Consider the following 70705-nt stretch of genomic DNA (forward strand, 5'->3'; position numbering starts at 1 on the left):
AATAACCCTGTATACGAGACAGCAAAAGAGACACTGATGTATAGAACAGTCTTTTGGACTCTATGGGAGAGGGAGAGGGTGGGATGATTTGGGAGAATGGCATTGAAATATGTATAATATCATATATGAAACGAGTCACCAGTCCAGGTTCGATGCACGATACTGGATGCTTGGGGCTGGTGCACTGGGCTGGTGCATCCCCAGAGGGATGGTATGGGGAGGGAGGAGGGAGGAGGGTTCAGGATGGGGAACACATGTATACCTGTGGCAGATTCATTTTGATATATGGCAAAACCAATACAATTGTAAAGTTAAATAAAATAAAATTTAAAAAAATAAAATACTTTTCTATTTTCATTGAGAAAAAAAATAATAAAGAGTCTTGACATATGTGTACGCTGTGACACCATCATCTGAATCAAGATGATGGACGTGTGCCTTATCCTCCAAAGTTTTCTCCTGGGCCTTTGCAATATGTCCTACTGCCCTTCTGTACCTCCCATAAATCCCACCTCCCTATCCCTATCTCTGTATTGGTCAGCTTTCAACCACTGTGGTTTCATTTTTAGCTTCTAGAATTTTGTATGAATGGAGTAATGGAGTCTACACTTTGTGGTCTGACTACTTTCACTCAGCAAAATTATTTTGAAATCCATCCATTTGTGTGTGGGGTGTGTGTGTTTGTTAACAGTTTATTTTAATCTTCCCTGGTAGCTCAGTGGTAAAGAACCCCACCTGTTCTTTAGAACAGGAAGGAAATGGCAACCCACTTCGGTATTCTTGCCTAGGAAATCCCATGGAGAGAAGAGCCTAGTGTGCTACAGTCCATGGGGTCACAGAGTCAGACATAACTTAGCTACTAAACAACAAGTGTTACATTATATGAATTTACCATGATCTGTTTGCCTGTTCACCTGTTGATGCTCATTTGGATTGTTTTCAGTTTGGGGCTGTTACAGATAAATATGCTGTGAATATTTGTGTTCAGGTTTTTGTGTGGACATAGGTTTTCATTTCTCTTGAGTAAATACATCAAAGTGGAATGATGGGAACAAATGGATAATTAACTTCTTAAGAGACTGGCAAACTTTTTTCCAAAGTGATTGTGCTGTTTTACATGATCACTAGCAGGTGTGAGAAGTCCAGTTCCTCTACCTCTCGGTTAACACTTGGATTTTCAGCCATTGTAATAGGTGTGTCAGTGATATCTCATTATGTTTTAATTATTATTCTCCTGATGACTGATGATGTTGGGCATTTTTCATATGCCCGTTTGCTCTCTGTATTTTCTTTGGTAAAATGTTTGTCTTATATTGGTTCTTTAAAAATTGGGTGATTTCTTTTTAGTGAAGATAGATTTCTTTATATATTCTGGACACAAGTCCTTTATCAGGAATATGATTCTCAGATACTTTTTCTCAGTTGGTGGCTTTCTTTTCATTCTCCTTAATAGAGATTTTCAAGGTGCACAAACTTTGATGAAATCCAGAATATCATTTTTTTGCTTTCATGGCTGTGTTTCTGTGTTGGCATCTAAGAAATCTTTGTGTAAACCAAGGTCACAAAGATTTACTCTTATGTTTACTTTTCAAAGTTTTTATGATTCTACTTTTGGTTCCTTCTTTGATCCAAAGTTTTATTTAGGAGAGTATTTAAATTTTTTTCTGGTTTTAAATTGTTGTATTAACTTTAGATGTTTATGAAACTGTGGCCTGTTCATTTTGTACTGTAAAGGTGTGGGCTGATAGGGTTGGGAGGCAGGGGATAGTGGATGGTAGAAGATGGAGAAGGACAGGCATGCATAGGTACAATTTTTGTCTAGATTGCATTTTTGTTTTATTTCCTCCTTGTTTTCTAGAGACAAAACACCTCATGTTTATCCTGGACTAAATCTTTCTTGTCTTCAGTTCAGTCGCTCAGTCATGTCTGAATTTTTGCAACCCAATCTTTGCAGCACGCCAGGCCTTCCTGTCCATCACCAACTCCTGGAGCTCACTCAAACTCATGTCCACCGAGTTGGTGATGCCATCCAACCATCTCATCCTCTGTCGTCCCCTTCTCCTCCTGCCTTCAATCTTTCCCAGCATCAGGGTCTTTTCCAAAGAGTCAGTTCTTCACATCAGGAGGCCAAAGTATTGGAGTTTCTGATTTATTTCCAATGAATATTCAGGACTGATTTCCTTTAGGATTGACTGGTTGGATCTCCTTGCAGTCCAAGGTACTCTCAAGAGTCTTCTCCAAAACCACAGTTCAAAAGCATCAATTCTTTGGCACTCGGCTTTCTTTATATAGTCTAGCTCTCACATCCGTACATGACTACCGGAAAAACCATAGCTTTGGTTAGATGGACCTTTGTTGGCAAAGTAATGAATATTCTTCCTTTATTCAGAAGTTCTCGTTCTCTCTGACCCATTCATCTATCCGATCTGTCAGAAAATCCTATGTACACTACACAGTACATCTAGAATCATGTGCTTCGCATCATCTCCTGGTGCTATCTTTCTAGTCTGAGCCACTGTCATTTTTTAATATTTTATTTTGCAGTAGGCTCCTAACTAGTCTCCCCAACTGCTTCCTTCTTCTTATTATTTTTATTTCTCATCAGCACTTATCTGACACATTACACAGCTTCCTATTTGTTCATCGCCTTTCTTTACTTATAGAATATAAGCTCCTAGAGGGTGAGAACTATGCTTTGTTCATGGCAGTTACCAAGAACTGAGAGCAGGGCCCTGTACACAGTAGCTGTATGGAGTGGGTGCACGAATGGGTCCTGTCTGAAGGAGTAACCTCAGGGAGTGTTTTACATAGAAATGTGTAACAATCTTGAGAGATTTAATAGAATCAAGTCCAGCAAAAGATAATTGTGTGTGTGTGTGTGTGTGTGTGGTGGAGGTGGAGATGGGAAAGGGGATGCTGGGTGGTGAGAAAGGTACAAACACTGAATATTCCGGAAAGGCATATATACTGTTTAAAAGATAATAGCTAGGTGAGAACTGTGTTTGAGAATAAGGAATTCTGGAAATAAAAAAATGACACTCTGGTTCAATTTATCAGTTCACTATGGTTTTTATTTATTCAACAATAAGAGAAAAAAATCACAAAGCAAGTGACCCAAAATAGCACATTTTGTGCATTTCTTCAGGCCCTTGGCAGCACCAGGCAGGTGTGTTCACTCTGCACTGACTTTTGTGTGAATCTCCCGGCTCTTCACCCGCAGCTTGTTGACCTGGGACTCGGCAATGTCAGCCCGTTCCTCGGCCTCCTCCAGCTCGTGCTGGAGCTTGCGGAGTTTGGCGAGATTAGTGTTGGATTGCTCCTCCTAAGAATAAAGTTGTGAGAATTAGACTTCGTGGTTCTTATTGCACTTGTCACGAAACAGGATTATTTCCTCAACTCAGATACTTCTTTCTTATGGTCTGTTTGTCATATTTGACTTCAAATCCAGACCGAACTTGTAGCTTCAATTACTTTTTTGACTCTAAAGAATGAAAGAAGGAACAGTTTTGAAATGGAAGAGACAGGCTCATTATGCCCAACCCATGTATATGTGAAATCAGTTTACCATGTATGGGTTGTGTGGAAAGGAGGAAGAGACCATCTATGGTCACAGAGATTAGAAAGTAAATGTAAGATCAAATTATTAACTTTGGGAAAATTCCACTTAATTTTTTTTTTTTTTTTTTTTTTTTTGCCATATGTTTTGACTCTGGTATACAGAGATGGGAGAAAAATTGGGCTAGGAAGAAAGTAATGCCCTCCGTTGGCTGGACTTCTTTCTGTTCTGTCGCTCCCTTTTGTGTGCGCTTTTCTTATCTCCTACCGACTACGTTGTGTCTGGAAGAACGGGGAACAACCAGGAAAGGTGAAGCTGGAGAGACTTCCAACACAGCCCAATTTGCTATAGCAAGTGTGCAGGGATAAGCCTCTGCTGATGACACTGGTTAGTGAGTGAAGGAGTCAGTTGGGGTAAAAGATTTCTATTTGGCTTTTGGGAATACTTGATTCTTCCCATTTCTAGAGGGACAGGAATATTTATCTTGGTGTTAGATTTTCTACTGGAGATTCTTTGCAGCTATCAAGTAAGGTGGGTTATTTGGAATTTTCTTTTTTCCCCCCAACCCCTACAAATTGCTTAATAATAAAAATACCTCCTCTTGAAATCTTATTCCATAATTAGAATTTGGGAGTAAATTCAAATTTATATCATTTCTTAAGAATGATATATTCTTACTTGTCTCTTTTTTGTCATAAATCCTGGGTTTTATTTGTTTTTAATTAATTTATTTTAATTGGAGGCTAATTACAATATTGTGGTTTTTGCCATACATTCACATGAATCAGCCATGGGTGTAGATGTGTTCCCCATCCTGAACCCCGCTCCCACCGCCCTCCCCATCCTATCCCTCAGGGTCATCCCAGTGCACCAGCCCTGAGCACCCTGTCTCAAGCATCGAACCTGGACTGGCGATCTATTCCATATATGATTATATACATGTTTCAGTGCTATTCTCTCAAATCATCCCACCCTTGCCTTCTCCCACAGAGTCCAAAAGTCTGTTCTTTACATCTGTGTCTCTTTCTAATTAACACATTCTCTTAATACCACAGAAGTTTTATTCTTCTCTTAAGGGCTTAAAGATACTTACAGCCTCCTCAGCTTGTCTCTTGTATGACTTCACCTTCGCTTGTAATTTATCTACCAGGTCCTGCAACCTGAGTACATTCTTGCGATCTTCCTCAGTCTGGAAGTTAAAAAAAAAAAAAAAAAAGGTCTGCATTCAATCCAATAAAATAAACCTAATATAGGTGGTGACATAAATCACTTTGATATGATGGCAGGTGGGCCTGGGGTAAATGTGGTCGACCCTGAGGCTTCCTTCATAGTATTAACAGTAGCCACTCTTGATAAGTGTACCATGTGCAGGCACTGTGTTAGAGAGTTATACAGTTCTTTAATCCTTACCTCCCTGCTCTGGTGAGTAGAATTTACAGGTGATTAGTGTTAGGTAACCTATCAGAGTTTAAAAAGTAAGAGAGGCCAATACCAGTTGACCTGGCCTTGAAACCTATATTCTTTCTTCACTTATGCTATTTTTAAAGGTATTCCTGATTTTTGTGGCTTAGGAGAGTGCCCGTGATAGGTGATTGTGTTATTTGCCCCTTACATATATCAAGCTAATGTGTAGCTATTTTTGAGTATCACACAGTCCGTAGGTTTTCTTTGGGCAGGAAGTCTGAATATTCTAGAAAGCTATTCCCCTTACCTGGTAGGTAAGTTCCTTTACTCTTCTCTCATGTTTCCGTAAGCCTTTAATAGCCTCAGCATTACGCTTCTGCTCACTTTCAACCTCTCCTTCAAGTTCACGTACCTACAATCAAGAAAGATAATTATATAGTCAGTCTTGGGGGATATTAATTGACTCATGACCTACTGATGATACTGGGTGGATGTCCTCAGCCCCAGGGTAAGGATGGGAATCAATATACAAGAAGAGAGAAGGGTCGGGGGCGGCGGGGGGGGGTGGTGGTGGTGGTGGTGGTGACTTTTTCCCTTCCCAGATTCAGAGATTGAGAGGCCCACCCTGGCCTCCAGCTTCTGGATCTGCTTCTTTCCGCCCTTCAGGGCCAGCTGCTCAGCCTCGTCCAGGCGGTGCTGCAGGTCCTTCACCGTCTGCTCCAGGTTCTTCTTCATCCGCTCCAGGTGGGCGCTGGTGTCCTGCTCCTTCTTCAGCTCCTCAGCCATCATGGCCGCCTAATTAGTAAATAAAACAATACCGTAATCCTGGTAATAGCAGGTAACACACACACAGTATCATTAAACAAATGCTCATTTGCTCACATCAGTGATTGCCTTCTTGGCCTTCTCTTCTGCATTGCGTGATTCTTGAATTACTTCTTCCACTTCACTCTGGAGTTGTGAAACATCATTTTCCAGTTTCTTCTTCGTGTTGATCAGGCTGGTGTTCTGTTAAAAGTAGTGGAAATTTATAAGACTAGTAGTTTGAACACTTGGGATTTTATTGATGTCTTACTTGTTGACTCAAACAGGGGACCTAATAGCAAGATTTCACTAAACTAAATGTTTGTTCCATGCAAAATGTTAATCATTTGCAAGGTTTGTCGCGTCCCCCTGATTGCCCATCTGATTTGTGTGTGAGGATGTGTGAGGTTCAAAAATGCCTATATTAATTAATTGCTCTTTCAATTATATGTCAAACAGACATCACTAGTATTCTATCCTTGAAACGTTCGAAAAGAATTGCTTCTTTTTGTGAGAGCCTGGCACTGAGAGTTCTTCTATTAGAAGGAATCTATTTTCTGTTAACTTGAATGTTTTGCTCCCTTTGGGAGTATTGAATAGTAATTCAGAAGAGTACTTCTGAAAACATTTTCTTAAAATTTTGCCCTGTGGTTCTCTAAGGGAAGCAGTACCACCTCAGTGGGTATTTAGAAACTTTTAGGGGTGGATATTTTTGGTTGTCAAAATGACTAGGGTATTTAATGCCTTGGCAGGTCAGTGATGCTGAATGTTGTGCAAGGCAAAGGGACTGTAAGCACTGTAGTGGCTGAATGCTGACATGCTTCTGATGAGAAATATTAAATGGAGCATTTTCAGATTGTGTAGTCAGTGGATAATCTTTATTTAAGCTTATTCCACATCATGGTTTTGAAAATAATCTAAAGACTCAAGCCCTAATTTTAAATAAAAAAAAAAGTAATACCCCTGTCCCTTTTTTGGTAGAAAATCTAAAAAAGAAACACAGACACCAAAAAATCACCTATAATCTCATCACTTCAAGATAATTGCAATTAATATTTTAAAGCATCTCCTCCATCCTTCTAAATATACACATATTTATAAAAATGGAGTGGGGCTTCCCTGGTGGCTCAGTGGTGAAGAATCCACAGGCCAAAGCAGGAGATGCGGGTTCGATCCCTGGGTTGGGAAGATCCTCTGGAGAAGAAAATGGCTACCCACTCCAGTATTCTTGCCTGGAGAATCCCATGGACAGAGGAACCTAGTGGGCTACAGAGTCCATGGGGTCACAAAGAGCTGGACATGATTTAGCGACTAAACGGAAGCAGCAGCATCACAGTCTACAGTATTTGTTTGATATGAGGGTGTCACCTGGGTGTGCAGGAGCTGGACGCGCTCACTGGCATCCAGGAGCTCCTGCTCTGCGATCTTCCTGCTCCTCTCCGTCTGCTCCAGGGTGGCCCGCAGCTCCTCGATCTCAGCCTGCAGCAGGTTGGCTCTGCGCTCCACGATCGCCAGCTGCTCCTTCAGGTCCTCCTGGCCACGGAGAGCATCATCCAGGTGGAGCTGGGTATCCTGTTAGGTTAATAAAAAGGCCTTAGACACTCTAAAGAAGGTGTGAACATCCTAGGAGATGAACTGGAAGAATGGGCTGGTACCAGGCACAGGAAATGACAGGCCTGTCATTTGAATGAGCATGAAAATGGCGATGTTACCAGCTAGGGATTCTTGTTGTGTTTTATGCCATCAACTGGTTATTTTTCATGTGCTAGGATCATTTATGGCGCACTTTCTATATACTCTACCCATCACTTGACATCTCTTTTCTCACTTGATCCTCAAAAGTAACCCTACGAGGTGGTAGTTTCATTCTTATTTTGTGGAAGAAATAGAAGTTCTGAAAGGTTAAATAATAACTTGCCTAAAATCAGGCAGTTAGTAAGTGACAAAACTAAGACTCAACCCCAGGCCTATTGGTGCCAAACTCTTCTAATTTCTCTCATATCATATCTCTGGGCTTCTGGGTTTTTTTCCTTTTTACATAATATTTCTTTAAAAATATATTCTATGTGTACTTAATTTAGCTCCCTCATACTATGAATTGCTATAATTTGTTAAAGGGAAAAAAATGGATGGTTTAACAAGCTGTTGTGATGAATGGGAGACAGGTTACATCCCTCACTCATCTGGGCTGTACAGTGGACCCATCTACCTTCAGGATCCCTTGGGTGTTCCTGTAGTTCCTCAAGCTCTCTGCAGCCAAGCGATTGGCATGGTTCAGCTGGATTTCCATCTCATTGAGATCTCCCTCCATCTTCTTCTTGACTCTCAGGGCATCATTCCTGCTCCTGATCTCAGCATCCAGTGTGCTTTGCATGGTCTCCACAACTCTAATGTGGTTCCTCTTCAGCTGTTCGATTTCCTCATCTTTTTCAGCAATTTTCCTGTCCACTTCAGACTTGACCTGGTTCAACTCCAGCTGGATACGCAGGATCTTTCCCTCTTCATGTTCGAGAGATGCCTTAACAAAACAATGATCAATTAATAATGGAAAATGACTGGAGGATATTCCCTTGTGAGCCAAACCCTTACTAATATCAGTTTGTCTAATTTTACAAAGTACAATACAACAGCTAGGCAATGGCACCCCACTCCAGTACTCTTGCCTGGAAAATCGCATGGACAGAGGAGCCTGGTAGGCTGCAGTCCATGGGGTCGCTAAGAGTTGGACACGACTGAGCGACTTCACTTTCACTTTTCACTTTCATGCATTGGAGGAGGAAATGGCAACCCACTCCAGTGTTCTTGCCTGGAGAATCTCAGGGACGATGGGGCCTGGTGGGCTGCCATCTATGGGGTCACACAGAGTCGGACACGACTGAAGCGACTTAGCAGCAGCAGCAGCAGCAGCAGGACTCTGCTAGGTAAATCATCCTTCTGTTTATTTAGTCGTGGATTTTAGAGGAAAGCTCTGTAATAAGGGTGCTTTGTAAAGTATAAAGTGCTATACTAATTCCTATTGTAGAAATTCTCAGTTTTAAAACATATATATATATATATTTCTGATTACAAAATAGATGTTCACTGCATCATGTGGGCATAATTTATAAAAACAGAGAAAACCTTCCTATCGTGCCTCCACTCAGAGGCATAATTTTAATGTGGTGCATTTTCTTCTAGTTTTTTTCCCTGTATATATACATATTTCAGTTCAGTTCAATTGCTCAGTCATGTCCGACTCTTTGTGACTCCATGAACCACAGCACGCCAGGCCTCCCTCTCCATCACCAACTCCCGGAGTCCACCCAACCCATGTCCATTTACACATGATAAAATTGTATATGCAGATATATGTCTTGCTTTAAAAATTATCCTCTACCATAAATATTTCCCTGTATTAATTACATTTAAATGGCTGTAGAAAATTTCATCATTGCATCACTTTATTTTTGGATTGGATAGCTTATGTTGAAACTTTGCCTCCATTTAGGACAGTCTTAGGGGATAGATTCTTAGAAATGGAACCGATAGGTCATAGTATTCCATTTTTAAGACTTTTGATGACTGTCATCAAATTGCCCTTCATCAAGGTTATATGAGTTCAAATTTTCACCAGCTCTGTAATAATGGATCCCTTTCATAGTACCATTGCCCAACATCATAATATATACCTCTGCTTCCTCTAAAGCAGCCTGAATTTCACATTTCTCTTGTTCCACTTGCTTCTTTATTTTTTCCAGTTCATGGATTTGCTTCCCTCCCTCAGCAATCTGCTCAGTGAGGTCAGAAATCTCCTCTGTGGGTGAACAGAAGGGAGAAGAGGTCAGAAATGGAGAGGTCCTGCCAAGGCCATATAGGATAGAGAATTTCAAGTGCACTCACGCTGCAAGTTCTTGTTTTCTCTCTTTAGGGTTTCAAGTTGGTCCAGGGACTCCTCATAGGCATTCTTGACTTTGAACAGCTCAGTGCTGAGAGAGCGGGACTCCTTCTGGGAGGCCTCAAGCTCAGCCTGAGTTTCCTCATACTTCTGTTTCCATTCTGATAGGACCTGAAAAGCAGTCAATTGTCAGCTGATGGAGAAAGGGAGACTAAGTATTAATAAAACGTGGGTGGAGTTTATATAGGCTGAGCCACCTTGTCAAAGTTCCTCTGCTTCTTATCGAGAGCCGCGCAGGCAGCATTGGACCTCTCCACGTCGAGCATGAGGTCCTCAACCTCATTCTGGAGCCTCTGCTTGGTCTTCTCAAGGGAGGCGCATTTGGCGTTCACAGCTTCCACGTGTTCCTCAGCATCCTGCAGACGCTGGGCCAGCTTCTTCCTGAGAAGTTAGCCAGGCAATTAAGGGGAAAGGTCAGGAACAGGGGTAAGTGCTAAGCTCTCAGCCCCCTTTCACAATCCTAATTCTGAACTATGAAATAGACGTCAAGTAGCACGGCTTTCAAAACTGTGGTAGCCAGAACTGCTTTCTAGATGGATAAACTATGAAAAGGTCCAAAGTGGTGAATGGTTGAACGCAAGTTTTTTGTTTTTGAATTCTTAGAGGCTATTGTTGGAGCTGATGTTGTATGTATCTTACTGCATATGGTTTGGGGACTTGCAGGCTTCTGATTGAGTATGGTAGGGAGAATGATTAGCAAGGGTAATTCTATTGATTAATGTATATCTCACCTCATTCCAAAAAGGATTTGAGACTAACTGTTGGGCACAGATATACTGGGCATATTCTTTTGCTTTCTCAGACTTTCCATTTTATTTTATACACTTTTTTTTCCTAGAAAAATAGCCAGTTTCTTTTAATCATGTATATTTGGAGAGTCTCACCAGGAAAAGAAAGGAATAAATCAGGACAATTCATGCAGTCTAAGCAAAGGCGGGGTTCTTCCCCCCACCCCACTTCTGAATTGTCTACATTCTTGCTTTATTCCCAACTGTGTGCCAAATATACAAGCCTAACATATGCAAAAACCCTTATCCCTGATGCTCTAGAAGATTTACTGAAGATCTCCTTTAGTCTGTACACAGACTAAGGCTTTACTTTATTCAGACTGACCCTGGACATTATGCACAGTTTGGGTGGCCCCCATTACGAGTTTTAAGAGATCTGTCTTTGTGCCTCAGTACTTAAGAAGGTGGTCTCTGGCATCAGAATGTCTGATTCTAATCCCAGCTGTACTATTTATTAATCATATGCTCTTGTGTTAGTTGGTTAACTCTCACAGTCTCAATTTCCTCATCTGTAAAATAGGGATACAAATAACAATGTGATGTAATATTGCTATGAAAGCATTTAAATGTTAATATGTAATATATATTAGTATTGGAGACATGGTATACACTCAGTAAATGTTAGCCTGTGCTATTGTTATGTTATTATCCTCATCACAGATCTTTCTGGGAGTTGCTCAGCTAGGAAACCTGTCATTTTCCTCTTCCAGAGTTCACAGTACACACTTGGCCTCCTCCAGCTCCTCCGTGCGCTGGATGGCGTCTGTCTCGTACTTGGTCCTCCACTGGGCCACCTCGCTGTTGGCCTTGGACAGCGCCCTCTGCAGCTCGGCCTTGCCCTCCTGCTCCTCCTCGTACTGTTCGCGCAGCAGGTCGCAGTCATGCCGGGAGGACTGCAGGGCGTGGGCCAGGGCGTTCTTGGCCTGCGGAAGTATGAGTTCACTGACTTGAAATCATTTCTTCAGTGATATTTAATTTATACACTTAAAGTAGAATCTAACTGAACATGTTCAGATTTGATTAGTCAAGATCTTTGGTGAAACTTACTTTAGTTTCTTCCTCTAGCTGACGTTTCAGTTCCTCAATCTGCTGAGTAGATGCTTGCTTGGTCCTTGAAAGCTGAGAGACCAAAGCATCTTTCTCATCCAGTTGTCGGGAATATTCACCTAAGAATTATAGAAGTAAAGGAATTTGCTAGTGGCATAAAAAAATAAGCCTAAAGGTTTGTATATATATTATACATAAAATTGACAGATATATACTTCAAATATTGTTATAGAATTGGCTGCTGCTGCTGCTGCTGCTGAGTCACTTCAGTCGTGTCTGATTCTGTGTGACCCCTGAGACAGCAGCCCACCAGGCTCCCCCGTCCCTGGGATTCTCCAGGCAAGAGTACTGGAGTGGGTTGCCATTTCCTTCTCCAATGCATGAAAGTGAGAAGTGAAAGTGAAGTTGCTCAGTCATGTCCGACTCTGAGCGACCCCATGGACTGCAGCCCACCAGGCTCCTCCGTCCAAGGCTAATAGAGATTAACAAGCAGCATTGCTATCGGAGAGTAACAAATAAACTAGAACTGCTGATTATTTCTTGCTTTTTTTTTTCCTGACCTTGTCAGCAAATTTTGGTAGTTTGTTTACCCCCCTGTAATATGAGAGTATTGCTATTAACTCAGAATCCCCAAAATTGCTTTTTTCTAGGACGTAGTTGTGGGACTGTGGGGAAATCTCTACCGGCTTCCGTCTGCAGACGCGCTCTCTGAGCTGTCAGGTCGTTGATCAGCCGCTGCTGCTCCTCCTCTTTTGTCTTAAGTTCACTCACTTGATCTTCTAGAGTGCGGCACATCTTTTCAAGGTTTCCCTACAGGACACGTAGCCATGAAAGATGAGATACTGAATGCAGTAAAAAATAAAATTAATACTTGATTCTTAAAATATTTTTAGAGTGAAGCTATGTCGACATAAAGCTATGTCGAGTGTGACTAGAAACTTATGGCCAACTCTATGGAACATGTTAGGTTTCAAGCATGATGGGTGCATGATGTCCCTAAAGTGGTCATTGTTGGAGCTTATTCACTTATCCCAGTGGTACTTGATGCTGACACTTAAAGAAGGTTGTGAAACAATCTTAATTATTTGTTGCTTTAGTTGCTCAGTTGTGTCTGACTCTTTTATGACCCCATAGACTGTAGCCTGCCAGGCTCCTCTGTCTATTGGATTTTCCAGGCAAGAATACTGGAGTGGATTGCCATTTCCTTCTCCAGGAGATCTTCCTGATCTAGGGATTGAACCCGTATCTCTTGCATTGGCAGGAGGATTCTTTACCACTGAGCCACCAGGGCAGCATATCCAGCATTTTACAAAACAAAATAGAATGGAATGTATCAGAATAGAAAATTTTAGATCAGTGCCGTAAACAATGTTTAATGCCAGATAACAGTGAGGGTTCTTACAGATTATCATTAATAATTACCTGATGGGGCTGGGTTATATTGACAACTTAGGCCAATCAGTTTCTCCCTCTGGAGTTGAATGTGAAACCAATTGCATGTAACTCACATGACTAGGAAAACCAGAGCATTCTTGAGAGGGAAGGTGCTGGGAATGCATGTTCAGTACAAGAGGAAAACACATTTTCAAGTTCCTATTGTAGGTCTGGCACAATGCTCGATACTTTGCTTGAACTATTTTTTTGGTGTTTTGTGGTTGCACCGAATGTGACTTGTGGGATTTTAGTTCCCTGACCAGAGACTGAACTCAGGCCCTCGGCAGTGAGAGCGCAAAGTCCTAACCACTGGAGCACCAGGGAATTCCCAGCGTGTACCATTTTATCAGTAATCCCATCCTTCATGGAACCCATTATGAGCACTATTAATCTCAGCTAAAATTGTTGGCTGGATGGCATCACTGACTTGACGGACGTGAGTCTGAGTGAACTCTGGGAGTTGGTGATGGACAGGGAGGCCTGGCATGCTTCGATTCATGGGGTCGCAAAGAGTCGGACACGACTGAGTGACTGAACTGAACTGAAAGATAGTTTTGGGAAAATAAAAATAAAGGGAGTATCAGGTACCTTGGCTTTGGCAACAGTCTCTGCGTTACTGCTGAGGTCATCGATCTCCATCTTCATTTCGCTCTTCTCCTTCTCCAGCTTCTGCTTGACCCTCTGCAGGTTGTCAATCTGCTCCCCCAGCTCAGCCACACTGTCCGCGTGCTTCTTGCGAAGAGCGGCCGCCGTGGCCTCATGCTGCAGGGTAGCCTCCTCCAGGTCCCTGCGCATCTTCTGGAACTCGGCCTCCCGCTTCTTGTTCATCTCAATCTGGGCGGAAGTGGCCCCGCCGGCTTCTTCCAGCCGCTCGCTGATCTCCTCCAGTTCCCGGGAGAGGTCTGAGCGCAGCTTCTCTGCTTTGGCGCGGGAGGCCCGCTCAGCCTCGATCTCCTCCTCCAGCTCCTCGATGCGGGCCTGGCGGTGACATAGCACGTTAACGTGATCTCATCTCAATTTCAGGTTTTTGGGGTGAAGAAACAAACGGAGGTGAGATGCTGCTGCTAAGTCACTTTAGTCGTATCTCACTCTGTGCGACCCCATAGATGGCAGCCCACCAGGCTCCCCCGTCCCTGGGATTCTCCAGGCAAGAACACTGGAGTGGGTTGCCATATCCTTCTCCAATGCATGAAAGTGAAAGTGAAGTCGCTCAGTCCTATCCCACTCTTAACGACCCCATGGACTGCAGCCTACCAGGCTCCTCCATCCATGGGATTTTCCAGGCAAGAGTACTGGAGTGGGGTGCCATTGCCTTCTCCAGGAGGTGAGATGACTCACCTGCAATTCTTTGATCTTCTTCTGTAGTTGAATTTCTACTGCCTGCTCATCTTCAATTTTGCTTAGCAGATTGCTGATTTCAAATTCTTTCCTTTAGACAGAAGAACAAGACATATTAGTACTCCTATGAATTGAAATATGGTGTCATATAGAATTTTTTTCGGGAGTTCCTACTTTTTAAGTTTCTCGTCAAGTTGCTGTTTGTCGTTTTCTATATCTACCATGGATTCTTGGGCCAATTTCAGGTCACCCTCCAGTTTCCTCTTGGCTCTTTCTAGATCCATTCGAAGTTTCTTTTCTTGTTCCAGAGACCCTTCAAGCTAATGCAAAAGTAAATTTCATTAAAAATTAAAGGAAATTAAAAAAACTTCCAAATGGATATTAAAAACACACTTACATCATCCACTTGCTGCTCTAGCTTGGCTTTAGCTTTGTTCAGGGTGTTGACTTTGTCCTCTTCTGCCTGCAGGTCATCCAGGGTCTGCTGATGGGCCTCCTGGAGAGCCTTCTTCTCCTTGGTCAGCTTAGCTATGACTTCGTCCAGGCCGGCCATCTCTTCTGTGAGGTTTTTAACCTAGAAGAGTTAAAAGAGAAGTGACCTCTGCAGTGGAGCAGCTTAGATGGATGGCAGTCTCTGCATGGTAAAGGGCAGTATGATTCATACCTTGTTCTCTGTGGCATGTTTCTCCTTCTCAACCTTGGCCAGTGTCAGCTCAAGGTCATCTATGTCTTTCTTTAGTTCTGCACATTCGTCTTCCAGTTTCCTCTTCTTGGCCGTCAGCTCAGCATTCATCTCTTCCTCATCTTCAGCTCTCTCAGTCACCTCCTTGATCTTAGCCTCCAGCTGGATTTTGTTCTTAATCAGTTGCTCACACCTTTCCTCTGCATCAGCCAAGGCATCAGCTTCCTGAAGGGAGATTCGTTGAACTAATTAGAGAATTTGTTACTTATTTTGAACTTGTTCTTTGCATGAAATAGAAGTGTTTACTGAATGCTAATGAATTTTTCAGTATGAGTATAAGTTAATTGAACATTATTCCGTTGTTTGGAGAAATGTAACTAATTAGATCCGGGACTATAGATTTAGAAACAAATTAGTCTGAAAAATGGCTGAATTGAAGCAATTGACTGTTTTAAAAAGTAGTGTATAGAAGAGTGGGAGGACCAAAGCCTGAGTTCTTGTCTCAAATTTGCCTTATTCCTCTTATACTCAGTTATCTCCTGTAATTAAGAGGGTTGGAATAGATGATTGTTAAGAGCATTTCAGCTATAATATTCAAAGATTTTGACTTAGTCACATTGGTTCATTTTGGCTTTGGTCATTCTCTAGTTACTAGGTTGAATTTAAAAAAGAAAAAGAACATATTTTTTATACTATGAATATATTTCCACAAAACATTTTTATACACTCAAAACCTCCCTGATAGGCCATAACAGTTCTATAATTGTCCAAGGTTTCCTTTTCCATTTTAAGAATTAGTCTCAAAAGGAATTTTAGAGTATGTCAGAACTTGTAATTTTGAGAAACTATATATAACTCAATAAGGTTTTTATAAATGACTAAAGGACTCATAAAAATCAGTTCAGCCACTGACTTATTAGATTACTCTGATCTGGGGAATTTCTTTAACTTCTCAGTGTTTGTTTATATCTTAAGTTTTTAAAATGCTTGAATGAATGATAATGGGGACTTTTCAGGGTTCCTTTGCTTTCAAGTGATACGCTTAGTACATATTTACTCACTGACTAACGATAATACCTATGAAGAGAGGTTAAAATGAAGAGGCTGTGATACTGTGCTTTAAGGAAAATGTAACTCATATAAGTTAATTTATCAATAGGAAAAGTTGAAAATAGCTTAAAAATTTTAAGAAAGCTATCCTTTTTATGGATTTCTTCATGACATTGTTGGGCTTGCTTGACTTGGACTAAGGAAATGGGAGATTGTAATTGGCCAGAATGTTGATGCCAAGCCTGTCCCATTTTGATTTCAGCTTCTTCTTGAATCAATAAACAGAGGAGAGACCTTAAGAACTCGGGATCTGTATCAAAGGAAGAATCACAGGGTTCACTAGCTCTGCCTTTTACCCTGGTAGTTCAGTTCAAATAACTGCAAGTCAATTTGTTGGGCTAAATCCTGGGGGTTGGGAAAAAGAGATCCAGAGAGAAATAAGAATGACTGTCTTTTTTGAGTTTAAATGCAATCTTATACATGTGTATTCAGAAAATAGGGCTCCACTTTTCAGGCTGGGTTGAAGCATTAAAGCAGTCATTTTCTCAGAAAAATGACTGAGATTTGAGGGCTTGCCTTTAAATTGCTTCCTTCATGGCTGTTAAATTTGTGACATTGTTAAATAAATTCTTCAATTTCCCATTTGCAATTTGGAAGTAGTTCTTGCCTTCTTCATAGGAATGTTGAAAGTTAAGTGAAATACTGAAAAAAGCAATTGGAAATATTCTTTTTCAAGAAAAGGCCATTTGTAAATCCAAGGTGTTTGTGAAGTCAAGAAAATGGTGCAATTGAAGTCACTGACATGGTGCATTCAGCACAGAGGGTACTCACAGATTGAACCTGGAGCTGTAGGTCATTTTTCTCTTTCAAGAGAGTCACCATTTTTTCCTCCAGTTCCTTCCTTTTGGCCTCTGATTTGGCCAGTTCATCCTTGGTTTTCTGAAACTCTTCCTTCATTGTGGCCATCTCCTTCTCTGTCTCCGCACTCTTGAGGAGGGGCTTGATCTTGAAAAAAAGTTTCATCCAAGGCCAGTGCTTGACGTTCATGAAGGCTCGTACGTTATACTGGATGCAGAAAAGGGCTTCTCTGAAATGACAGGAAAGGATCAGTGTAGGTTGATCCATTAGAGACAACGTTGTTGTTATTTTTTTTTAAACGTGTAAACTCCCCTTTTAATGACCGCCCCACATATAAATGATATGCCAGATTCTGTATATTTTATATGCAGGCCACATAAACACACATTCCCACCCACTCCCCCTTAGAGTCGTCCTCAGTATGACCTGTTGGCTAATGTGCACTGCTCATACTTAACAATTCTGTGTTCCCAAGACCCTGTCACACTAGCAAAGAAGCTGACTTTAGAGGAGGGATACTTTGTATATATGAGCAACATGCACCATTTTAAGAACATCTGAGAAATCACAGTGTTAGTGATTTGGGAGTGGGTATGGCAGTTGTAAGCGGATCATGCAGCTTAGCTGTGGGCACACTGATGAGAACCGTGAAAGGGCATGGCTTGCTTTTTGAATTGCTCCACCTTGGAAGGACTGATGCTGGAGCTGAAACTCCAGTACTTTGGCCACCTGATGTGAAGAGCTGACTCATTTGAAAAGACCCTGATGCTGGGAAAGATTGAGGGCAGGAGGAGAAGGGGTCAACAGAGGATGAGATGGTTGGATGGCATCACCAACTTAATGGACAAGGGTTTGGGTGAACTCTGGGAGTTGGTGATGGACAGGGAGGCCTGGCATGCTGCAGTTCATGGGGTCGCAAAGAGTCGGACACGACTGAGTGACTGAACTGAACCTACGTTGAGGTTGTGATTTATCATGTATTCCTTGAAGCCTCTCCTCTTATTTAATTACCCCTGAATTATCTGCTCTGTGAACTTCTTTTGTTAGCTTCTTCAAATGATATACTGGCTTTTCTCAAATCCTTTCAAATGCCTCATTCTTACCCGCTCAACTAGATTGTTGTCTACAGAGCATTTAGCTTGTATTGAGCTCCAAAATTTGTTTTATTTAAATAACATTTTTAAAATAGTAATAAAAGATATCCTTTCTGCACACTGTAGCAGTAAACTGCCAAAGTTTTACTGCCTTTGAACAGTGTGTTTGCTTCTTCAAGCTTATTAAAATGGAAATTCTATTTCTACAGGTCCAATTTATGAGAACCATAACCAAGAAGGCATACACCATAATGTTGACACATGGAAAGACTTGGAAAAACTTATAATGCAGAAATAAATAAGTGTGCATGAGCAGACTGAATGCAAAACGTGTGTGTAAGGACAGGGAATGCAGTCGTGCTAGGTCAGTGGAGCTGGATGAGGTTAATTAGGGGAAGAGGAAATGGAAGTTGTGAGCTGGTGAGTGAATAAATCAGGCCAAGAGGAGAGGGCTTGAGCAAACATAAGAATATAAGAGATAAGCAAACTGTTTAGGCTGGCTGGAAAAGACAAGGCATTTGGAGATGACAGATGAGGTGGGGAATAGAGAGGGCCTTGGCAGACACAGAGGCAACTTGGGTTTGACAGGGGAGACCATGGGGAACTGCAACTGAATATGGCATGATGAGAACAGTGCTTGCTGCAGCTGTGTGTGGGAGGAATAGAAGGGAGACAATGAGGGAGGAGAGAGTTTTGACGGGAGTCCAAATGTGAGGGCTTGGGCAGTCTGATGTGTTGTAGGAGTGGGTTCTGAACTGGGTGAGAAGCGCATATGAACTGAAAAATAGAAGAGTTAACGAGTGAGCAAGACTGATGTAGTGGAGTCCCGGAGGGACCGCGATCGTCCTGATACTCTGCATAGTTGTTACCTCCTTTGCAGCATTTTCTGGTATTCTACCCTCATTAGGAATCCCCTACAGACAGCTTGAGTTCTTGTTATAATCTGGGCCAACTTTTCATCTCTCATTTCTTCCAGAAGACCCAGCAGGCCAGCTTTGAAGAAAACCTGGAGAGAGGGAAAGTCACAAATGATCCACAGACTACAGGAGAGACAGACACGGCAGACGGTGCTTGGATCAGCTGTAAGTAAATAGCGGCTGTACCTTCGTGTGTCCAAACTTGTACTGGGTGTGATCAATATCGATGGAGGCAAGAAGTTTCTCAGAAGCCTTCTTGCTGTCAATGAACTGTCCATCTGGAATAGCACTTGCATTTAAAACTTTGTATCTGTTTCATTGAAGAAAGAATGAATGGTTAGGAAGATGTGAACATATATGAAAGTCAAAGGACACCAAAAAGAAACATCAGTAAAAAGAAAGAAAGCAAAATAGAAAACCCAATTGTCCATATTGGTGAATCCATTTTTCCACGAGCTAATGCATGCTTCCCTCCTATTTGTAAGAAATGCCACCTCCTCTAGCCTGTATTCTGTTCTACCACCACAAGACTATATTATTTGACTTACTTCATAATACCCACTAAACAGGGTACATAGAACACAATGAACAGAGGACAACAGTAAAAATGATTAAACAAGCACAGCATTTAGTGAAATACAACAAGGAGTGACTGGCCTTTGTTTAAAGTCCCCATAGAGGATTCTGCTGGGGAAGCCCTTCCTGCAGATGCGGATGCCCTCCAGCACCCCGTTACACCTCAGCTGGTGCAGGACCAGCTCATGCTCCATGGCCCCTAGAAAGAGATCAGAGTGCATACTGCTGGGCAGTTCAACTGTCGCACTTGTGCCTGTTTGATTATTTCGTGCTCTTAGATCTTACCGGGAGTTTTGGTTTCATTGGGAATGATACAGCGTACGAAGTGGGGGTGTGTGCTCCTCAGATTGGTCATCAATTTATTTAAATTTTCCTAGAAAACCAGGGAGAAGGGACTTGATGAGCAAGTTCTATTTCAGGTTGCTTTTTTTGGCAATTATATGAAATGAACCTAGGCACTCTCTTAACTATTAAGTCTATGAGGCTTCAGTTGCTCTGTGTTTTAAGGGTCTCAAGAGTTGTAGCCTGCCAAATAACTGAAAGGCCAGAGTGCTACGGAGAAATATAGCTCTCTGTGGTATTCATTTATGACACCTAGGATCTGTCCTGTAAACAAACTGCCAATTCAAGTGGCATTGAGGCACATGAAGTGTTCTTGAGCAAGAATCAGAAAATAAAAGACTACCGTCTTGCTTTGCCACTAACGAGCTGCTTGAAATCCCTTTTGTCTCTCTGGGTCTCATCTGAAAATGGTTGAGATCACCTCTAAGGTCTCTCTTGCCTCTCTCAGTGCTAATAATTCTCACAGTACTAGTCTACAGTGGTGACCTATGTCAGTCACTGTCCCAGTGCTTGATTCCTTTCTTGAGTTTATTATTCCCTGGGACCTGTAACCTTTTGGGTTTTTTGAAGAGTCTAAAATCACGAGACTATATGACCTTCTGTAGGTGGATCTCGGATACCTGAGGATGATTCACAGTCTGAAGCATATGGGGCAGTTATTCCAGAAACAGAATAACTGATTATGATAGACAGTGGTGATTTACTCAACTGTAGAAAACCAGCATGTAGATATTTTTCAGTATTTCTTAGGTATATTCTTTGAGAAGTCAGAGTTGCTTTATTTTTTACATCTCAGTTAACTATTAGGATATAAAATAAGTAATGTGAGTCTCTAATCCTGAAAATATGTGTAAGAGTGTGTTTGGGGAGATAGTGCAAATTGGTAGTGAGAAAAGAACAGGGCCATTTTCTTGTTTAGGTTATATGTTATATCTAAGTTTTAGTTTTAAAAGAAATGAGACTTAGCTATAGAAGTTCATAGAAATCCTGACAAAGCAGCCATTAGATCAGATGCTCCATATGTCCCCTTTTAGAAGAACCAGTTTTTAAGCCATCCAAGAGAATCACATTATTTGTAGTAATGTTATTATTACTGTTATTTAATTCTTTACGGGTATTTTTCTATCTTAATCATCCATTTAAATCACGAGATTTGGCTTTAGGTAATTTTCAGCTATCACAAAAAATTAAATCTACCTCAAAAGACAAAGATGCATTTTGGTGGAAAGATGTCCTAAAGGATGTGTCTCAGGCTTATTCTCAAAGAGGGACTCAGGAATGTTCTCAAAGGGCAATATTAGTGGAATAAAGATACGGCTTTCCAGGGGAGACCTTTGAAGTTCAGCTGTGCTTCCTCAAAAATCAGCCTTATTATAGAACCAGAAAACTCCTAAAGGCATTTTTGGAGTTCCTGAATACATGAGATGAGCATAATAAGGAGTAGTGGGTAAAACATTCGGCCCTACAGAAGTACCCTGAACAAGAGGAAATATTTGAAATAATTCCTATTAACATTCCATTCCCTCCTAATTTATTCTAAATCCTATAATTTTAATAGTCATAGAGACCATATGGATTTTTGAATTAAATTTGTACTGTACCCTGAAAAGGGCTGACACAGTCTGGAAAGAAGAGCCCTTCTTCTTAGCACCTTTCTTTGCACCGCTGTCTAAGATAAAAAGAAAACCCATTAATGAATGTATCCCAGAGGCTGGAATGGTATGTAAACTTTCTGTGGGGATAGGTTAATTTAAATCAGGGGCACAGAAAGTACCAGCTTCAGCACTAGCATATGTGGAAAAGAGACTGGCCAGAGTCTTCATGGAGGACTTCTGGTACAGCCCAACCACTGTGTCGTTCAGGGGGTCCTTGTTCTTGTCCAGCCAGCCGGCAATGTTGTAGTCCACGGTGCCCGCGTAGTGAATCAGGGAGAAGTGGGCCTCGGCTCTGCCCTTGACCACCTTGGGCTTCTGGAAGTTGGCAGACTTGCCCAGGTGCTGGTCATACAGCTTGTTCTTGAAGGAGGTATCTGTGGCCTTGGGGAACATGCACTCCTCTTCCAGGATGGAGAAGATGCCCAGTGGCTGAATTCAGAAAAGCAGACGTTGGTGTCAGTCTATCTTGTCTCAAAAGGTATAGTGGCTGTCATTTGATTGAATTATGAGCACTCCTAATTAAATATACTTAAAAAGTAAACCAGGATCAAGCTTATAGTCCTTTTGTTATCACTAGAATGACTTTCCACCATTCTTTCTCACATTCGATCCATAACATTATTTTTAAGTAAAAAAATAGCTAGATACAAACTCCAGATGTCAGCACAGCATGTGGAGGTGACATTAAAATGTCTGTATTTATCACATTAACTCACCTACTTGGTGAATTAATGTATTGTCAAAGTTTTATTTTTCTATGAAAAGAACTTAGTGACTTAGAATGATGTTTACTTTATATGCAATAGTATAAATAACCCAAACTTTATATAGGACATTTTGTGTACTTAATCTCCTTAAAGATAGATTATGAACAAGCATAAGCAATTTGACTTCTTGACTTCCAAACAGATTATCTTTCATATAAGCTCTAGCTGTGTTACCTCTGCATTAATTTTGACTTAGAAAATAGTTATTTCTATTGCTGACGTCTTGGGTCACAATGGTGATTTAAAACAAATGAGGTAGTTTCTCTGGTGAAGTAGACCATCTCAGTAGAGGTGCTGTTTTCAAATTGGGTTTGAGTCAGTGTTAGAACAAAACTGCTCAGGACAAAATGAAACTAAACTCTCTGGTCCTTCTGTAAAAGCTGAAAAGAGGAAATAATTTCTAAAGTAATTCTCTAACTTGTTCTGATATCAGTCTATTTAAGATTACTGTAATACTTTCTGAAGTTGCTTAAGACACTTGGGAAAGTTATGCTTACAGTTCAGATTTACTTTAGAAGTCAAACAGACCTTCTCGATGAGCTCAATGCAGGCGGCCAGGTCCATCCCGAAGTCGATGAACTCCCACTCGATGCCTTCCTTCTTGTACTCCTCCTGCTCCAGCACGAACATGTGGTGGTTGAAAAACTGTTGCAGTTTCTCATTGGTGAAGTTGATGCACAGCTGTTCCAGGCTGTTGAACTGCACAAAAGCAAATTTCCAATGTTAAATGGATTTTTAAAGTGGTAGAATTCATTACTGAAAAATCTTTTATTGAAAATATGCGTAATTCAGTAATGAAATAAAATTATGAACTAATTATTGTTTATTCAGAAATCCCAGGAAAGAAAGGATCATTTTTGACATGAGCCCTTTTTGTGATTTCTGGGCATTGTTTAAAGCTGTCAGCCACACAGCAAGAGTTCTGGTAGAATCGACCTCCTTCCCCTTCTGAGATTGCCTGGGCAATAATGTGCATTAAAAGTACAACAAAAGTACAATCCAGTGAGTAATGGGTTCAGATTTAAGGGTGAAAGTAATTTATTGCAAAGCCTCACCTTTTTACCACCCCACTCTCTAATTCAAGGTGAAGTTCACATTTTCACTTTTGGCTATCACTTTATTAAGGAAAGCTTTTCTTAAGACCTTTATTTGATGTACAAAGTAAAATTAATAGGTTAATTTCTCTTCATATCAAACATTTGGTAAATTCTCATTGTCACATCTGTGAAAGTAGGGACCTTGTGTGGTCTAGCATTGAAGATCTGATGAAGTCTTTATAGTAATCTTCGTTACTTTATAGACACCTTCATTCTTATAGATGATGAAGCTAATGACCCAGAGAGGAAATGGTGGGTGTCAGATGAACCTGGAAGAGGAAAGACTATGAACTGTCACTGTGCTTCTCCTTTTAGCTCCTTTTTCCTCCATGGGACGGAAGGAGCCTTGTGTATGGACCAAACACTACGGATCCAGGTTCCTATCTTGGCTTTGCCGTACAGGGCTGGAGGATCTTTAGCAAGCGTGCTGATTTTTTTGCATCTGTTCCTCCACATTTAATTAGAAGTATGTTACTCCTTCTTGGGTTATTGTGAAGATTAAATGAGGTAACAATTTGAAGTACTTAGTAGAGTGCCAGAAATACAGACTTCTCGATAAAGTGTGGCCGTTATTATTACTACTGCTATTATCCTGTTACCTCCTAGATATTTTGTCCTAGGTACTATGTTGGAGAAAGCGATGTAGACACTACAAATGTAAATGAATGATACCCAGCATGCTGCTGCTGCTCAGTCACTTCACTCATGTCCAACTCTTTGTGACCTCATGGACCATAACCCGCCAGGCTCCTCTGTGCATGGGATTTTCCAAGCAAGAATACTGGAGTGGGTTGCCATGCCCTCCTCCAGCGGATCTTCCTGACCCATGGATTGAACCCACATCTCCTACATTTCAGGCGAATTCTTTATCACCGAGCCACTGGGGAATACCCAATATATCAAAACCCAGATTGTCTTTCTCCCACTTTTTATTAATCTGAAGATAACTCACATCAAAGATCTCAAAGCCAGCGATGTCCAAGACCCCGATGAAGTACTGCCTGGGCTGCTTGGTGTCCAGCTGCTGGTTGATGCGGGTGACCATCCACAGGAACATCTTCTCATAGACGGCTTTGGCCAGAGCGCCCACTGCATTGTACACCTTCATGGACAGAGTAATGATTATTGGTCTTATTAAAGACATGAACTGAAGGCCTGGAAAATGTGTGATTCACGAAGGTTGTGCACTTACCTGCTGCACAGTCTGGCCTTTGGTGACATACTCATTGCCGACCTTGACCCTGGGGTAGCAGAGAGCTTTGAGCAGGTCAGCAGAGTTCAGACTCTGGAGATAGGCAGCCTTGTCAGCCACTGCAGAGACACAATTCAAGAAATGTTGTTTAATGGCAGATGTTTCTTTAAGATAGTCTTTCCAGGTTCCTCCAATCCATTTTCATTATTATTTAAATAAAAAACTTTAAATAATTCTATAGAAGGTCAAGCAAGGCTTTCTGTACATTAGAGCATGTACTTGCTAATAAATGATCAGTCATTTACACTGGCCTTTGGTGATTTGTTGCAAGCAGCTTTTGAGTCATTTAGCAAAATCAAACGTAAGTCCAATGTTAATGGAAATAACTTTACGTAAGACAAAAGCCAGAGTCCCTGCTCTTAGGTATGGTTGAAAGGTGACATGAATACACCTTATCTCAATTTTGCTCTTCCCAACTTACCATCAATGACCAGTTTCTTTATCTGAAAATGTGGGAACTAAATCTCAATGGATGATTCCTACCTCGTCCCCTTCTGAAATGTTGCCAATGACTATGATGTAAATGAGGGAGACAGAATGTCGAACTGGGATGGTCAGGAAAGACTTCAAAGGAGCAGATAACTGTAGCTTCCATGGTGGTTTCTGTAATTTCCATATTCCTTCCACAGAGTATATGACTTTTCTTTCTCAGTTTCTTTTTATCTTACTTGGTGCCTAGATTGTCTGCAGGTTTACATGTAGACAACACACACGTGCACAGATATCTCGGGATATCCTCCACCCCAGCTCTGTGTTTGGGCAGACATTGTATCCCCCTGCTTGGTTTACCCAGTTGGTGCTGAAACACACCCATATGCCAAGTTATCCTGTGTACCTTCTTGTCATTTCTAAGGCAAAGTAAGCATATGGTTCTGTCTTATTCTCTCTCTGATCTGGCCCCAGGTTGTGCTTTTTAAATACATACTTATAAGTGGCCATTAGGGTTCATTTTCACTATTTGGTGTGTGTAGAAATGACGGAGATGTGGAGATGCTAACAGGAAAAGGGGGCGAGGACAGAGTGCAGTATGTGTAATGTGTGTATGCCCTTCAGAAATTTAGTTGCAAAGGAGATGTGAGTTTAGAAGAGCTTTTTATTTTTTCTTGTCGTATTTTCTGTCTTAAACCCAGTTGGGGGTTCATTGGTACCTTCAGTGCCATCTGGCTCTGCTTGCTCCTCACGCTGCTTTTGCTTGAATTTCATGTTCCCATAATGCATTACTGCCCCCGTGAGCTTGTAGATGGACACTTTCTCCTCAGAAGTAAAGCCCAGGATGTCTATGGCGCTCTGTCAGGAGAAATGACAGGAAAAAGGTTAGGGCAGAAGATATTAACATATTTTGATGAATTTACACTATATTCTAAGGTAACCACACTTACAGTATGGTTGCTATTATCATTCCCATGCATAATAGATTTTTTAAAAGTGAGTGTATGTCTTACATCAGTGGCCATCAGCTCTTCTTGGTCATCAATGCTAGGGACTGTGATCTCCCCTTGACTGACAAAGGCGTAATCATATGGGTTGGTGGTGATCAGGAGCATTTCTGGGGACACAGAGTTCAGGGTGTATGCTTCACATTAAAAGTAGTTAACAAAAATCTTAACTTTTGTCTGTGAATTTAGGTTCATTCTTACCAATCAGATCTGGCTTCTTATTGGAAGTGATCTGATAAAAAATATGGTAGCTTCTTTCTGCCTTCAACTGGAAAGTAACTCTAGACTTTTCTAGAAGATCTGGAAAGAGGGGGAAATAGACATGGAATTATAAAAAATATCAATGCTCCTGTAAATGAACCACAATGTCTTTGGCTAAAATTGGGGATATTACAATAGGCTTCATTGAGATTTCAACTTGATGATTGATCCTGTTGGTACTGTATATAAGAATTCCAAATACATATGGCAATTACCCAAGGTTCTCACCATTTAAAAGCAAAGAGTGAAGTATGCATGCTCTAGTAACAAATCAGCTTTTCATATGGATGACTTACGACCTTTGTCTTATAATTGATCTTTAATATCCCCTCCTTCCTCAGCTCACCTTAGATTCCTTGGTGAGGGATTACCTTGGAAACATCTACCAAACCTCAGATCAACAGCAAATCACAGAATGCCTGCCAACCTGGCTCCATCAGTCCTGCACGACCAAGTGATAGTTGGCAGGCTCTGCTACCCCGGCCATCTGCCAAGGGATGGGCCCTTTTCTGAGAATTTGACTACCTGTGGAAATGTGGCCAGTTAGTGTGAAATGCATGTTTAGCAAATGTTAGATACTCTATTTGAACCAATAAATGTGAATCCTTCTGCAAAAAAAAAAAAAGAGCAAATCACAGAAATGTGTTGTAAACCTGTAGATAACATATAGGAACCCGTGAATAGTCCTACTGTTTGTCCTGGAAAAAATGGCATAGTTGCTTCTGAGACTGGCATTTCAGAATGTGCTGCAGAGCCATCAGTCTGACACTAAGGTAAGCAGAGCACACGGAGATTGTGGAGAATTACAGCATTAGCTCACGAGCAGCACTGGTGGCAGGCTCAGTGCTCACCACGTGTTGACAGTATCCCTGCAAATGACATCCCTGGTTGATCTGCTTGAGTTTCAATGGTTGTGTTACTCACATGTTTCAATATCAGCAGAAGCCAGTTTCCCTGTGGTCCCGAAGTGGATCCTGATGAATTTACCCTTGCAAGTGAAAAAGACGATGTTACGTACAAAATAGCACATGAATAAGAAGAGACTGAAATAACGACTGAGACATGCCTTTATGGGCATTTAAGGCCTGAGAAAACCCTTCTGTGACCCAGAGACTCACAAAGCGAGAGGAATTGTCATTCCTCACGGTCTTGGCATTGCCAAAGGCCTCCAGCAGGGGGTTGGCACTGATGATCTGATCCTCCAGAGTCCCCTGCAGAGAAACACAAGAGCAGAAACACAAGGAAGTCCGTGGCTTCCTGAGCGCCCTGCCCATCATGATTCTCGCATGCCCATCAGACCCACCTGCATTTTGCCAGGTTCCTCCTTCTTCTTCTCCCCAGTGACTGCAATTGTTGCAAAGTACTGGATGACACGCTTCGTGTTCACAGTCTTTCCTGCCCCAGATTCTCCGCTGTCAAATAAAAACCAGAGAAGAGATCAGAACTACAGCTCACATTGTCAACATCTAAGACAATCACCACCAATCAGAGAAGAAGGAAAAATCACATACGTGATCAGGATGGACTGGTTCTCACGATCTGTGAAAGAGAAATCAAGACCATCATTTTTAAAAATAGTGCACATTCACTATGAAGATTATTGACTCTGTTCAGATTAAATACAGTTTATTCTTTTTAACATTTTGAAGATATTGCCTGTGATTTTGGCTTTGGGTGTAGCTCCCAGACAGTACTTGCCTCTTGGAGTAAAATTTGTGAAAATGAGAGGCAAAGAATCATCTGTTTCTTCTGGTATTTTATTAATTTAAAAACTTATGGGCAATTTCAAACCTATACAAAGGTAGGGAAAATACTGTTAAAAGCTCCTATGTACCTATGAATACAGCATTTCAGTAGTTACTGTATGGCCAATTTTATATAATCTATATTCCCATCCCAAGCTTGGTTATTTTAAAGAAAATTCCAGGCATCACATACTTTCATCTGTAGCTATTTCAGTAAGAATCAGAATTCTGAAGTTTCATTTAACAGATAAAGAAAGGAACCCAGGGAGGAATAAGTGATTTTTCTGATAGATACATCACTTGTTAAGATATTTTGGTGTTCTTGACTTCTGGTTTATATATTTTTCGGCTGTCTGGCCTCCTCCCAGTTCTTGATATTAACTTGACTGCTGGTAATACTAAAAAAGGAAGAGATCTGGAATTGTATTAATAACTGTCACTGTTCATTTCCTTTTATTTCTCTCTTTTATACACATTTTCTAAGTAATGCAAAAACTGTCACTCTATATGACTGATATGTTGGATTTATACCAATTTTCTGATCTGTTAAATTTTTAATTTTGTACTGATAGATTCTAGAGCATTCGTAAATCTAAAAAAAACCTATTCAGAGAAATAGATACAAGATGGATGCTATTTAGATGTGCATATAGACTTCAGGGAAGTTTAAAGCTCTGTTTAGGGAAGTAGAGACAGATTTTGAAACATATTCAGATTGATTTCTTTTTCCAATAGAAGAAAAATCATGAAAGATCATGTCACAGCTAGTGGGAACATAGGTAAGAAAATAATGTTTTAGTCTCTAACCTGGTCAGATGCTACAGTTTTCATGGTTTTATATCAAAATCATGTTTGGAGATAAGTAATCTTGAATTTGGAGCAGCCCCGAAAGCTGGGGGAGTGAGGACCTTGGTAGGGGTGGTGGTTTACATACCACCAGTGTAAATGCAACTGCTGCGTGTTAAAACCTCTGGAATGAGCCTGAATTTGAATAATTTCTGGAAGGTAGCTAGGTTCTGTTGACAACCAAAGACAGTTTACTAGCATGAAATCCTTATAGAATTGCTGGCCAGTTTGTAATGCAAGATTCGTATTTTATCCCTTTCTCTTCTCCTTTAAAAGACAATTTAAAAACAGTGCAACAAAATAAACAAAAGAGAAACCAAAATGGAACAAAATCTTCCCCAGTTTCTAATATCTCATGGAACAACAGGAAACTCAGGAATCTGGAATATTTCCAAAGGCAATACATTTGGTGTATGCCGATAAAAGATTTTAATGCTATATTTGGGCCTGCAATTTGTATCAAAGCTGTTTGTTTATGTTTTGATAAGATAGGAGCAACAGACTTTGATATAAATTTTTTAAAATGTTTTCAAAGAAAGATGGATTTCTATTTTCTTCCATTCTAGTAGGAAAATGCTTCAAAATCTTTGGGAGGGAAGTCTCAGTTCTTTCTTTACTCATGTTCTATCTCAAACGCTGGCAGTGTTGGCTGTATCTATTAAAGATAAAGAAATTCACAACGCTTTCCAGCTATGGCTGGTAAGTATTTTCCTTGATTGCTGTGGATGTGAATATACTAAAAAAAATATATTTGAACTTTTTTCCCTCTCCAAATCAGAAATTAAAAAATATGGAAAAGCAACATATATGTAGGTCTGCTAATTGTTTCATTTAGGCTTCCAGTTTCTATCTGGGTTAGCTTGTGCAGGTCAGTGAACTCAGTGACTAGCTTCATTTTACTCATCTGTAGAGTGGCTGTGGGGAAGATTATGTGATGTTACAGCACTGAAAGTTTCTTGAAAACAGTGAAGCCCTGTGTGGCTGCAATGTATTATTGTAATCAAAGCCCAAAGTCTACTTGTTCATTCAAGATTCCGTTTCCACATTTCTGTAAATAGATGCATCACTCACTCACCAGTCAGCATGAACTGATAGGCGTTGTCAGAGATGGAGAAGATGTGGGGCGGGGCCTCCTGGCGCTTTTTGCCTCGGTAGGCTGCCACCACCTCGGGGTTGTACACCGGCAGCCACTTGTAGGGGTTGACGGTGACGCAGAAGAGGCCCGAGTAGGTCTGAGAAAATCAGAACACTCAACATGTGGGATTTGATTCTACTTGGAGAGATAGATGAAATAAAGAGAGGTTGAAGGGTGCTCACGTAGATCATCCAGGCTGCATAACGCTCTTTGAGGTTGTACAGCACTCCGGGCTCGTGCAGGTGGGTCATCATGGCCATGTCCTCGATCTTGTCATATTTGGGAGGGTTCATGGGGAAGACTTGATCTTCTCTGACAGTGAGAGTCTGGCAAGTAAAGTGAGAGTCAAGTTTGTATTAATGGTTGGAAGTAGGATTTATGTGTATCTGCTTTGGTTATAAGACTACGATTGTGGGCACTTTCCATTATATTATTCAGTGTACTTTAAATAAAAGCACAAAAATGTATTCATCTTAGAGTTTGATGGTAAAAAAAAAAAAATCTGTTTCCTGTGATGAGCTAGAATACATCCTACTCTTTAAAATCTACTTTTTTCCTCCCACATTTTCATGTCCCAGGTTTATCCATTTATATCATTTTACTTCAATGGGTTTAATTTTTTATTTCTCCTTGCCATTTATTACAAGAAACTTCAATTTGGAAGGAAGTAATGGGAAGATTAATGCATTATTTACCTAAGTAGATAATAATTCTTTTGATAGAAACTAGTTTTTATTTCTCCCAGGTTTGGAGATTTAGACTGGGAAGTGAGTGATTGAAGGGAAATGCTGGAGGCTGACTAGGGGCTTAAAGTTCTTTTGGTGGTTGGGAAAGGGAGAAGTGAGAATTTCTTTTACCTTCCAAATCTGATGTGTGTTAATGGACTGGAAGGGTGTCTGGATTGGCAATAGACTTGGAAATTGTGAGCAAGGAAGGCTTCAACTTGAAGTGAGGAGATGGAGAAATAAAACGGGAAGGATTTTCTCTTTATGTTTTTACTTACTGCTCCACGTTCTGTCTTTACAGTTACTTTCCCCCCTTCCTTGCTTTGTATGATGCTCTTCACATAGGATTCCTTGGGCTCTGCCACAAAGACTGATGTTTTAGCATCAAAGGGCTTGTTTTGGGCTTCAATCCGTTCCTTTTCTGATTTTCGAAGGTAGGGAGCGGCTTCGCCAAAAACAGCCATCTCAGCGTCTGAACTCGCACTCATGGTTGCAATTTATTTAGAGAGAATTCTGCCTTGGGGAAAGAATGGGAGAGAGGGAAAAGAGAAACCAGAAGTTATATACATGTGAGAAAAAAATTTGAAATGACAGAAATATTGAGGTTCCATCCCCAGCCTGGACTGTAATTGTTCTTCCAACCTGTGTTGACCAGCGTTCAACTTAATAAAGTATTAATAACACTAGCACAGGGCTGGTTTGGAATGAGACTGCAATCTGAGGCTTCATTTTTAGGGCTTTGAAAATTTCCTTCCCAGATGGCATGTCTTGATCTTCAGGGCTAGGGCACCTACAGCTGAGTGAGAATGGAATCCTTGCCTGTTTTAATCTCTAAACTCTAATAATATCTATAGCTAAGACTGTTGTTGATGGATTGTTTTATAGCAACTGTCATTCTTTAATCCTCAGATGCATAATGTTTGCATCTGCCATTTGCTGGGACAATCATAGAGTTAGGAGGGAAAGTTTGTCTTGGGCAAATGAAAGTTGATATCTTCCAAGCTACCAAAACCATTTTTGCCTTTTAGATGGCCTTTTTTTTTTCTCTTGTAAGTCAAATAATTCTTTTTAACACCCACTTTATATTAAACATCTCTTGGTGGGTCATTAACCTCATAAGAAATCGTTATCACTCTAGGGTTGTTTTTTTTAATATATCATTTGGCTTGTTACCAAGAGACTTAGCATTGCCTTAATTTCAAAATCTCTTTTAACATTCTCCTTTTGGCATGAAGGATTTGAACTGTCAGTTAACAGATCTAAGCACAGGGGAATGAGAGCTTCAGCATGAAGGTGTTTCATCCTGCATAAATTCCACAGGCTTCTTTTCTCTTCATCCAGAAAAAGAAAAGACAAAAGTGTAAGAGTTTATCACATGCATATGAGCCATTGTCCTCTGTTGATAGATATGTGTCTCAGCATTGGCTCATTACTTTGATTGGGTCTTTTCTTTACTCTCAGGCAGTGAATTACTTGGGGGAAGGGCCAGAATCTCTCCTTCTATTTTAAAGTGTGATAGCACTCTGTGGGTGTAATTCTTGTGATTTTTTTTTAAACAAACAGTAACAAATCTTTTTAAAAACTACAGTGAATCATGAAAAAGTAGCTAAAATACTATGGTTTTAAGCAGATGTTCATTTCTGTTTACATGTTTTAGATTAAGAATTTTTACAGGTATTTAAAAAATACTAGTGAAACACCCAAGTTTTCAACGCTTGTCAGTAGAAGGAGGTTGGCATGGAGTAATCCATTGCCCCTGACAGTTGTTAAGTGCAGCTGAGAACTCACTGTTAAAATTCATTCTTTCCCAAATGGTCCTTTAATCCTGGAACTCAGATGACGGTGGTCTCTGAGAATAAGACATTTGGAAGAAGTGATTTCCCAGCATTTCTAAGCAGACATTTGGAAGCACAACATATTTACGTAACCGCAAAATGTAAGGAAATGGTGTACAATGAAGCGCTGTCCCCAGCTTTGTTAGGCTACATCCCTTCTGTCATCAATAAATGAATAAAGTGGAGTCTTACCTCCGGATTCCAGATGAAGATGCAGGTTCAGGAGCATCCAAAACTGTAAAGCAACGAGTTTCTTTTTAGTGAAGCTCTGAAATTCCAGTAAGATAGTTACAGAATTAAAACTTGCCTGGTCTAAATTACAGAATTAAATAAATTCCAGTACGGTAGTTACAGAATTAAAACCTGCCATGGCTTTATGAAAATAAAAGTCAGAGCTGAGAGGAACAATTTCATGCTCAGAGATGGGCTTCGGGGTAAGCTGTTTCTGTCCCCTGGAGCCCTGCAGGTCCCAAGGCCCCCATTCACTTACCTCTGGGTCCTTGGTGGAGATGTACCGGGAGGGCTCATCGTGCTTATATAGGAGCTGGTGTGCTGATGCCGCAGCTTGCTCCTCTTTGTTAGGGCAAGACATTTGGCAGCGTGAACCCTCAGAATAATTTGTTCTGACATTTGTCATGTTTGGATATAATTAGAAGTATTCATATCATTTTGAGTATGTGAACCAATCTCCTATAAATAATGTGACAGGGACCAATCTGCCGGCAGAGAATGCTTTCTAGTGTGCTGGGAAGGTAATCTTCGACAGTGCCTGGTGGGGCCTCAAAGTAAGTTCCTAAGAGCTATATTTGATTTGGCAAACTCTCACACATGCCTGTGGTAACCCAATGATCACAGCCTCAGCGAGCATTGCTTTTAGGGGCCTAACCACGTTTTCCTTCTTTGTTACCATAGGAACCCCCACCTCCTTCACTACCTTGGGTCACTGCCAAGGCTCACCCTTGGAGTCTGGGCTTGGGCAGCAAGGCCAAGGGGAGAGAAGATTCTATACTGAGTCCCTACCATTAAGTCAGTGCTCATCCACCCAACACTGAAAAAAATATTATTTATTAGAGAATAATATGTATTCTTTGTAGTAAAAATACAGATAAGCAAAGAGAAAAAAATGTCTGTAATCTCATTATGCAGAAGTAAGATAAGTTATAGACGTATAAGTTTGATCATACTATATACACATATATAGCACATATTTGCTTTACATTTTACTTAAAAAATTATATCATAGATAATTTTCATACCACCAATGAAATTTACACTCTTATTCTTTAAACAAATTATATTAACATTCTTTTAAAATTAGAATCTCCTTTTTTTAATGGTTAGGAATATTGAAGTATACTTTACATATAGCAAAATCCACGCTTTCTAAGTGACAGTTATATGAGTTTTTTTGCTACTATTTTTAAAAAATTTTAAACTTACAATAAAATTCACTTCTTTTGTTCTATGAGTTTTTCATGTGCACTGTTTCTTGTAACCACTACCATAGACAGGATGCAGTTTCTACCTTTATTTCCCCCAGTTGGAAGATTTATATTTTCCTAGAAGATTGCCCATTCCATGTGAGTTTTTATAGATTTTTTGGACATTTTTTTGTGCATATCTTTTTATGGTTAAAAAAACTCTTGTGTAGTCATCTATTCCTTTTATTTTTTTAACATATTTTGATTTTGTTCTTTTTATTTTAAATCATATTTGCCAAAGTTTTGTCTTTGTGTTTGCTCTTTTTAATTTAGATTTACCAAATAAATTTTCTTCTATTTTATTATTTTCTGCTTTTAATCTTCTTCATTCTTTTAGTTCTTTAGGTTTATTTTATTTGTGTGTGTCTAACATCTTGAACTGAAAGCTTACTTCATTTATTTTCATTCTTTATTATGATCTTGCATGTTATTTATGGTTATAAAATTTTCTTTGGTTACTACTTTGGCTGAATCCCAGGGGTTGATATGTATTATAGTACCCTTGTACGATTGTCATTTTAAAGTTCTATTTCCATTTCAGCTCTCAATTTATCTTAAGTGTGGTTTTCTTTTTTTTAATTTCCAGATGTATAAATTTGGGCTTTGCGGGGGAGGATTCTCTTTCAGCTGCTGGTTCTTGCTCTTGTGCGTGTGTACACATGCAGTTTACTTCTTAGTAGATAAAATAGGAATGAGGGACCTCGTGTGTCTATATTTGTGTTTGTGTGTTTATGTAATAAAACAGTTCAGGTAGCATCCAGATCAGAACTCCTAGGCAAAAACTGATACGCTTTTTGTCTCTGTAGTTTTGCCTTTTCTAGAAACTTCATACAAATGGAATCCTCTAGTGTGTAGTCTTTCATGTCTGGCTTCTTTTCCTTAATATGCTTTTTGAGTTCCTCCATGCTGTTGCATATATCAACAGATTATTCATTTTTGTTGCTAATTAGTAGTCTATGATATAGTGCCACATTTTGTTTATCCATTCAAATTGATGGATATTTGAATTGTTTCTAGTTTTGGCTGTTATGCAAAGTGCTGTTGATAATATTCCATACAAGTCATCATGTGGACATTTGTTTTCATTTCTCTTGGGGAGATAACTAGGAGTTGAGTTGCTAGAGACTCTTGAGAGTCCCTTGGACTGCGAGGAGATCCAACCAGTCCATTCTGAAGGAGATCAGCCCTGGGATTTCTTTGGAAGGAATGATGCTAAAGCTGAAACTCCAGTACTTTGGCCACCTCATGCGAAGAGTTGACTCATTGGAAAAGACTCTGATGCTGGGAGGGATTGGGGGCAGGAGGAGAAGGGGACAACAGAGGATGAGATGGCTGGATGGCATCACTGATTCAATGGACATGAGTCTGAGTGAACTTCGGGAGTTGGTGATGGACAGGGAGGCCTGGTGTGCTGCAATTCATGGTGTCGCAAAGAGTCGGACATGACTGATCGACTGATCTGATCTGATCTGAAGGCAATGGCAACCCACTCCAGTACTCTTGCCTGGAAAATCGCATGGACGGAGGAGCCTGGTAGGCTGCAGTCCATGGGGTCGCTAGGAGTTGGACATGACTGAGCGACTTCACTTTCACTTTTCACTTTCATGCATTGGAGAAGGAAATGGCAACCCACTCCAGTGTTCTTGCATGGAGAATCCCAGGGATGGGGGAGCCTGGCGGGCTGCCGTCTATGGGGTCGAACAGAGTCGGACACGACTGAAGCGACTTAGCAGCAACTTCTTAAGAAATTGCCAAATTCTTTCTGACAATGGCTGTGCCATTTTACATTTCCACCAATAAGATGAAGCTTCCAGGTTTTTTCACATTCTCACCTACACTTGTATTGTCCTTTTTTGTTAAAGCCATCCTAGTGAGTAAAGAATCTGCCTGCAATGCAGGAAACCTGGATTTGATCCCTGAGTTGCTAAGATCCCTTGGAGAAGGGAATGGCTATCTATTCCAGTATTTTTGCATGGAGAAGTCCATGGACAGAGGAGCCTGACAGGTTATAGTCCTGGGGTTGCAAAGAGTCAGACATGACTGAGCAACCAGCGCTTGCTATATATCCTAGTGAGTGTAGAGTGGTATCTTAATGTGGTTTTAATTTGTATTTCCTTAATGAATTAATGATTTTGGTTACTTTTTATGTGCTTATTTACCATTTATGTGTTTTATCTAGGTATCCAATTGTTTAGTTCATTTAAAAAATTGGATAATTTTCGTATAATTTGTTTGAGATCTTTATACTCACATATATAGATATATGTTTTGATATAAGTCCTTTATCAGATATATGATTAACAAATATTTTCATGCAGTCTGTGGCTTGTCTTTTCATTTTCTTAATGGTGCCTTTTGAATAGCAAAAGTTTTAAATTTTGATGCAGTCCAGTTTATCAGTATTTTCTTTCATAGATCATGTTTTTACTATTTGTCTTGTTTTAAATGTGAGGGTTCAGGATGGGGAACACAGGTATACCTGTGGTGGATTCATTTTGATATTTGGCAAAACTAATACAATATTGTAAAGTTTAAAAATAAAATAAAATTTAAGAAAAAAAAAAAAAAATAAATAAAAGTGAGACTATAATAGTGTGAGAAAGCTATTGCGTTTCCCTCCCCAGAGTCAACAACAGTTATCAGATTCCTGTGTGTCCTTAAGAGGTATTTTATGTATGTATAAGCAAATTTAGATATAGTCTTCCCCCATATGACTCAGTTTTTATACATTTTTTAGATCAGTGTATTTTAACCTTTTTTTCAATAACTTGCCCACTGAAGAGAGACATTAATCAAATTAAATTCATTAAGTTTAATTTCTCTTTAAGAAATTAATACTCAGCATAAGATTGTAATTAAATGGATTGAAATTTAAACTTAAATTAATTTCTCCATAACAAAAGAGATTAAGCAATAAGGTTTTTTCAGATAGGGTTGAGCTTTTTTTTTCCTGGGGGCCATAGTGAGGCACAAACTATTATAATGCCTAAGATTCTTTTGCTCTCCTAAGAACTAATTTTTACTTCTTAAGGACTGATATCGCCTCCATTAAAAATGTATGTGTTAGATGTTTGAAAAGCATTTATGTTCTCTCATTGTTGGCTACAAATTTTTTTTTAATTTTATCATTCAGCTTATTATTTGTGTTTTTCAAATCATCTGTTTTTAGTTTTGTCTACTTGATCTGTGATTTTTCTAATAGATGTAAGTTAAGAGTCCACTCTGGTTATTCTCAGATTGTTCAGATTTTTGTTTATGTAATTCAAAGTTAGTTGCTAACTCCATAGAAATTTATGATAGTTTTGTCTTTCTGGTAGATTGTATCTTTTTAAAATGAAATATGAACTATCCCTGCTGCTTTTAGTAGTAGTTTGCTTTGAGTTCTTTTTTTGCTAATATTTTGCTATACTGTGTTGCTTTTACTTTTGGGTAGCATGTATATGGACTATCTTTTTATATCTAGCTTAAAAAATCAAGTAACTACTTTAAAAATTCATTATATGAACTTCTTTTAATAGGTAAGTTTTAGAGGCTGCAAACTGGCGTGTATTTTATGGTGTACACAGTATAAGGGCTTCCCTTGTGGCTCAGCTGGTAAAGAATCCGCCTTCAATGTGGGAGACCTGGGTTCAATCCCTGAGTTGGAAAGATCCTCTGGAGAAGGAATGGCTACCCACTCCAGTGTTCTGGCCTGGAGAACTCCATGGATTTTATTGTCCATGGGGTTGCAAAGAGTCAGACACGACTGAGTGACTTTCACTCACTCACTCACTCAGTGTCTTAAATATCCATGTAACTAGTCAGATGTTATTTCATATGATTTTATGCAAGTCACCTAATATCCGTAGGCTTCAGTTTGTTCATCTGTTAAAGGACAATTATAATAATTTTCCACCACCTCACAGGATTAATGAGAAATGTAGTTAATCCTCACAGGATCAGTGAGAAATATGTGTAAAGCAGCTACCATAGTAACTGGCAGTGTAGAAAGTATTTGATAAATATTGGCTATTATCACTCTGTTGAAAACCATGTAAAAGATAGGACCCTATTACCATAGGTCACAGGATATCGCTGGAGTCTTTTAAACAAGGAACTGACGTTTTAAGGTTTGCATTTTAAACACAGTTATGGTAGCATCATGGAAGATGGATTGGAAAAGTGCAACAGAGATAACCTACTTAAGCAGTTGTTGTGCTATTTTAGGGAAGAGTTGAGAACCTAAACTAAGCCAGTAGCTGTTGGAAAAGAAAAGAGGCGGGGGTATGTGGGGGGGTGTGGGGATTGTAGACTTGACTGTGCTTGCTGCTGGTAAAATATAAATAACTGTAGATGTTTAGGAATCACTTAATTTATTCTACCCCAAGACAATGAAAACTAAATTTCCTGAGATTACGGTAATGTTTCTCTATGGAAAGGGAACAGATTTGGAAGTAATAGACGAAGGATAGAGCTGTCATTCAACAGCAAATTGCAATATTCAGGTCAGTTCAGTTCAGTCTCTCAGTTGTGTCTGACTCTTTGCAACCCCATGAACCTCAGCACACCAGGCCTCCCTGTGCGTCACCAAATCCCGGAGTCCACCCAAACCCATGTCCATTGAGTCGATGATGCCATCCAACCATCTCATCCTCTGTCGTCCCCTTCTCCTCCTGCCCTCAATCTTTCCCAGCATCAGGGTCTTTTCAAATGAGTCAGCTCTTCACATCAGGTGGCCAAAGTATTGGAGTTTCAGCTTCAGCTTCAGTCCTTCCAATGAACACCCAGGACTGATCTCCTTTAGGATGGACTGGTTGGATCTCCTTGCAGTCCAAGGGACTCTCAAGAGTCTTCTCCAACACCACAGTTTGTAGTAAAAGAATACAAGTTTCCAGGAATAATAAATTTTTACTGCAACAAAGTAACAAGCCCATCCTTGAGTTCAGTTCAGTCACTCAGTTGTGTCCAACTCTTTGCAACCCCATGGACTGCAGTATGCCAGGCTTCCCTGTCCATCACCAACTCCTGGAGCTTGCTCAAACTCATATCCATTGGGCCAGTGATGCCATTCAACCATCTCATCCTCTGTCGTCCCCTTCTCCCACCTTCAACCTTTCCCGGTATCAGAGTCTTTTCTATTAAATCAGTTCTTCGCATCAGGTGGCAAAGTACTGGAGCTTCAGCATCTGTCCTTCCAATGAATATTCAGGACTGATTTCCTTTAGGATCCTAAAGGATCTCCTTGCTGTCCAAGGGACTCTCAAGAGTCTTCAACACCACAGTTCAAAAGCATCAATTATTTGGCGTTCAGCTTTCCTTATGATCCAACTCTCACATCCTACATGACTACTGAGAAAATCATAACTTTGAATATACCAACCTTTGTCAGCAAAGTGATGTCTCTGCTTTTTAATATGCTGTATGTAGGTCAAGCCCACCCTACCTGACATCAAACATATTTTAGAAATGTAGTGATGGAAATAGTGTGAAGTTAGTGTAGGTGAAGATGAGTAGATTAATAGAACTACTATTAGTAGTCCAAAAATGGTTTCTGGCATGTACAGAAATTTAGTATATCAAAAGATAGCACTTCAGATCACTTGGGGGCAGGGAGAGAAAGGACAATTAGGTCATTGCCTGACACCATTTATAAAAATAAATGCTAGATGAATTGAAATCTTAAGCATTAAAACAAAGCAAAACTGTAAAAAAAAATCAAGAAGAAATGGAGATACGAGTAAATAGAAAAAGTAGCCAAAAGATACAGACAGACAGTTAATGGAAGAGGCAATGCAAGTGGCCAATAAACTTGAAAATACTCAAAGTTCAGGATATTCAAGATCAAATGACAACTGGTATATTTCACCCATCATGTTGAACAAAACCAAAACCAAAACCAAAAACTGAACTAAAATTTCAGAAATGGAGACTTGATTGGAATAAAGATGCATTTATTTGGGCTTTATTCTTTATTAGGACAAGAAGCACTTGAATTGTGTTCTGCTAGACCATCACTTCATGGCAAATAGATGGGGAAACAGTGGAAACAGTGGCTAACTTTATTTTTCTGGGCTCCAAAATCACTGCAGATGGTGATCGCAGCCATGAAATTAAAAGATGTTTACTCCTTGGAAGGAAAGTTATGACCAATCTAGACAGCATATTAAAAAGCAGAGGCATTACTTTGTCAACAAAGGTCTGTCTAGTCAAGGCTATGGTTTTTCCAGTGGTCATGTATGGATGTGAGAGTTGGGTTATAAAGAAAGCTGAGCACAGAAGAATTGATGCTTTTAAACTGTGGTGTTGGAGAAGACTCTTGAGAGTCCCTTGGACTGCAAGGAGATCCAACCAGTCCATCCTAAAGGAGATCAGTTCTGGGTGTTCATTGGAAGGACTGATGCTGAAGCTGAAACTCCAATACTTTGGCCACCTGATGCAAAGAGCTGACTCATTTGAAAAGACCCTGATGCTGGGAAAGATTGAGGGCAGGAGGAGAAGGGGACGACAGAGGATGAGATGGTTGGATGGCATCATCGACTCAATGGACATGGGTTTGGGTGGACTCCGGGATTTGGTGACGCACAGGGAGGCCTGGTGTGCTGAGGTTCATGGGGTTGCAAAGAGTTGGACATGACTGAGCAACTAAACTGAACTGAGACTACAAAATGGGAGAGATGTATATAGACAAAACCCCACAAGGCTGCATAAACTGTCAGGAAGTGGGATTGGAACAGGTAAAAAGTGAAGGTGCTTGTTAAGCAAGGATTTTTGGGGTCTGTAATGATTATATGGTGGGGAGAGTACTTTAAAACTGAGTTTGTAGAGTTTTAATGTTTTGAAAATGGTTGTTAGTGTCCTCGAGTTTGATACATTTCAGAGAAAATTCAAGTTTTCATGTAGGAATATGTCTTAAACCACATGTAAAATGTCCATCTAGCTCCATTTTGGATGCCTGAACCATCAGATCAGATCAGATCAGTCGCTCAGTCATGTCCGACTCTTTGCAACCCCATGAATTGCAGCACACCAGGCCTCCCTGTCCATCACCAACTCCCAGAGTTCACTGAGACTCAGGTCCATTGAGTCAGTGATGCCATCCAGCCATCTCATCCTCTGTCGTCCCCTTCTCCTCCTGCCTCCAATCCCTCCCAGCATCAGAGTCTTTTCCAATGAGTCAACTCTTCGCATGAGGTGGCCAAAGTACTGGAGTTTCAGCTTTAGCATCATTCCTTCCAAAGAAATCCCAGGGCTGATCTTCAGAATGGACTGGTTGGATCTCCTCGCAGTCCAAGGGACTCTCAAAAGTCTTCTCCAACACCACAGTTCAAAAGCATCAATTCTTCGGTGCTCAGCCTTCTTTACAGTCCAACTCTCACATCCATACATGACCACTTAACGCTGGACTGGAAGAAACACAAGCTGGAATCAAGATTGCCGGGAGAAATATCAATAACCTCAGATATGCAGATGACACCACCCTTATGGCAGAAAGTGAAGAGGAACTCAAAAGCCTCTTGATGAAAGTGAAAGTGGAGAGTGAAAAAGTTGGCTTAAAGCTCAACATTCAGAAAACGAAGATCATGGCATCTGGTCCCACCACTTCATGGGAAATAGATGGGGAAACAGTGGAAACAGTGTCAGACTTTATTTTTCTGGGCTCCAAAATCACTACAGATGGTGACTACAGCCATGAAATTAAAAGATGCTTACTCCTTGGAAGGAAAGTTATGACCAACCTAGATAGCATATTCAAAAGCAGAGACATTACTTTGCCAACAAAGGTTCATCCTTACTCCCATTTTGATTTTTTAAATGATCATAAATATGTCATCAAAATTGATAGTAGCAAATGGTGATGTGGGGGAGTGGATGCTCTCATATGCTATGGATAAGGGTGTAAAATTCCAGGGCAATTTGTTCCATCTTTTGAAATTTAAAATTGCAATAATTGCCATCCTACTCTTTTCCTATAGAAGCATGGGGTAGGGGTGGGGGGACAAGAGGTGTGCCTAGGCTGTGCATCTAACATTTCTTCTAATAGCAAAACTTTAGAAACAAATGTCCCTTCAGTTACTTTGTCTGTGATTAATTAAGTGGCCACCTGTTAAGTAGTGATGCTCTGATTATGTGGTGAGTAGTTGAAACCTAACACTCACTTTAATCTGAGATAGGGATCAACATAATGCATTTTCCACTTGTTTTCTTTGAGATGCAACCGTGGAAATGGAAAACCTTATTTAAAATGATGAGTCTCAGTGAACTCCGGGAGTTGGACAGGGATGGACTGGAGATGGACAGGGAGGCCTGGCGTGCTGCGATTCATGGGGTCACAAAGAGTCGGACACGACTGAGCGACTGATCTGATCTGATCTGATCTGAAACAAGCATGTGAAGAGTTTTGATGGCAATGTATAAGAAAACTGAGCTGTATTTTGCTAAAACTTGTTTATTGGTGTATTCCAACCCTTCTCCAATGCAGATATCTCTTACACAATTCTTGTGTGACAACTCCTTTCTTTTAACTTGGAGCAAAAGTTCTTCCAAGGTCTGGCTTATATCCATTGTCCTTGCTCTTCTCACTGGTATCTGCTTACAATTAAGCCCAGAGCCAGCATTAAGTTACTGTATCTAATGGTCCTTCTACTCTGAGTCCTTGCCAAGAATTAGCTTACAATTCCTAAGGTTCTCTTTGCCCTGAGGATTTTTCTGTTTTTTCTCTTGATTGAAGAGAAGCAGAGGAATTACAGCCGGTTGAGGCATTTCTGTCTTTTCCGATATGAGACTCTAGTTACCTCATCTTCAAGAAAACGAAGTAACTCCTGTCTTTTCATGACTCGTGCCAAAGAGGAATGTTGTTTATATTACCTATGCTCTTCTATTTTTTTTTTTTATTGGTGAGTAGCAGTCTGTTGTAAGGATATACCATATTTTTTCATCTATTCTCTTGCCAAACCATATTCTTTCCTTTTGTGGGCGGATCTTTTATTTCGTTTGTTCAATCTGAGGAGTAGAATAGCTATGTCAAAAGGTGTAAAGGTATGTACTTAATTTATAAGAAATGGTCAGACAGTTAAAAAACACAATTGAACCATTTTACGTTCTTACTAGTATACATGAAAAATGTAGTTGTCCAGCATCCTTGCCAACACTTGTCATTGTCAGTCTTTATAATTTTAGCCATGCTTATGGAAGTATAGTAGAAACTTCTTGTGATTTTAATCAGTATCCTTTAGTCCAGTGATATTGAACATCTTTAAATCTGATTATTGGACTTTCACATATCTTCGTTTTGAAAGTGTATGGTAAGTTTTATGTGTACATTTCATGTTTTCATTTCAGTTCCTGTATGCACTGCAATGTGCTCACCACCAGAAGTTTAATTTCTACCTAATCACCATATAGGTGGCCCCCCTTTACCCATTTTTCCCTCCCCCAACTCCTTTCTCCTCTGGTAACCACTGTTCTGCTTTGTTCTCTATGTGTTTGCTTTTGTTTGTTTATCCCACATATGAGTGAAATCATACGGTATTTGTCTTTTTTCCATATGATTTATTTCATTTAGCGTAATACCCTCAAGGTCCACCCATGTTGTTGTTTATGACAAGAATTCACCTTTTTATGGCCAAGTAGTATTCTATTCTGTATACATCTTCTTTATCCATTCATCCATCAGTGAGCACCTAGGTGGTTTTTATGTCTTGACTGTTGTAATAATGCTGAGAATGAACATAGGAGTGCATATATCTTTTTAATGTTTTCATACTCTCTGAATAAATATCCAGAAGTGGGATAGTTGGATCAAATGGGAGTTCTAGTCTTAATTTCCTGAGGAATCTCTGTACTGTTTTCCACAGAGGCTATAACCAATTTACATTCCCATTAGCAGTTCATGATGGTTCTCTTTTCTTCACATCTTTGCCAATGTTTGTTATTTCTTTTTTTTTTTTTTTTTTTTGATAAAGCCATTCTAACAGGCTTGAGGTGATGTCTCATTGTGGTTTTGATTTGCATTTTCCTGTAATCAGTAATATTGAACATCTTTTCATGTGCCTCTTGGCCATCTATACATCTTCTTTGGAAAAATGTCTAATTAACTCCTCTGCCGATTTTTTAATCAGATTGTTGTTTTTTGTTTTGTCTTTGGTTGTTGATTAAATGGTATGCCTGACTGCTTCCAAGATATTTTTCTTTGCCTTTAGGATTCAGACATTTATGATAGAACTTGCTGTGGATTTGAGTTTATCCTACTTGAATAAACTCCTTATTGAATCTGTAGGTTATGTCTCTTGACAAGTTTAGAACTTTTCAACTTTTCAGCCATTATTTCTTTGAGTACTTTTTCACTCTGTTCCTTCTCTTCATTTCAGGACTCTGATAACATGAATGTTAGATTTGTTTATGATGGAGCCATGAACCCTTAGGCTCTGTACATTTTCCTGTTCATTTTCTTTCACTTGTTCAGGCTGGATCATTTCTTTTCCATATTCCAGTTCACTGATTCTCTCCTCTGTCCCTTCCATTTTTCCATTGAGCCTGTTCATTGCATTTTTAAAATTTGCTATTGTATTTTTCACTTCTAAAATTTCCATTTTAGATTTTAGATCTTCTGTTTCTTTGCTGAGGCTTTATAGTTTTACATTTGTTTCAAGCATGTTCATAATTGCATTTTTATTGTAGATGCTTTAAAATCTTTGTCAGGTGATTGTAACATCTCTTATCATCTTGATTTTGACTTTTTCTAGTCATTTATCCTTTTTTTATTCAGTATGAGATCTTCTTGAATAATGAGTGATCTTCGACTGAAGCCTAGACATTTTTATATTATGTTCTGTAATTCTGGATCTTATTTAAAGCTTTCATCTAACTTTCTGTGACATTGTTCTGTTAAGGTAAGGGGGTGGTACCACCTTGTTACTGCCAGGTGGAGGTACAAATCCAGGTTTCTTTCTGTTAACACTTGACAGGGAGGTCTCCTTATTAATCCTGGGTACAGATGGATGTCTTCCAAGTGGTTGTCTCTGGCTCCACAGTTGGGGGGCAGCAGCCTCATTACCACTGCGCAGTTGTGAAAATGCTGACTTCCCATTAGGCCTCCTTTGACAGTGAGAAGGACAAGAGTTACCTGATGGCTGAGAGTCAAGGATCCCATCTATTGACCACATTTGTGGGGTCCCATTACTGGCTAGCAAACATGAAAGTCTTTTCTTCCTATTTGGTCTCTCCTGACACCTCCCTAGTGGTGGTGGGGCACCACATTACAGCCTCATGGGGTGAAAGAATAGATTTTCTCCTTGACTTTTGCTGGTGGTGGGATACAGCCATAGCTTTTTGTTTTTTTTGTTTTTTGTTTTTGATTGGATTGGATCAGTTATCTAAAAGTTTTTCTGTTGATAGGCTGCCCATTACTTTGTACTTGGGTTAAAGAGAAAAGATTCTTGTTGGGCTTTCTTGGTCTGCACCCATTTGTGTTTCTGTGTTGTCTGCTTATTCAGTTTCAAGTCTGGGGCATATTAAGCAAAAAGAAAACCTGGAGAACTTACCTGGCTAGTCCATCTTCTTCTCTCCACTTTCAGAATTTCTTAGGTTAGTTTTATGTCTAATGTCCAGGGGGTTTTAGCTGTTATTAGTGGGAACAATAGGGAAAAGCAGGTCCACTTCATCTTCCTGGAGACAGAAGTATCTTTACTGATTTTTTTGTTTAATTTCTATTGAATACTGAGAAAGTGGAATTAAAATATCATCTGGTTTGAGATTTATTTTGGGATAATGCATGTAAAATCCCTAACACTGTGCATGGCACATGTTAAATTATTACTGGAGTATTATTCATCCCACAAATATTTCTTGAGTACTTGTTACATACCAGGCAGTGTTCAAGTCATCAGACATTCAACAGTGAACAAAACAAAGTCCTGCCCTTGTGGAGCTTTTATTTTAGCTGAGGGAGAGAGATATGAATGAGTAAGTTAAAAATCAAGGGGTGATTTATTCCTAAGTATTTTATTCTTTTCATTGCAATGGTGAATGGAATCGTTTCTTTAATTTCTCTGTTTTCTCATTATTAGTGTATGGAAATGCAAGGGATTTCTGTGTATTAATTTTATATGCTGCAACTTTACTATATTCATTGATTAACTCTAATAATTTTCTGGTGGTGTCTTTAGGGTTTTCTATGTAGAGACTCATGTCATCTGCAAACAGTGAAAATTTTACTTCTTTTCCAATTCCTTTTATTTCTTTTTCTTCTGTGGTTGATGTAGCTAAAACTTCCAAAACTATGTTGAATAGTAGTGGTGGGAGTGGGCACCCTTGTCTTGTTCCTGACTTTAGGGGAAGTGCTTTCAATATTTCACCATTGAGGATAATGTTTGCTGTGGGTTTGTCATATATGGCTTTTATTATGTTGAGGTATGTTCCTTCTATGCCTGCTTTCTGGAGGGTTTTTATCATAAATGGATGTTGAATTTTGTCAAAGGCTATCTCTGCATCTATTGAGATAACCATGTGGTTTTTATCTTTCAATTTGTTAATGTGGTGTATCACTTTGATTGATTTGCAAATATTGAAGAATCCTTGAATCCCTGGGATAAAGCCCACTTGGTCATGATGTATCTTTTTAATATGTTGTTGGATTCTGTTTGCTAGAATTTTGTTGAGGATTTTTGCATCTGTGTTCATCAGTGATATTGGCCTGTAGTTTTATTTTTTTGTGGCATCTTTGTCTGGTTTTGGTATTAGGGTGATGGTGGCCTCATACTATGAGTTTGGCAGTTTACCTTCCTCTGAAATTTTCTGGAAGAGTTTGAGTAGGATAGGTGTTAGCTCTTCTCTAAATTTTTGGTAGAATTCACCTGTAAAGAAGCAAAAGACCTATATATAGAAAACTATAAAACACTGATGAAAGAAATCAAAGATGACACAACAGATGGAGAAATATAACATGTTCATGGATCAGAAGAATCAATATAGTGAAAATGAGTATACTACCCAAAGCAATTTGTAGATTCAATGCAATCCTTATCAAGCTACCAACAGTATTTTTCACAGAACTAGAACAAATAATTTCACAATTTGTGTGGAAATACAGAAAAACCTCGAATAGCCAAAGCAATGTTGAGAAAGAAGAATGGAACTGGAGGAATCAACCTGTCTGACTTCAGACTATACTACAAAGCTGCAGTCATCAAGACAATATGGTACTAGTGAAGAGACAGAAATATAGATCAATGGAACAAAATAGAAAGCTGAGAGATAAGTCCACACACCTATGGACACCTTATCTTTGACAAAGGAGGCAAGAATATACAATGGAGAAAAGACAATCTCTTTAACAAGTGGTTCTGGGAAAACTGGTCAATCACCTGTAAAAGAATGAAACTAGAACACTTTCTAACACCATACACAAAAACAAGCTCAAAATGGATTAAAGATCTAAATGTAAGATCTAAATGTTGCCCTAAAATTCCATTTTGTTGGGAACCCATTTTCCACCTGGTCTTTCTTGACAGGGTTTTTTCCTACTTTTAAACAGTTTCTAAATAAAATTCTGTATTTCAAGAAAAAAAAAAATAAATGTAAGACCAGAAACTATAAAACTCCTAGAGAAAAACATAGGCAAAACAATATCTGATATAAATCACAGCAAGATCTTCTATGACCCACCTCCCAGAGTAATGGAAATAAATAAAAAATAAACAAATGGGACCAAATTAAACTTAAAAGCTTTTGCATAATGAAGGAAGCTATAAGCAAGGTGAAAAGACAGCCTTCAGAATGGGAGAAAATAATAGCAAACAAAGCAACTGACAAATAATTAATCTCAAAAATATTTAGCCAACTCCTGCAGCTCAATACCAGAAAAATAGATGACCCAATCAAAAAGTGGGCCAAAGAGCTAAGCAGACATTTCTCCAAAGCCATACAGATGGCTAACAAACACATGAAAAGATGCTCAACATCACTCACTATCAGCTAAATGCAAATCAAAACCACAATGAGGTACCATCTCACGCTGGTCAGAATGGCTGCTATCAAAAAGTCTACAAACAATAAATGCTGGAGAGGGTGTGGAGAAAAGAGAACCCTCTTACACTCTTGGTGGGAATGCAAACTAGCACAGCCACTATGGAGAACAGCATGGAGATTCCTTAAAAAACTGGAAATAGAACTGCCATACAACCCAGCAATCCCACTGCTGGACATACACACTGAGGAAACCAGAATTGAAAGAAACACGTGTACCCCAATGTTCATCACAGCACTGTTTACAATAGCTAGGACACGGAGAAGGCAATGGCACCCTACTCCGGTACTCTTGCCTGGAAAATCCCATGGACGGAGTAGGCGGCAGTCCATGGGGTCACACGGAGTCGGACACAACTGAGCGACTTCGCTTTCACTTTTCACTTTTATGCATTGGAGAAGGAAATGGCAACTCACTCCAGTGTTCTTGCCTGGAGAATCCCAGGGACGGGGAAGCCTGGTGGGCTGCCATCTATGGGGTTACACAGAGTCAGATATGACTGAAGTGACTTAGCAGCAGCAGGACATGGAAGCAACCTAGATGTCCATCAGCAGACAAATGGTTAAGAAAGCTGTGGTACATATACACATTGGAATATTACTCAGCTATTAAAAAGGATGCATTTGAATGAGTTCTAATGAGGTGGATGAAACTGGAGCCTATTATACAGAGTCAAGTAAGTCAGAAAGAAAAATACCAAGATAGTATATTAATGCATATATATGGAATTTAGAAAGATGGTAACGATGACCCTATATGTGAGACAGCAAAAGATACACAGATATAAAGAACAGACTTTTGCACTCTGTGGGAGAAGGCGAGGGTGAGATGATTTGAGAGAATAGCATTGGAACATGTATATTACCATATGTGAAACAGATCACCAGTCCGAGTTCGACGCGTGAAACAGGGCACTCAAAGCTGGTGCACTGGGACAACCCTGAGGAATGGGATGGGGAGGGAGATGGGAGGGGGATTTAGGAAGGGGGACACATGTACACTCATGGCTGATTCATGTCAATGTATGGCAAAAACCACTACAATATTGTAAAGTAGTTAGCCTCCAATTAAAATAAATAAATAAATTTTAAAAAATCAAGGAGTGATGAGGTACATGAAGACATTTAAAGTAAATCCAAGGAGTTAGAAGTATAATTGGTAGGGCAGGGAGAAGGGGTTGTCTTTTGATACTGAGTAGCTGGGAAAGGCCTCTCTAAGAAGGTGTAATAGATCTGAATCCTGCAGCTATGAAGGTGTGAGCTATATGGATGTCCAGGTGAAGAGTACTTGCTCTTCCTTTCCTCTCATGAAATGCAGATTACTGACCTTGTTTCTAGGGGAAGGTTGTCATCAGCACCTCTCACTGATCAGGCTAGGCTGGGTTTCTCACTTCTTCCAGGATTGAATTAGAAGATACTGGTCTAGGTCTCACTCTATTACCTGTTAATTATGCAACTATGGCAAACCATCATCCTCTTTGTATCTCAGTTTCCAAAAGGATTCTGTCTGTCTCACATCATTGTGAATGTTTAGTGACTGATAAATTGTAAGTGAAAATGTTTTGCAAATAAAAGAGTCTATAGATGTAAGATGTAATTATTTTATATAATTATAATGACAGTGCTTTCCAACATGAGCTCAAAGGCATTTACATGGTATTTTAGTGATTGTTTCAGCTCAGCCTTTTCATTTTATAGATGAAGAAACTGAGGCCCAGAGAGGTTGGGCTGAATTGATAGGTGTATATGTGGGGCAATTGTACATCATATGTAATTTCTTTGTGAAATATTTGGTCATAATTTAGAGCCATGGTTTTCAGAATGTAGTCACTGAACTAGCAGCAGCACTAACATCACTTGGGGCGTTGTTAAAAATACAAATTCTTGGGTCCCAACATAGACCTACTGAATTAGGAACTCTGGAAGTGAGACCCCCAAACCTGCATTTTAACAGGACCTCTAGATGACTCTGATGCATGCTACATTTGAGCAGCACTAAAGAAAAGGTTCAAGTAATCTCTTGGCTCCCAAGGAAGGATGCTGGCAGTCTTAATGCTCCAAGGAAGCCCTCAGCAAAATTGTTAGTAAATGGCCTCTGTGGATACTTTTTCTTATTGCCTTTCCCTCTCTCCAGCTTGCCTTCCTTCAGGCACATCTTGAGAGACCTCTTTCTATGCTTTTTAGTTGGTTAGCCAATAATTCTAGCTAGAGTATTAGTTGAGATTAGTATATTCTCAATTTAATTAGAGATTAAAGTCAACATCCTTGAAGAAGCCAAGGGTTCAGTCTCTACGAGTAGGATATGTAGACAGAGGATTGAGAGAAGGGGAAGTACTGTTTTGGAGTAGAGGGCTCTTGAGATTTCTTCTGATTTTGGTGCCTGTTGCTTATGTGGAGACTTATGAACTGAGTTGAGGGAAAAACATTCATGATCTTTTCAAGTATCAGTATGTTAATGGTCCCAGATTTTGCTTTCAGTTTTCATGGTCCTAAGAGCATAGAGAGTAAAGAAACTGGCCTTTGTACAAATTTTTAGGAGATGTTTTAGTATAATGGTGCCTGGCTAGATACAAAAACACTAGGGCATGGCCATCTCTGCTTAGTTCTGCTTGCATACATTTTAAATAGATTCATCTGTAAGTTAGAGAAAATGTCCCTTGCTCTTTGTAACATTTCACAGTCTTCTTCCAGTCTTAGATTCTTTCCATCCTAGTAAGTCCAAGCGACACTTATCAGGAAGGAATTGGACTTAAACTGCCTGCATTTTCCTGATTTAACATTAATCATGGAGACTGCCTTCTGCTTTCTCCTTGCTGGCATCCTGTTTGGATTCTTGTATCTGGTATCAATAATTTAGAAACAGTTCCCAAATCTCAATGATCCCTCATATCAGTTAAAGAAAATACAAAGAGCATTATAAGTATTTATATATGATCATGTGTGGTTTTATTGTAAGACATAAGGATATAAATCTATAAATCACTTAATCTATGAAGAAGATGAAGAAGAATATTAACTAGCTAAATCCTTGCTGCCTTATTTAATCAAGGACCCCAGAGTAATTGACCCCTAGATAATGAAATCCACTCTCAACTCTCTACATAAGCAATTATTTAAATAGTTAGGAGACAGGATAATAAAGCAATTGCCCAGTGCTTTTGAGGTCAATAGGTTCACTCTACAGAATTTAATTAAAATTTAATAATAAACGCCTACTCCAGGCAGAATATTTCATTAGTCTTCATCATGACCTAGGTAAAATATTCCTTATAATTATGTTCTACTGCTTTTAAATTCTCTTCTCATGAAGCAGGTTCCTTATTGCTAATTAGGATTCCCACACTGGGGAAAGGAGACTTCTCACAGTAGCTTCCTCACGAGAGAGGGATGCCCTGTAAAAGAGTAAATTGGGATTCGACTAGCTTGTTTTTAAATGTCTACAGAGTGAAACCAAATTGTAAGCTTTAAGAAGTATTTTTAAAAAGTACTCTGGCAATGGCTGTGATAAAATTTCAGTCACATTCTTTTTGATATTAAGAAATTTTTTCTAGTTCCTGTTTGAAATATGTATGGTACTGAGAAAATTTAGGTTTCTTGGTAAGCAGGAGTGTGTGTAGAAATTAGGTCAAAAGGAAGATTTACCTTAAAAGTTCTGTCCTTCTTCTTGGAGAGATAGGTGGTTCGGAGGAAAAGCTTTTCCCTCGGAAGGAAATAAAATCTGTAACTACAAAGTAACTGTGAGGTTTGAGTGGTGTGAAACTGCCTACCTTTCTCATGCTCTCCCAGGCCTTTCTTTATAGCAGTGTTGGAGCCTTGCTTTCATGCTGCATTCTTCTTCATTTCTGTCACTGTCATCTGCAGTCTATCTCATGTAAAAAGCTCCACAGTCTTTCCAGGCTCTGTTCTTTCCTATTCTTCTCCATCCTCCACGCTACTACCAGAATTACATCAACTCTCCTCCACATGAAATGTGACCAGTTAGATGCTTGTCCTAATTCCTCAGGCCTGCGTGTGGGGCCGTGCCCCTCACAGTCAGATCTCAGCTTCCATCTCTGGCCTTCTCAGATGCTCTTTGCTCATGGAGCCTCTGCTTCAACTATTCTGAGATCTCATGCTGTTTTCTCTTCTTAGAATGCTCATCTCCTTTTCTCTTTCACATGATAGCTATCTACTCATCTTTTAGGAGCTAACTCCGTCTCCTCTGAGATGCCTTCCTGGATTCCCTAGGTTCGCATCTCATTCTCTGTTGTTACCACACTTTGTTTTCATGCTTCTCGCAGAGTATGCATGCTGTACCAGAATCTGAACTGCCATGACTTGCTGGCTTGAAGTTCAAGAGCAGGGACACAGTAGTCATATCCATGGTGCCCATTTCTGTACAGACACATTCTTGGTACTCAGTAAAAATGGTTAAATGGAATTGAGGGTCCATTAAACACCTTTGCTTCATTTCATTTGCCTTCTATTAAAGTTGGTTCACTGACCGCATTCATTTTTTGTCATTGTCTCTGACTGCACACAGTAGGAGCATAACAAATGTTGAACGAATGACTTAGTTCTAATAGCACTGTTGAGCTTGTAATTAAGAGACACACGTATTTTTAGATTGCAAAATTCTCTACTGATTTATTTCCTTGGTATTAAAATTACATTTGACAGTGACAAAGAATTTCACATTTTGTGCATTTCTTTGGTCACCCTTTCACATTAGAATGAATTACTCTTCACTTATGACTTTTGTGTGAACCTCCCGGCTCTTCACCCGCAGCTTGTTGACCTGGGACTCGGCAATGTCAGCCCGTTCCTCAGCCTCCTCCAGCTCGTGCTGGAGTTTGCGGAATTTGGCAAGATTGACATTGGATTGTTCCTCCTGAGAAAAGAAATGCATTTGAGAGAACAAGAAAATGTGACATTTCCTGATTCTTACTGCCTTTCTTACTAGGAGCAGCTACAGGATTTGCTTAATAAGTAAGAAGCAGAAGGTTCTGTTCTTTGGTAATATACCTGTTTGGGACAGGGCATCCCACACATTCGCCTCTGTGTTGTTTGGGCTTATAACTCCCTGTTCATTATCTCTTATTTAACTCTCTTCTTGGCAAACTTAAGATGCTACAGTGACAACAGGGAGATCAAAGTAGCAGGAATTTGAATCAACCTTGTTTCTGTAAAACAAATTCTTAAAAGTAGGTGGAGAAGGCAATGGCAACTCACTCCAGTACTCTTGCCTGGAAAATCCCATGGACAGAGGAGCCTGGTAGGCTGCAGTCCATGGGGTCGCTAAGAGTCGGACACGACTGAGTGACTTCACTTTCACTTTTCACTTTCATGCATTGGAGAAGGAAATGGCAACCCACTCCAGTGTTCTTGCCTGGAGAATCCCAGGGACAGCAGAGCCTGGTGGGCAGCTGTCTATGGGTCGCACAGAGTTGGACACGACTGAGGCGACTTAGCAGCAGGGTACCTTGGTAGTATTGGATGCAGAGAACCTTAAGGAAGGATTTTAGAATTAATAGTATGAGAAAGTGTGCATTAAGTGCTCAGTCGCTAAGTAGTGTCCGACTCTTTGTGACCCCATGGACTGTAGCCCACCGGGCTCCTCTGTCCATGGGATTTCCCAGGCAAGAATACTGGAGTAAGTTGCCATTTCCTTTTCCAGGGGATCTTTCTGACCCAGGGATTGAACCAGAGTCTCCTGCATTGGCAGGCGGTTTCTTTACTACTGAGCCACCTGGGAAGCCCATGAGAAAGAGAACTGCAACCAAATGAAAAAGAAATGTTCTGAGGTGGATTCATCATAAACTTAAATAAGGCTTAGATTCAGAGCCCTCATTTGCACACCTCTGCGAGTACTCGTTGTTGCTGAGTGTTTTAGATAGGGAGGGAAGTGAGTTACAACCAAGAAACATTTCTATACTACCATGTCTGGAAAAGTACTTAAGGAGACGTCAGAAGAAATGAACCTGAATCTCCAAGGCTCTGGTAATTAGTGTTATGGTTTTTTCCTTCTAAATATTCATTTTTCAAACCCACTTTCATATTCCCAATTCTGTGTTCTTTGCCTTAAAAAAGCCTCTTAAATTCTTTGACCTTTTGTCTCCACAAAACCTGGCCCTGCTCCTGAACCTTTTTCTCTCGCTGTAGAGGTACTCACAGCCTCTTCAGCTTGTCTCTTGTAGGCCTTGACTTTACTTTGTAACTTGTCCACCAAGTCCTGCAGCCTGAGAACATTCTTGCGGTCCTCCTCAGTCTGCGATGAAAGAGGTAGCAAATAGATAGTGTCATAATTTGAAAACAATTTATTTTTATTTTCTTGAAAGCAGTAGGCCTGAATTACATGGAAAAGCTCGTCACCTGGTAAGTGAGTTCCTTCACTCTTCTCTCATGTTTCCGAAGACCTTTGACAGCCTCAGCATTGCGCTTCTGTTCATTTTCAACCTCATTTTCGAGCTCCCTCACCTGTAAGAGTACAAAGATGGTTAGCCACTTGGCTGTAACTAGCAGCATGGGAGTTGAACGGGTTGGGAGCCCCACCCTGGCTTCTAGTTTCTGGATCTGCTTCTTCCCGCCCTTCAGGGCCAGCTGCTCAGCCTCATCCAGACGGTGCTGCAGGTCCTTCACCGTCTGCTCCAGGTTCTTCTTCATCCGCTCCAGGTGGGCGCTGGTGTCCTGCTCCTTCTTCAGCTCCTCAGCCATCATGGCCACCTAATTAGCAGTAAAATAAAACTAGTTGAGAAAGGTGAGACAGCCCATCAAGATTCTAGCTTGATGACCCAGTGTGGCCCTCTGCTCACATCAGTGATGGCCTTCTTGGCTTTCTCTTCTGCGTTGCGAGCTTCCTGGAGAATGTCCTCCATCTCTCCCTGGATTTGCGTGATGTCTGTCTCTAGCTTTTTCTTGGTGTTGATCAGGCTGGTGTTCTGTTTCAAATTAGTAAAAAAGAAGACAAGGTCATTTAATTGTATTATACCTATTTACATTATTATTTTTACTAGGCATAAAATTATTGATCATAAATATTCAGAATAAAAACCAAATCAAAGGTAGACTCTAAGTTTCACTTCTCTTCTTTCTACATACCTACGTCTATTAATAAAAATTCTTTTAGATTCTTCCAGATGAAAATTAATTTTGGATACCGAGCATATTCAACTACTATCAGTGGCTGCTGTAAGTATAAAGCACGACCACTGCCCCAGGAAAAAATGTGAAGTGCTGCGGGTGGCATCACATAGCTCATGATGAATGGATTATTAATTTTTAGTTGTTTATTCACATTTGTTGGCTCTATATGGATAAATAGCATCATTATTGGTACAAAAATGAACCAAGGATCTCTTACATTTTTAGAAAGTTGACAGTATTTGAATATGCAGTCAATTCAAGGATACTAATGATGAGTAACAAAAATGCATTTTAACTTGATTTTAAAATTATTTTGTAGTATGTGATTTTAACTTTTCATAATGGCTATTTCCATATATCGCAACTTTAAAAAAGTATATAATAATATATGCTTATTGTAAAATAAATAGTTGACATATAAATTAGCAAAAAAGAGACAAAGAATAATTACTATATTCTTACTACCCAGAGATGACTGTTGATAAAACCTTTGCTTACACTTCTGGATGTTTTCTGGGTATTTTTAAAAGAAAGGATAATGCTTTCTATATGATTAAATTGCTCTTTAAACTTATTATATTGTGAATGTCTTTCCATGACATTTATTACATGAATATTAAGTGCTGCTTATTAGCCATTGTGAGGATATAACCACCACTGATTTCACAAATCCAGTATAAACAACAAATGCTGACTGGAGGTACTGTGGCCTTCTTGCATCTGATTTATCTGTTTGCAGCTTAGAGTTACAAGATAAGATGGGTTACCGATGTTGTAAATATGATTATTAATAGAGGGTCTTTTGTGCTTTTTTTAAACAGAAGTTTCTAGAACAGTAAATTATTTCAAATCAACATGATTAAGCCAGCCTATAAGTGTATTTGTGAATCTGCTGGACCCCAGTGCATATTTACTGCTGTACATTTTCCTGAACTCCTGGGAGGGACCCTGGCCAAGGTTCCTCCTTACTGTTGAACAAGCTTATCCTCTGCAATGGTCTTCAGCTTCAGGGAGTGCATTTGCTCAACCATAGTCCCAAACCTCACCTGTGTGTGCAGAAGCTGCACACGCTCACTGGCGTCCAAAAGCTCTTGCTCTGCCACTCGCCTGCTCCTCTCTGTCTGTTCCAGCGATGCCCTCAGCTCTTCAATCTCAGCCTGCATCAGGTTGGCTCTGCGCTCAACCATGGCCAGCTGCTCCTTAAGGTCATCCTGGCCCCTGATGGCATCATCCAAGTGGAGCTGAGTGTCCTGCGCAGATGGAGCAAAGGGCTCTTACACATGCTCCAGTTAAAGCAAATGCAACTTTAGGGTCACGTACACACATTGATCTTGACAACTGAGTGCATGATTGGACAGGAAAAATCCTCAAGTCTCTTTAAAGGCAAATTCTTTGTAGCTTGGGTGGCAGTTCTACCCAAGAACGTGATGTTATATTATTTTAGATCCTGAGTCATTAAAGACAATGCCATGAATAAAGCTATACAATTTTGCATTAGGAAAGTATCCTTAGAGATGAACTAATAAAATGGTCTTATTTTATCAATGTTAAATAAATAGAGATATACATATTATGTTTCTATTTATACATTAAACACATGCAGTCCACGTAAGTGAAGTGATTTGTGCAGTGGTATGTAGCTAAAATCGTTTATCACTACCTCTGTCTTGTCACGCTCATCACTTTGTCTTCTTTTCAGATGACAAAGTAAATTCTGCCCTGGGCTTTTAAGAATTAAGCTGTTTTTCGACTGTGTGCAGCAAAACTTCAATGAATTACTGTACTATTCAGATGACTTATGGCATGTAGTCCTCCTGAAATATTAAAATTTGAGTCACACAATTACTCCCAGAGTGTATAACACCATGTTTGTTTATCCCAATGTACCTTCAGTACTCCTTGTGTGTTTCTAAGATTCTTTATTGCCTCAGTAGATTGGCGGTTGGCATGGTTCAGCTGGATTTCCATTTCATTGAGGTCTCCCTCCATCTTCTTCTTGATCCTCAGGGCATCATTCCTGCTCCTGATCTCAGCATCTAGGGTGCTCTGCATTGACTCCACAACTCTGAGATGGTTCCTCTTTAGCTGATCAATTTCTTCATCTTTTTCAGCGATTTTCCGGTCGATCTCTGATTTCACCTGATTTAACTCAAGTTGGATGCGAAGGATTTTGCCTTCTTCATGCTCGAGAGATGCCTTTAGAAAAAGAAACATTTAAATTATCTAAGGAGTGTTTTTGGGGGGTACATTATGATGATTTCTTCAAGAAGGCATTATAAAAACTCACAAACTCTAATACAGCTTAGTTAACCTTTTAGTTCTATATTCCTAAAGTACAATTCAATATTTCTTACTGAATAACATGAGTTATCCCCTGAAAGTTTGCAGCATGATAGATCTCAGTGGCTATTAATTTTTCAATTTATGTATAATGCATAGGTGAGCAAACAAAACATGTACCTCTGCTTCCTCTAGAGCAGCCTGTAGTTCACCCTTCTCTTGTTCTATTTGTTTCTTTACTTTCTCCAGTTCATGAATATGCTTTCCTCCCTCTGCAATTTGCTCAGTCAGGTCAGAAATCTCCTCTGTAGTTTAATAATAAAACACAAGTTCAGTTGAGAAAGATGAAAAATTGAAAAGATACCTGTCTACCATTTTTGAAAGTGAAACACTACAAAGACTCACGCTGCAAGTTCTTGTTTTCTCTCTTTAGGGTTTCAAGTTGGTCCAGGGACTCCTCATAGGCGTTCTTGACTTTGAACAGCTCAGTGCTAAGAGAGCGGGACTCCTTCTGGGAGGCCTCAAGCTCAGCCTGAGTTTCCTCATACTTCTGTTTCCATTCTGATAGGACCTGAAAAGCAGTCAATTGTCAGCTGATGGAGAAAGGGAGACTAAGTATTAATAAAACGTGGGTGGAGTTTATATAGGCTGAGCCACCTTGTCAAAGTTCCTCTGCTTCTTATCGAGAGCCGCGCAGGCAGCATTGGACCTCTCCACATCGAGCATGAGGTCCTCAACCTCATTCTGGAGCCTCTGCTTGGTCTTTTCAAGGGAGGCGCATTTGGCGTTCACCGCTTCTACGTGTTCCTCAGCATCCTGCAGACGCTGGGCCAGCTTCTTCCTGAGAAGTTGGTCAGTGTGAATGACCAAGAGCAGAGTCAGAGTTACCGCCATGAACAGTTATCAAGCTTCTGACTAGCATATTTTCCCCAAGACTTTTTGCTCCTTTGCCCATGAGTTGTTACAGTTTTCTAAAAACACCTTCTCAGCACCTGTTTTATCTCTTCTGCAGTTCTGTTTTCCCTAGTGAATTCTTTTTTATCTTGGAGATATTCAACAATGTACAAGGTCATTTTGGTGTGTGTGCTGGTGGTAATGGTGGGGGGGTATGGAGATTCTGAGTAAGCACTTTAGTGGAGCAAGTAATGTGAGGGTGTGAGGGTGAGGAAGAAGGGACAGCCATGAACAGGAAGCCTGGCATTAAAGACTTTTAACTTTGAATAGGATCCTCAGCCATTTTCTAGTATTGTCTTCTTTACGAATGAGGAAACTGTGGCCCAGAGTGACACTGTCAATGCCATACAATTAATCAATAGTCTTCTAGGTCTGGTCCCTTGAGAGAATAAATATTATTCCCTTATTACATTTCTCCAAAGTCTTATTGCTCTCTTTCAGCCCACACTCATAACCAGGATGCTTCCTCTGCAAAAGCTCATCAAACTCTCTCATTCTGTTTAATTCTGACAACTGCTGAGATAAATCAAACTTTAGAAAACTTCCTTCACTAGAATGTATTGGTTATTTTCCTTCCATGTGTACCTCCCATGAGTTTTATTCCACAGCGTGTGTAATTAGTAAGTTCATTGGTACTGGTTGTTAGTTAAATGATGGGAAAGTATGATAGTCTTATTCTGAACTAATAGTACTCCAGGTAAGGATAAACGGATTGCTGTTAATTATAATATTCATAATAATGTACTTGGTAGTCTCAGTGCCTCTGTTTCTCCTTATATTAAAGAAAATGAATTCTTCTTAATTCATAAAGGATATGCTGATAGTTATTAATTCATTTTGGTGGAAAGAAATTTAAGCTGCTTTTGTAACAGACCAGAATAGGGTGAGGGCTCTGGTCTTGGCCCGTTCTCTAGTGGACATACTCTGGGCTGACAGAAGGAGAATATGGTGGAGTCCACCACTCTACATAAATAGGCTGAAATCCTTCCCCTATCTCCATGGAATAGTCTCTTTCTTTTATTTTTCCTTCACTATTTTAAAGCGTCTATTTCTTTCCACCCGCCTTGCTAAGAGCTCATACTTGGCCTCCTCCAGCTCCTCCGTGCGCTGGATGGCATCCGTCTCGTACTTGGTCCTCCACTGGGCCACCTCGCTGTTGGCCTTGGACAGCGCCCTCTGCAGCTCGGCCTTGCCCTCCTGCTCCTCCTCGTACTGTTCGCGCAGCAGGTCACAGTCGTGGCGGGCTGACTGCAGGGCGTGGGCCAGCGCGCTCTTGGCCTGGACCAACAGAAAGTGTGCTCTATAAGTTTATGTTCTGATCACTGATAGTCTCAGTGTAGAGTTGGATAGGGTGACATGCTGCAGAGTTCAAGTGACTGAAGGTATCAGCTGGAGAATTCTCACCTTAGTCTCCTCTTCTAGCTGCCTCTTTAATTCCTCAATCTGTTGTGTAAATGCTTGTTTGCCTCGGGATAGCTGAGACACCAGAGCATCTTTCTCTTCTAGCTGTCGTGAAAATTCACCTGTGAGAGACAGAATGTGGTGATTTAGTTCTGTTGTCTAGGTGAAGAATAGCTTAATGAATGAAATAACACCAGAACTCTGTTATTTCATATGACAGGGAGAGTAACTCAAGAACTTCGATGCTGTTGAGAAGTTTATTTCTTGCTCTTTTCTGCAAAAAGTGTGGGAGTTTTCTTTGGTATTTTAAGGTTGAGGAGGGTGTTTTGAGTAATGCTGAGGCAAAAAAAAAAAAATCTCTTCAGCCCATTGAGATTAAATTTTTTTCTGATTACAACCTGTAATCAACCTACTGTCTCACAGTAAAAAGATGGAGGAATAACATATCAATGATAAAGGGGTGTACATGGCCAAAGAAATGATTCCCTTTTGATAGGTGTACCCTGCACTCCAGGCCCTCCTCGTTCACTGACCTGACTCTGCGTGTAGACGTGCCTTCTGGGCTGACAGTTCATTGATTAGGCGCTGGTGCTCCTCTTCCTTACTTTTCACTTCACTCAGTTGGTCCTCTAGTGTACGGCACATTTTCTCGAGGTTTCCCTGCGGTGCGAAGTAGAAAACAGGGAAAGATAACATGCTTCTCTTTGTAAGTCTGGGGAGCTGTAACTCTTTGCACAAAGGGGCTGAGTTTTCTTTACCTTCCTATCTACTGCAAAGCTCTGCATAATGCCTTGGATGCAAAGTCAGAGGCACCTGGTTTTGGCTAAATGAATAAATGAACTATTGTAAAAGTTAGATTATTGTCGTTTGGAAAACTAGAACGTCATTTAAATTCTGCATCATGGAGAATGTGGTTTTTACATAAGTTTTTTTTTTTCTGTATTTTCATTCTTTCGTGGTAATAATGACAAAGTTTAAAGTGATTTTTCTACGAATGAGATAGGAAGATTAAAATAATTCACTTCAATATAGTACTATCTATTAATAATAATTTTAAAGTTTGAGATAACATCTAAGGCTTGTACAGTTAGATTAGATCATATAGAAACTCAATCATTTTGAGTCATGGAAAATAAGATGAAATGGGACAGGTTAGTACATACCTTGGCTTTGGAGACAGTCTCCATGTTGCTGGCCAGGTCATCGATCTCCATCTTCATCTCGCTCTTCTCCTTCTCCAGCTTCTGCTTGACCCTCTGCAGGTTGTCAATCTGCTCCCCCAGCTCAGCCACACTGTCCGCGTGCTTCTTGCGAAGAGCGGCCGCCGTGGCCTCGTGCTGCAGGGTGGCCTCTTCCAGGTCCCTGCGCATCTTCTGGAACTCGGCCTCCCGCTTCTTGTTCATCTCAATCTGGGTGGAAGTGGCCCCGCCGGCTTCTTCCAGCCGCTCGCTGATCTCCTCCAGTTCCCGGGAGAGGTCTGAGCGCTGCTTCTCTGCTTTGGCGCGGGAGGCCCGCTCAGCCTCGATCTCCTCCTCCAGCTCCTCGATGCGGGCCTGGAGGTGAGGAGAAGCTCATTGTGAGCTCCTTTAAGCTAATTGGTAATTTTGTCATGATGGATGAGACTGACAGAAACCACGGACTTACCTGTAACTCCTTGATCTTCTTCTGCAGCTGCATCGCAAGGGCCTGTTCATCTTCAATCTTGCTTTGCAGATTGCTCATTTCAAACTCCTTCCTGTTAGGAGAGCAGCATGTTAGCTCACGCTGTGTCTTCTTGCCAGTCTTCTTTTCTTAGTGTAACTGAACATTTTTGTATGGCTGGTGATGAGGAAGTGCTAAGTGGGTGTTTTACAAGTCAGAAATGTACCATTATCATTAAATCAAAAGTCAAAGATGTAATTTTTTTTTTTTCTGTGTGCCATGAAGTAATATTTTCGAGATCCAGATAGTGAGAAGCTTACAAATGTATTCTCTCATACTCACTTTTTAAGTTTCTCATCCAGTTGCTGCTTATCATTTTCTATATCCATTGTGGATTCTTGGGCCAGTTTTAGGTCACCCTCTAGTTTCCTCTTGGCTCTCTCTAGGTCCATGCGAAGTTTCTTCTCTTGTTCCAGAGATCCTTCAAGCTAAGTTTATAATGCATTTTATTTGTTTCAGTTCTTAAGCACCGAACGTAGCTTTCAAAGGCACAGGAGAATTTTAAAAGATACAGCAAATAGCAGGAAAGCTTTAATTATTATTTCCAAATCAGCAATTAAAGGCTTATGAGCATCACTGATGGTTCCGTGTCACAATAGTTTGTTTCACCTTAAGAGGAAACACTGTGTTTTTCACACTTACATCATCCACTTGCTGTTCTAGCTTGGTTTTAGATTTGGTCAGGGTGTTGACTTTGTCTTCTTCTGCCTGCAAGTCATCCAGGGTCTGCTGGTGGGCCTCCTGAAGAGCCTTCTTCTCCTTGGTCAGCTTTGCAATGTTTTCATCAAGGCCTGCCATCTCTTCTGTGAGGTTTTTCACCTTTAGAGTTAAACAATTATAGAAATATTAATGACATTCTGTTGTCTTGATGAGAAACACAGTAATATTTTAGAATAATGTCAACCTGAGATGAAAAATGGAAACTGAAAGTTAACCCAGGCCTATGTAGCTGAAAAATATGGGAGATAAAGGTCAAGGTAAATGGATAAAAATGATGAAGACTAAAGAGATGACATAATTATAACAATATTATCTTTTCATATTCAATAATTTCAGGATTAAATATGCAGTTAAAATATATCAGTAACAAGCTCGCACTTGTAAACACTTTAAAATGGGTCATGATTTGTACCTTATTTTCTGTGGCGTGTTTCTCCTTCTCAACCTTGGCCAGTGTCAGCTCAAGGTCATCTATGTCTTTCTTCAGTTCCGAACATTCGTCCTCCAGTTTCCTCTTCTTGGCCGTCAACTCAGCATTGATCTCTTCCTCATCCTCTGCTCTCTCAGTTAGCTCTTTGATTTTTGCCTCAAGTTGGATTTTGGTTTTAATCAACTGGTCACACCTTTCCTCTGCATCAGCCAAGCCATCTGCTTCCTAGAGGGGGAAAGGAAACATATTCATTTGTTTAAGCTGTATCTGCAAATACACAACAATGTATTAAAAGGAGCAAACCTCAATGACTCAGTCAGAATGGTCAACACGTATGCCAACTAACTTGTCAACTTAATCAAATGCACAAAATGTTAGTAATTGCAACCTACTGATTAAATAAATATAATAGTGAATTTCTTCCAAATATCCGTGTGTGGAAGGTCAAATCAGTAAAATTAGCCTTTTGGCAAAATCTGCTCCTTGGCTACTTTGGAAAAGTTACTTATTCATTCTAGGGATCAGTTTTTTCACATTTGAGGGGGGATTAATTTAGCCTTTTTTCTGTCCTGGTAAAAGCAACATAACTTTCATTTTATGCACAAAAACATATATTAAGAGGAGAACATTATAATGCAAGGGAAGGTTCTAGGAAGAAAGGAGAATTTTTATGGATTTTTTGGTGTGTGACTTTGCTCACTGATGACCGAACTATGCATGAATGTGCATTGAAAGTAGAGGGCATAATTTGTGACTTTGCGTCTACTCTTCTTTAGGTCTGAGTTTTGAATTTTTGAATGGTAAACAATTGCAACAAATGTTTCAGTGGAAACCATTTATTTATAAATCTTCAGTTTAAAAAAGCCTCATATCCAGTCAGTGATTGGATGCTATGTAGCTGAACTGTGCAATGTCTCATACTCACAGATTGAACTTGGAGTTGTAAGTCATTTTTCTCTTGCATCAGAGTCACCATTTTCTCTTCAAGTTCTTTCCTTTTTGCCTCTGACTTAGCCAGCTCTTCTTTGGTCTTCTCAAATTCTTCCTTCACGTTGGCCATCTCCTTCTCTGTCTCTGCACTCTTGAGGAGGGGCTTGATCTTGAAATACAGCTTCATCCAGGGCCAGTGCTTGACGTTCATGAAAGCACGGACATTGTACTGGATGCAGAAGATAGATTCTCTGTTGGAAGAAAAGAGGCAAGTGAAGAAGAATGTGGAAAGTTAACATCTCTCAACAAAAATAATGACTGGATTAAGCTATGAAAATGTGGAGAAGTGAGACTTGTACTTGTTTCCTCACCTTCTCTCCATCATCTTCCTGAACTCCACTCTCATCAGGAACCCTCTGCAAATGGCCTGAGTGCGTGTGATGAGCTGAGCCAGCTTTTCATCTCGCATCTCCTCTAGAATTCCCAGCAGGCCAGCCTTAAAGAAAACCTTGCCAAAGAACAAGTTAAATATGTTACTTCTGCTCATAAGAAAGCCCAGAGGGGGTGAATTATGATAGAAATTAGGGTTGCTGGTACCTTGGTGTGACCAAATTTGTACTGGGTGTGGTCAATGTCAATAGACCCTAAAAGTTTCTCAGAAGCCTTCTTGCTGTCGATGAACTGACCCTCTGGGATAGCACTTGCATTTAGAACCTTATATCTGTCAGAATAAAAAATATATAAAAATGTGGGTTTTCACTGAAAAAAAAGAATGAAAGTCTTGGTAGCTACCATTGAAAAAATTAATTTGAGTTTTGGAGAAAAAAATTCCATTAAAACCATCAATGCCTTTTGTAAAACTTGAGAAGATAGGATGAAAAACTTAATGATATATAAACCAAGGCTTCTTTCTTTTACAATCACCTTTAAAATGGCTGGAGCTCATTTTTCAAGGAAAAGTCTTACAAATGAGCTTTGTGGCAATTTTTATATAGACTAACACACTGAAAGGGAAAAATAAAGAGACACAAACCTCTGTTTGAAGTCTGCATACAGGATTCTGCTGGGGAAGCCCTTCCTGCAGATGCGGATGCCCTCCAGCACGCCATTACACCTCAGCTGGTGCAGGACCAGCTCGTGCTCCATGGCCCCTAAAAAAAGACATGTTCTCCATATAACAGTCTCCTGAGAAGTCACACTGGAGCTTGTCTGGGTATCAGAAGTGCCTTACCAGGAGTTTTAGTTTCATTGGGGATGATGCAGCGTACAAAGTGGGGGTGAGTGCTCCTCAGGTTGGTCATCAGCTTATTCAGATTCTCCTGTGGAACCATGTTAAAAGTTTCAAAATAATTTCTAGTTGCATCAACAAGAGAGTTCCTATCGATGATCCTTAGTGAATTTGCCCCATTTCACTTTTTAATGAGCTGTCTCAATGAAGAACAAGTCATAATGACCATGAGAAATCATATGTATGGATTATAGAGAGGAAATAATGGATTACAAAAAATCAGCCAACTTCAGTTTATTTTCCTCAAGCACTGCCAATCAGAGAAAATTTGTATTGTGACTTCAGTCATATGAAGTAGATGTAACTGACTACATCTGCTTCAAAGAGGGTTTGATTTCATGTGAAATTTGCTTACTAGCAGGGCTTTTAGATATTGGGCTTAAGGGGTAAATGATTAATTTATCCTAAAAGTTTACATGAAGAAGAGACACACCATGGGTCTTTTTGCTAAATTTTTCCTTAAAGAATTTTCCAGTTTTTTTTTTTTTTTAGTATGTCACTACCTCAGTTTCACCATATATTTCTTTAAAATAATTTTTTAAGTTATGTTAATATTATTTTTTACAGAAGTAATCCTTTGGAATTCAAGAATATACTGTACCCTGAAAAGAGCTGACACAGTCTGGAAAGAAGAACCCTTCTTCTTTCCACCTTTCTTTCCACCGCCACCCTCTGAAAAATGAAATGGAAAAATTAAAATTATTTACAATTATCCATAGACATCATGGCTGCCAAAATTCCCTTGAGAATTTAAATTTGCACTCATCCACTTGTGTCATTCCTATTCTTTCCATGTCTCTCCCCTTTCAACTTTAGAATTAGAAGATATGTGTTGGTTCATGTAATAGGCATTTAGAAAAACAGCAACAAAAACAAACAAAAAAACTTGTAGGTGAAAAGAATATATGTGGGCAAGGGATGGGACACAGCTACTCCAAACTGGCCAAGTCTGTCCGCTGCAGGAAGTGCCCAGGAGACAGAGTAGTAATGCCTCTTTAGTGCACACAATTCCAGGAGGGAAGGCAAAGTTGCATGCTTGGTCCCAGATGGTGAACCTCTGGTAACCTGCAAGGAAGTCCTATTTCCTATTTGCCGGTACCTTTGTCCTGTTACTTGCGCATTTGGGGTTTAGGAGAATCGAACTTCAATTTCTTAAGCACTGGTGGGCTGGCAAAAGATGTCCTCATTTCTAGCTTAGCTGAATCCTTGAAAAACCCAATATTGTTAAAATGGTATAAATGAGCTCTATGATCCTGAGTAAGTCCCTTAACCTCTTGGAGTCTCTGTTTCCTCATTGGTGAAATGAGGCTATAGACAAAGATGCATAGTGTCAACTGTAGCTTTGAAAGTCTGTAATCTTAGAATGATACCATGCTTATTAAATATACCTCTTTCTATTAGCTCCACATTGGCCAGTATTTTCAATGGTAGATTTTGTTGTATCTGTCTCTGATAAGCAATGTATTTCTGTTTTGAGACTCTTAAGGATATATAATTGATCTTAAAAATAACCTTCAGCACTTGGACCTCCAGCGAAGAGGAAAGCCAGAGTCTTCATTGCGGACTTCTGGTACAGCCCGACCACTGTCTCATTCAGGGGGTCCTTGTTCTTGTCCAGCCAGCCGGCAATGTTGTAGTCCACGGTGCCTGCGTAGTGCACCAGGGAGAAGTGGGCCTCAGCCTTGCCCTTGGCAGGTTTGGGTTTCTGGAAGTTGTTGGACTTTCCAAGATGCTGTTCATAAAGCTTGTTCTTGAAGGAGGTGTCTGTGGCCTTGGGGAACATGCACTCCTCTTCCAGGATGGAGAAGATGCCCATAGGCTGAGAGAATGAAAAGAAACATGCCACTTGAATTGTCTGCCTGCAGAAGTAATGGGTAGCATTCTGATCCTACTTGAGTAAATACATCATATCATTCTTTACAGTTAGTGAAAACTGATTTCTTTGGTTAGAAGTTGTTAAATGGCAAGGATTACTTGGGTGTCTATCAATACCCAGATGTGTGCTGGGCTCTGGGATATGATGGAGATAAGATGAAAAAGGAAGGACCTCCGGTGGAGTTTATGTCTTTGCCCCAAAGCCTTGGAGCAATGTTTCTCCAAGTGTGACTTGCAAATGGGTTATGTCAGAAACACCTGGTAAAAATGCAGATTCCGAGGCTCTACCCCACCCTTCCCCCAAAATGTTTCTAGGAGCGAGCTTAGGGGAATGTACAGGTTTACTCAGTACCTGTGGGGTCTTTGGCACAACTGAGAGCCCCTGCTTTCAAGTACTAGGAACTCCACCTTCAAATGCCAGCAGGAATGGCTCCAAAACTGACAAAGAAATAAGTGAATCATGCTCTCCTCAGAGCTCTTTAATAAGGAAAGATGGTTTAAGAATCAGACTTGTCATCAGACTATGAGGAAGGGTAGACTTCTGGACTCTAGAAAAGACTCAGTCTCCTTTCATCAGATCATCTACCTCAGAGTTGGCCAAAGGACCTTCCCTGATCTTAGTTACCAATAGAAACCTTTTACCAGAGTGTGCAGTGAGATTTGTGATTTTCCTCTAAATACGGGTCAGCAGTGTGACCTGTGGTCTGAGAAAGGAAGGCGAACCTTCTCGATGAGCTCGATGCAGGCGGCCAGGTCCATCCCGAAGTCGATGAACTCCCACTCGATGCCTTCCTTCTTGTACTCCTCCTGCTCCAGCACGAACATGTGGTGGTTGAAAAACTGTTGCAGTTTCTCATTGGTGAAGTTGATGCACAGCTGCTCCAGGCTGTTGAACTAAATAAGTAGAAAATACAAGTGAACATTCTTCTTGTGATAACAGCTTCTCTTTGAAAGGACTCTTCTGACATAGTTAGCCTAACTGCTTCCTGCATGAAAACACAACCTGACTCAGAGTGATGTCCCCATACACAGAAGCCAAAGAGGTTCTAAGACACGGGTGAACCTTGCAAATACTAGGCTGAGCGGATTCAAAGCTCTATGTAGTGTATGATGTCATTTACATGAAATGTCCAGAATAGGCACATCCATACAGGCAGAAAGCAGATTTCCAGGGGATGGGGTAAGAAGGAGATGGGAACTAACTGCTTAGGGGGGAGCGGTTGCCCACTGGGTGGATGAAAATGTCCTAGAATCTATTGCACACGTCTGTAAATACATCAGAATCCATTGAATTCAGTACTTTAACTGAATGAGATGAACTGTATGAGATGTGAATTATATCTCAGTAAAAAACTGTTATTGAAAACTCTCAAAAAGGTTGCCGGCTTACACTGTCCTTAGCTCTCATTTGAAAACATGTGATTTACTCTTCATATTGTTGCTTGGAACAAGATTATTCCTCTCTTCCCATGTTGGGTTGAGGATTTCTGGAAATGCTTTTGTTCCTAAACCCAGAAAATCTCATCCAGTGTCCATAAGTGCACTCATAGAGAAAGGTGTGGAAATGAGACCTCTGGATCAGACACTGAGACACTGTTGTTGGGGAGAATACTTGGGTAAACTGTATGGGAGGTATTCTGTCTCAGGCAGATGAATTTGAGTTTCTTTACCGTGCCATTTCCATCCCATCTACTGGCCATGGAGGGCAGGTAGGAATCTCAGAATTGTGCTTTGAATTTGTCCTTGTCTTCCACACAGCCATCTCTGCTAACTATGAAACTGCTAACTATGTGCTGGGGGATGGCGCTTAGGTCTTTAAATCCAGAAATCTTGTAATGGCAAATGATTCACAGAAGTAGATCCATTATCTGGGGTGCTATGAGCTTTCTATACAGGTCTTAGTTGAATTTACTCTGTTTGGGGTCAATACCATTTCCATTATCCAAGTTCACAGGTAGGAAGTGACAGAGGTGGAGTTTGAACCCAAAGTTGATGCCCTTTCATGGACTTTTTGATTGTCTTTCATGTGTCAATTTAAGGTGTTACGGTGTTAACTGGTTGTTTTTTTAAATAGACTCTTTCTAGTAATGACTGCTGAAGCAAGATTGGTAAGCTTTTCTCCTGCAAAGTTTCTGCTAACTCACATCAAAGATCTCAAAGCCAGCAATGTCCAAGACCCCGATGAAGTACTGCCTGGGCTGCTTGGTGTCCAGCTGCTGGTTGATGCGGGTGACCATCCACAGGAACATCTTCTCATAGACGGCTTTGGCCAGAGCGCCCACTGCATTGTACACCTTCATGGACAGAGTAATGATTATTGCTCTTATTAAAGACATGAACTGAAGTCCTGGAAAATGTGTGATTCATGAAGGTTGTGCACTTACCTGCTGCACAGTCTGGCCTTTGGTGACAAACTCATTGCCAACCTTGACTCTAGGGTAGCAGAGGGCTTTGAGCAGATCAGCAGAGTTCAGACTCTGGAGGTAGGCAGCCTTGTCAGCAACTGCAGAGACACAATTCAGACATCCAGCATGGCCTACTGTGGCCCCACAACACCTAGGAGTGGAGTAAGGAGGGAATCACTGCTATGTGGGGTTTGATTTGTGTGTCCATCAGATGCTCAGGTGTAAAAGAGACATGAGCTTGGAGTCGGTTTACTTGCCTATTTTCTCTCATTCAGCCCACTTGGGGGTTCATTTTGTACCTTCAGTGCCATCTGGTTCTGCTTGCTCCTCACGCTGCTTTTGCTTGAATTTTAGGTTCCCATAATGCATTACTGCCCCCGTGAGCTTGTAGATGGACACTCTTTCATCAGAAGTGAAGCCCAGGATGTCAATGGCACTCTGCCAGGAGAGATGAGAGGACAGAATTAGGACATAAGACACTAAATTACTTAGGAGAGTTTGTACTGTGTCCTGAACCACACCTACAGCAGGGTTGTCACTGTCATTCCCATATATACCAATTCATTTTAAAAACTGCATGTGAAACTTACATCTGTGGCTATCAACTCTTCTTGGTCATCAATGCTAGGGACTGTGATCTCCCCTTGACTCACGAAGGCGTAGTCATATGGGTTGGTGGTGATTAGGAGCATTTCTGGGTACGTAGAATTCAGGGTATATGTTTAATGTTAGAAGGGACTAATAAAGATGTTAGCTTTTAACTTAACATATTTAAGCTTTTTCATACCAATTAGCTCTGGCTTCTTGTTAGACATGATCTGATAAAAAATATGGTAGCTTCTTTCTGCCTTCAGCTGGAAAGTGACTCTAGACTTCTCCAGAAGATCTGCAATGGCAAGTGGACATGGGATTAGAGGGAAAACTGATAAAGTTCTGGGAGTGACTTTGGTTCTTGGGGTCATGAACTAAAAATTTCATTGGCCCCTTGTGATTTCAGCTGAATGGTCCCATGAGGTACCATGTAATTTTGTCTTTACCACTGTGGTTACTCTTACCCCTCTTGAAGGAAACTAAAGTTGTCTGTCTGAAGACATATTCATTTCTCATACATAGGATCCTTGACAATTGATTCTTGATAACCTGTTCCTCCTCAGTGTCTCTGCTCACTTAATAATAGTTACTAAGAGCAACATTTATCAAGCTTGCACTAAGGAAGAAATCTCATACACTAAACCCAACTAATGTACCCCTAGTCTTACTTTTTACTTAGAAAAATTTGAAATGTCTTGTGAGGCTGAAATCCTTCTGAGAAGCCCAACAATTCCTTGCAGTTTCTATAGCAGAGTTAGCTCCTGACTGAAGTGGGTGAAGCACACCTTTGGCTCTGGTTAGACTGGCATTTCCCAAGAGCATATTTGGTGTTGCATAGGCTCTTAGTCCCAGCAGGAGCTGTAAGATGTTCCTCCAGTCTATCACTGTCACTCTGGATTCTGTTTAGAAGGTCCTGTTACTCACATGTTTCAATATCAGCAGAAGCCA

The 70705-nt window shown here is 40.2% G+C and overlaps 2 protein-coding genes across 2 annotated transcripts in view; both read right to left on the reverse strand.

Moving 5' to 3' along the window:
* Nucleotides 1-3139: 3139 nt before the first annotated feature.
* On the reverse strand, nt 3140-31231 carry LOC102284840 (myosin-8). Its single transcript, XM_070357315.1, has 38 exons — nt 31022-31231; nt 30201-30344; nt 29959-30115; nt 27804-27831; nt 27596-27704; nt 27411-27503; nt 27217-27280; nt 26233-26331; nt 26038-26141; nt 25744-25882; nt 24536-24654; nt 24296-24445; nt 22775-22945; nt 21599-21908; nt 21426-21493; nt 19768-19855; nt 19564-19681; nt 19093-19216; nt 18859-18995; nt 16869-17124; nt 14970-15212; nt 14703-14879; nt 14480-14625; nt 14306-14396; nt 13556-13945; nt 12217-12343; nt 11534-11652; nt 11213-11409; nt 9896-10079; nt 9644-9809; nt 9433-9557; nt 7974-8282; nt 7133-7336; nt 5843-5968; nt 5585-5755; nt 5268-5372; nt 4650-4745; nt 3140-3322 (listed from the first exon to the last, which is right to left on the reverse strand). Exons 1-38 carry the CDS (start codon nt 31229-31231, stop codon nt 3173-3175), a joined length of 5814 nt encoding a protein of 1937 aa, XP_070213416.1. The 3' UTR covers nt 3140-3172.
* Nucleotides 31232-52762: 21531 nt separating this feature from the next.
* LOC102284556 (myosin-4) overlaps nt 52763-70705 on the reverse strand; it is a 22894-nt gene continuing 4951 nt past the window's right edge. Inside the window, exons 7-37 of the mRNA XM_070389499.1 lie at nt 70682-70705; nt 69954-70052; nt 69757-69860; nt 69466-69604; nt 69146-69264; nt 68906-69055; nt 67485-67655; nt 66399-66705; nt 65488-65558; nt 64830-64917; nt 64632-64749; nt 64196-64319; nt 63970-64106; nt 63594-63849; nt 62651-62893; nt 62161-62337; nt 61801-61946; nt 61462-61552; nt 60981-61370; nt 60351-60477; nt 59821-59939; nt 59498-59694; nt 58120-58303; nt 57868-58033; nt 57643-57767; nt 57070-57378; nt 56229-56432; nt 54852-54977; nt 54412-54762; nt 54212-54307; nt 52763-52930 (exon numbers count right to left, since the gene is read on the reverse strand). The exon at nt 70682-70705 is cut by the window's right edge and continues 40 nt beyond it. Of these exons, the coding sequence (XP_070245600.1) occupies nt 52778-52930; nt 54212-54307; nt 54412-54762; nt 54852-54977; nt 56229-56432; nt 57070-57378; nt 57643-57767; nt 57868-58033; nt 58120-58303; nt 59498-59694; nt 59821-59939; nt 60351-60477; nt 60981-61370; nt 61462-61552; nt 61801-61946; nt 62161-62337; nt 62651-62893; nt 63594-63849; nt 63970-64106; nt 64196-64319; nt 64632-64749; nt 64830-64917; nt 65488-65558; nt 66399-66705; nt 67485-67655; nt 68906-69055; nt 69146-69264; nt 69466-69604; nt 69757-69860; nt 69954-70052; nt 70682-70705 (5111 nt within the window). The 3' untranslated portion in view covers nt 52763-52777. The remainder of the gene's footprint in view (nt 52931-54211; nt 54308-54411; nt 54763-54851; nt 54978-56228; nt 56433-57069; nt 57379-57642; nt 57768-57867; nt 58034-58119; nt 58304-59497; nt 59695-59820; nt 59940-60350; nt 60478-60980; nt 61371-61461; nt 61553-61800; nt 61947-62160; nt 62338-62650; nt 62894-63593; nt 63850-63969; nt 64107-64195; nt 64320-64631; nt 64750-64829; nt 64918-65487; nt 65559-66398; nt 66706-67484; nt 67656-68905; nt 69056-69145; nt 69265-69465; nt 69605-69756; nt 69861-69953; nt 70053-70681) is intronic.

The sequence above is a fragment of the Bos mutus genome, chromosome 19 (genome assembly GCF_027580195.1).
Source record: "Bos mutus isolate GX-2022 chromosome 19, NWIPB_WYAK_1.1, whole genome shotgun sequence".
Classification (NCBI taxonomy): Eukaryota; Metazoa; Chordata; class Mammalia; order Artiodactyla; family Bovidae; genus Bos; species Bos mutus.

What these genes read in the sequence shown, in the direction of transcription:
- LOC102284840 (XM_070357315.1), bottom strand. Translation starts at nt 31,231, where the DNA reads ATGAGTGCGAGTTCAGACGCTGAGATGGCTGTTTTTGGCGAAGCCGCT. An exon ending in AGCTAGAGGAAGAAACTAAA is followed by an intron (nt 11,410 to 11,533) that starts GTAAGTTTCACC and finishes ATACTTCCGCAG; the next exon opens with GCCAAGAACGCCCTGGCCCA. An exon ending in AGAGACAAGCTGAGGAGGCT is followed by an intron (nt 3,323 to 4,649) that starts GTAAGTATCTTT and finishes CTTTATTCTTAG; the next exon opens with GAGGAGCAATCCAACACTAA.